The sequence below is a fragment of the Quercus robur genome, chromosome 9, assembly GCF_932294415.1.
Source record: "Quercus robur chromosome 9, dhQueRobu3.1, whole genome shotgun sequence".
Classification (NCBI taxonomy): domain Eukaryota; kingdom Viridiplantae; phylum Streptophyta; class Magnoliopsida; order Fagales; family Fagaceae; genus Quercus; species Quercus robur.
This window is the reverse complement of record NC_065542.1, coordinates 25,211,686-25,283,036: the sequence shown is the minus strand read 5'-3', so window position 1 is coordinate 25,283,036 and position 71,351 is coordinate 25,211,686. Positions and strand designations below refer to the sequence as shown.

At 34.7% G+C, this 71,351-nt stretch overlaps 6 protein-coding genes, 1 long non-coding RNA gene and 1 pseudogene across 8 annotated transcripts in view; 5 read left to right on the top strand and 3 right to left on the bottom strand.

Annotated features, from left to right (window-relative positions):
* The window catches only part of LOC126700041 (probable NADH dehydrogenase [ubiquinone] 1 alpha subcomplex subunit 12), a 4,717-nt gene extending 2,778 nt beyond the window's left edge, over positions 1-1,939 (top strand). Inside the window, exons 3-5 of the mRNA XM_050398019.1 lie at positions 235-323; positions 1,404-1,513; positions 1,590-1,939. Of these exons, the coding sequence (XP_050253976.1) occupies positions 235-323; positions 1,404-1,513; positions 1,590-1,745 (355 nt within the window). The 3' untranslated portion in view covers positions 1,746-1,939. The remainder of the gene's footprint in view (positions 1-234; positions 324-1,403; positions 1,514-1,589) is intronic.
* Positions 1,940-10,295: 8,356 nt separating this feature from the next.
* On the top strand, positions 10,296-21,142 carry LOC126700036 (D-xylose-proton symporter-like 2). The gene is made up of 14 exons (XM_050398014.1): positions 10,296-10,590; positions 11,177-11,277; positions 11,742-11,820; positions 12,090-12,149; positions 12,270-12,336; positions 12,430-12,554; positions 13,541-13,642; positions 14,602-14,970; positions 15,049-15,096; positions 15,199-15,261; positions 17,290-17,370; positions 17,611-17,709; positions 20,127-20,264; positions 20,781-21,142. The coding sequence occupies exons 1-14, from the start codon at positions 10,546-10,548 to the stop codon at positions 20,910-20,912; spliced, it is 1,509 nt and encodes a 502-aa protein (XP_050253971.1). The 5' UTR covers positions 10,296-10,545; the 3' UTR covers positions 20,913-21,142.
* Positions 21,143-24,832: 3,690 nt separating this feature from the next.
* Positions 24,833-27,426, top strand: LOC126700037 (uncharacterized). 2 transcript variants are annotated; one of them, XR_007646978.1, is made up of 5 exons: positions 24,833-25,065; positions 25,214-25,280; positions 26,566-26,644; positions 26,996-27,076; positions 27,194-27,360. XR_007646978.1 is itself a non-coding variant. In XM_050398015.1 (4 exons), the coding sequence occupies exons 1-4, from the start codon at positions 24,904-24,906 to the stop codon at positions 27,256-27,258; spliced, it is 375 nt and encodes a 124-aa protein (XP_050253972.1). In that variant the 5' UTR covers positions 24,837-24,903; the 3' UTR covers positions 27,259-27,426. The 2 variants fall into 2 exon arrangements, 1 of the variants encoding a protein (XP_050253972.1); XM_050398015.1 differs by lacking the exon at positions 26,566-26,644 and having other exon boundaries at positions 24,837-25,065; positions 27,194-27,426.
* Positions 27,427-27,531: 105 nt separating this feature from the next.
* Positions 27,532-31,071, top strand: LOC126700035 (uncharacterized). Its single transcript, XM_050398013.1, has 2 exons — positions 27,532-29,812; positions 30,108-31,071. The coding sequence occupies exons 1-2, from the start codon at positions 28,250-28,252 to the stop codon at positions 30,975-30,977; spliced, it is 2,433 nt and encodes an 810-aa protein (XP_050253970.1). The 5' UTR covers positions 27,532-28,249; the 3' UTR covers positions 30,978-31,071.
* A 1,873-nt stretch (positions 31,072-32,944) lies between these two features.
* Positions 32,945-35,260, top strand: LOC126700879 (uncharacterized). The gene is made up of 5 exons (XM_050399053.1): positions 32,945-33,217; positions 33,299-33,681; positions 33,784-34,348; positions 34,437-34,676; positions 34,778-35,260. Exons 1-5 carry the CDS (start codon positions 32,945-32,947, stop codon positions 35,258-35,260), a joined length of 1,944 nt encoding a protein of 647 aa, XP_050255010.1.
* An 11,655-nt stretch (positions 35,261-46,915) lies between these two features.
* On the bottom strand, positions 46,916-49,136 carry LOC126700033 (uncharacterized). The gene is made up of 3 exons (XR_007646976.1): positions 48,996-49,136; positions 48,317-48,370; positions 46,916-47,212 (listed from the first exon to the last, which is right to left on the bottom strand). It is a non-coding gene; the product is annotated as an uncharacterized LOC126700033 (long non-coding RNA).
* A 6,100-nt stretch (positions 49,137-55,236) lies between these two features.
* On the bottom strand, positions 55,237-60,113 carry LOC126700878 (uncharacterized; annotated as a pseudogene).
* A 637-nt stretch (positions 60,114-60,750) lies between these two features.
* On the bottom strand, positions 60,751-61,963 carry LOC126699298 (transcription factor-like protein DPB). The gene is made up of 2 exons (XM_050397025.1): positions 61,894-61,963; positions 60,751-61,312 (listed from the first exon to the last, which is right to left on the bottom strand). The coding sequence occupies exons 1-2, from the start codon at positions 61,920-61,922 to the stop codon at positions 61,075-61,077; spliced, it is 267 nt and encodes an 88-aa protein (XP_050252982.1). The 5' UTR covers positions 61,923-61,963; the 3' UTR covers positions 60,751-61,074.
* Positions 61,964-71,351: the final 9,388 nt, after the last annotated feature.

Here is a 71,351-nt window from a genome sequence, read left to right as displayed (position 1 = left end):
TACATTTGTGCTTTATCTTTTGATAATTTTATGTTTATATTTCTTACACTTTTATTTATTTATATATATCTCCATATGAACTCTGAGCAGGCATTTATCAGTTATTGTCTCTAACTAAATGATATCTCTATATTGCCTGCTTCCTCAATCTTCATATGTCAAATGATATAATTGTATTACAAAATCTGTCTTTTTATTCAGCGGTTCTAATGTGTTTTTGTTTGGCTGATTCAGGCAGACCAAGATCCAAAATTTAAAGGGGAATCTTGTGGGTATTGATAAATTTGGTAACAAGTATTATGAGAACCGTAACCTTCAGTCTGGTTAGTGTTTCTCTCTGTGTTTCAGCTACATGCTTGCTTACTATTGCAATGGCATTACGTGGAGATCAAGTGCAAGAAAGATCCTTGCATTTTATAATTTTTTTATTTGTTGCTGATTTAAACTTGAGCAGAACAAGAAAAAGTTTTTTTCCCCTTCTCTTGCACGAGAATGATTACACTGTAGTTGGCTATGCCTTGGATATGGATTCTTTCATAGTGTTATTCGGGGTGTTTGGAAGTCATTTAAAAATTAGGCCATTAATATTTTGAATGATGATGATGAATATTTGAGTCTTCATAATGTCATGGAGTTTTAAAATAACCATGATTCATGTGGCCAGGTAGATTCCATGAATGTTGTTTCAGAAGATAAAATAAAAAGAAAGAAGAAAAAAATGTGGATTTTGTTTTAATTGGGTGTCAAAATGATCTAATTGATTGTCCATCCATGTACAAGCATGTTTTGATGTTAGAATATGGGCCCAGAAGAGCCCATGATCTCTATGCTTTGGTGTTAGAAGCACACGAAGTTGATAGCTTTCTTTTTCTTTTTTCAAAATATTTTTGTCTTCCATTATTCCTGTATTATGATGGAAATTTGATTTTCTTCCTGTTCGGTGGGAATATGCTGGTTATTATGTGCTATTCATCTAACATAATACGGTGGGAATTCTATGGCCAGTTTAAGATGTTTGTAGCTTTATAATAGTGCCGTATTTGCATCATCATTCTAATGGCAACACCTCTTTCATCAGCATGGACACATTGCTTTCCTAGTGTTCTTTTAAGACTAAACCTTTTTTGACCTCTTTTAAAGAAAAGAAGAAAAAACTGCTTGGTTAAGTATTGGTTGCCTGTAAACTTGAGCAGTGCTCTGTAGTTCAGCATTATCCAATTAAATCATGCCTTAATCCATAAGATCCATCACTGTCAACAAGAGTTAATTTAATGCTGTAAAATCTAGAAATTTTGCATCTTTTTACTCAAGTTTAGAGGATACCATCTTTTATAGGTTACCATTGTTTCTATATTTTTGCTTGATGTATTTCTACAGCTTGTGATTTTCTGGGGGGTTTGTAGGGCGGCACAGGTGGGTGGAATATGCAGAGAAGGGTCGCTACAATGCTTCTCAGGTGCCAGCAGAATGGCATGGTTGGCTCCATGTCATAACTGATCGCACTGGAGATGAGGCAAGATCTTTTTCTTACTTTATGTGATACCATATTTTGAGAAAACATGTAGTTAACAAAGAATGCATTTTTTCAGCTTCTGATGCTGAAACCAAAGAGGTATGGGTTAGAGCACAAGGAAAACTTTTCTGGAGAGGGTGAGGAGTTAATCTATCATTCCAAGGGACATGCCCTTAATAAAGGGCAGAGAGACTGGACCAGGTACCAACCATGGGAACCCACCAAGCCCTAAAAAGCTATTCCTTCGACAAAATTTCCCAGTAAAACTTGAAAATCTTCTGGATATTTGTCTCCCATTTTCACGAATAAATGTATTGTACCATTTTGAAGCTTTTGAATTTTTGGCACATGTTTCACTAGAAGAGAACAGTGAATCATTTGTCTTTTTCATCTGATTAATGAAACCTATCGTGAAATGTTCTCTAATGTCATTGATTAGCAAAAAGTACATATAAATATGTCGTTTTATGATCCCTCATCGGGTCATCATTGATGTAAGGCTGCTGGTGCTGGACTTCCCCACTTTTGGATCAATGAGGGCTGAACTTTTATGTTTAATATTAACTATAAATTGTTGTCAACTCAAATGATAGTGGTCTCAAAAGTGATCCTCCATTAAGGGAAAGTGTATAGGCTGAGCCGCAGAGGTTGTGGATTAACTGACAGCAAAATTGTTGATACTAATATTTGCTCCAAATTCCATCCGATACTGGATCAAATTATTGATGAGTTATATCTTGAATAAGATTGATAGTTTGTTTATATGTGGAATGTTTTTTTACTTTTTTTTTGGTCGAGGCCGCAGCTGTCTAGATATGGGTTTTGTTTTTTTAACAGAGGCATCGAATGTTTGTTGGTCTATTTAGTCAAAACTCAAAACAATGGGATGTTCATTGAATTTCTGTAGAACTTAATGATGGTTGTCAAACTTTCAAGAGTTAGTGAAGTAGATGTTTGAACCTTGAACTCAAATTATTTGGTATTATGAGGATATCAGTTAATGGCTTAATGCTTGATAACAAAAATTCCAGCCCAGGTTTCTCTTTTGGTCTCCTAGAAAGCGCCCACGTGGAATGGGCCATGCAATCCTTTCGTTTCTCGTTTGACTATGAAATGAGATTAAAGACCAGGAAAAATGTTGAAAAAAAAAAAAACTTTCTTAATCCAAAGACACAGGTTCATGGGATAAGTATGGATAAGAACAAAATCTCAGCAAGCACTCTTTGCGAAAGAAAACACATGCCTTAATTGTAAATCCCAAATAGAGGACTTTTCCCATAATTAGACTCAAGTAAATCATTTGCATATTATTAGGCTACCAAACCATACTTTTACCAGTTTACTATTGTGTTGAATGGTAAGGTGTAAACAATTATAATGTTTAACAGTATGTTGTTGGGCATCCGATTGTCTGAGTCCAACTGGTACTAAACGAAAAGGGTCGAGACTTGTGAGTCTTGAGACATGAGACGTTAGAAGATCAACTAAACAACAAAAGTATCTCTCTTTAACACAAAATAAAAAGTAGGTCCAGCGGCAGCACTATGCTAACTTTCAAAGCAGATTTGATTTCAGCTCGGTACACTGTTGACTCAAAGACATAGAGACATTTTAAATTTTTTTTAATTTTTTTGGGGATATTTCAGATTTAATTTTATAATTAATAGTTGGAGTGGAATTGGAACCTAATGGGATGTTTGGTATATACACTTAAAAATTGCAAATATATATTTGAAAACATATGTGAAAATACGTATAACTGAAAAAGTATATAAAAATATGTGTAATATTGTTTAAAAATTAAAAACATATGTTCGAGTAGATATACCAAATGGATCTTGACAGTTGCTTCTAGATTACTGCATCATTGGCACATGGGGTTTCGAAAGTGTGTCGTATTTAAGAAGTGGAATAGTATGGTAAAAAACTGAAACACCACTTATTTATATTTAAAAAAATTGAGACTCTTCACTGAGACTCATGTTTTCAACTTTTGCCCCTAGAGATGGTGAGAGAAAAAGGAATCAACTTTTAGGCTTTGGAAGTTCCACCAGAATTTATTTATTTATTTATTTACCTGGCTGAAATTTTTGAGAAATATTAGTATAGGTTTACATTGCTTTATTTGTAACTAGTATGCCTTTACGAAATCATTATGTAAAGTGTGATAATATTTTGATAATAAAAATGGATAAACAAAAATTATTTCAAGTTACAGGACGAAAAAACATTATTTAAGACCAAATTTATGCTAAATAAATAATTATAAATTATTGTTACAATAAATAATGAAAGTTTTTACTCAAAAAAAAAAAAAAAAATGAAAGTTAGATATTTAGTTTTAATTGGAGCAGTGTTTTAACTACTCTTTCTAAAATTTATTATTTAACTTTTTTTTTTTTTTTTTTTTGGGTTGAGAAGATAGTATTTAACTTGAGACCAATAAAAAAAAGGGAATTATGTCAGTTTCCCAATTTTTCAATCAATGGTAGTCACTTGGTATAAGAAAAATATAATCACTTGACTCAACCATAATTTCTTAGATCAAACTTTTTATGCGGTATATGATTATGATGCCTCTCAACAAATCAAGTTCCTGTTTTTATCCCAAAAAAAAAAAAAGGTCCTGTTTCTCACGTTGAGGAGGGGATTTTCTTCTTAATAATAATGATTTTATTTGACAAAATAAAATTGTATTAAAACTTTTTTCTGAAATAACCTTTCAGTGAACTCATCTATTGAAGAGATGATTCCCAACATGAAACTCATATATTCAAAAGATGAGTTGCACATTCTATATGAGGATCTGGCTACTTATCAAAAAAAAAAAAATTTGGGATTTGGCTACTCTAATGTAGATGTTTTAAATAATTTAGTTTTATAACCCCTGTCTATAACTACAAATGTTAGATCTTTTTGAAATTTTACTTTGGTTATGTAATGTATTATAAACTCAATTTAAAACACTATTATTGCTATTTTTGTGTGTGTGTTCTAATAAGCATTACTATTTAATTACTCAAAAAAGAAAAAAACCATTGCTCAAATCTCATAAATGCCTAAATGGTTGAGAGAGAGAGAGAGAGAGAGAATTTTGGGTAAGGTAACATATGCATCACGTCTCTTCATCATCCACAGCAATGCTCTTAAAATAGCTTTTTAGTTTTTTTATAGATCCAAACAAACAAAAACACCTCACAACAATGTTGTTAAACTTAAAATATTTTACCAACTTGCTACATGAGCTGTTAGCAGTAGCAGGTCACTGTAGCAAGTTGCTACAAATATTAAATTATTTTCTCTTTCTTCTTTCATTATTAAATTACTCTCTCTCTCTCTCTCTGTGTTGCGTCTATTTTACATGGTCTGGAAATTACCATGTATGTTCTCACATTACTTCTCACATCCCGTCCTTTTACAAGTGTAATTTTCTTATTTTGTTATCTCTCTCTCTCTCTCTCTCTCTCTCTGTTGCGTCTATTTTACATGGTTTGGAAATTACCATGTATGTTCTCACATTACTTCTCACATCCCGTCCTTTTACAAGTGTAATTTTCTTATTTTGTCATCTATCACATTTATAACAACTAAAGGAAATTTTAATTAAAATACCAAAAAATGCCAAGAAATAAGGCTAATTTTCACCTCATGCTCAATCATCACCCAAAATTTTTTAAATAGTTATAATTAACTCGTAACAAAGCTCAAAATTGGGTGAATGATAGATGGATTGTATTGAATTTGAATGCCCGAATTGAGATAATGTTAATTTTTTGGTTTAACCAATGCACTGGTTTTTAGACTTGGCTAACCTTGTCAAACGAAGATGATTTAAATATAAAGAAATCAAGATTTCTGCGCTTCAATCCTATTTTATTTTAATTCAATTTTGTACTTTAATGCATTTGGCAAACGATCAGTGTCACTGAAATTACAATCTTAGAAGTTTTGTGAATTATTGAAATAGTGACAAGTGATCAGTGTCACTGAAATTTCATGTACTTGAACTTTTCTCCATAAAGAAGATAGTGAATGGACTAAAAGGATTATAATCACCACTATGTAGTAGAAGACAAGCATTGGGTCATGTTGTTCAAATTGCAGCCGTTTGTTGTGTATGTGTGATAGAAATAGAATCGGCTTTTCTCTAGTAAGATCTACGCACTACTTTCTTGTCACCTAGCATTGAGTGTGAGCATGGTTCGAGTTAATTAAATTGGTTTTTAGAAAAAATTTAAAATCTAGTCCTCATTAACTGGTTTAATATAATTGGAACTCAAACTGAATATTGAGAGTAAAAAACTTAAGCTAGCTACAAGAATACCACTAACCAATAAAGCCATATTGGCCTGAATTGGCAAAGTACAAATAAGATGATGTGATGCATATTCATAATAATAATAATAAACTTCTTAAGTATTGCTAACAAGGTTTAACATAATTATTAATTTGGTTTAAAAAAAAAATCAAATGTAGGAACTATTCTCCAATTTTGACCACTTTTTACCATATTCACTCAATTTTAAACTCATTTTAATTAATCACATGCTTTGCCTCATAATTGCTCTAGTTACATTCCTTTATCTATTTATTGATAATTTGATAATTACAATATTGGGGGAGAGAAAATTTGAACCCTTAATTTCAATTTTATGGACATATTAAGAAATGTCAATCAGTTAAACTACAAACCTACAAGAGTCTTGGTGTTTTAATTACATTCTTTATGTCCATTAATTGTTAACGGAAGTATATCACGTTAAATTCATTTAACTTGTAACACATTGATTTAAAAAGAATTTTACACCATTATTTATTATTATTATTCAACAATTTAAAGAATCTTGGCGAAAACACTATTTTGGTTCCTATATTTTGGGGTCACAATCAACTTGGTCCCTATATTTTAAGAACAGTCAATTTGGTCTATGTTATTTTCAACTTACAATCAATTTGGTCCCTACTATTAAATCACTAACGGAAAATGCCTACGAGGCAAACCGTTAACACAGTTGGCAAGTCTAATATTAAAAAATTAAATGAAATACTGACGTGTCTTAATTTCAACAGCCAACTTAGGGCTTAGTTGGCAAATAAAAGCCACATCAACGCTTAAGATTTTTTTTCTTTTATTGTACGAATTCCTTTCCTTAGAAATTAGAATATGCTACATCCCATATGCTACATCTTGATTTTCCTTCATCTCATCTCTAAGCTTATCTCTCTCTCATTAATCTTTTGTTCTCTCTGATTCATGGCTGAAGAAGCCAAATCCCATATTCATACAAAACCTAAAATCTAGATCCACTAGGCCCAGCTTCTCCAAACCCAAATTCAACACAGATCGACCACGACATCTCCGACGTCTTTGATCAGTGGTCTTAATATGGGTTTTGAGCTCCACGCCATACAAAGGCGGTTGGTTGGTGAACCATTCTGTGGTTGGGTTCGAAAAGCTAAAGGGATTGGGTATGTTTTTTGAGCTCAGAGTTTGCGTTGCTATCTTCTTCTTTGATGACCCCTCCACTTCCATGGCTTTGTGGGTTTACTTTTCAAAGCTTTCTCATTGTGTCTATGTGTTTGGGTCTGCATTACACTACAATGGCTTGACTTTGGGTTTGTTTGTGTTGAGTGATCAAAGTTGTAAAATGGGTATTTTTAACATGCACTTGCAAGCTGGCATAGTGGCATTTGAGCTCTGTAGTGGATTTGTGGTGCTGGACGATTTGGTTGTAGTAAATCTAGGTCTATGATTTTTGGACTAGATTAGTGTTCGGTTACCAAGAAATTGCAAGAAGGGAATTTGGCTAGCAATTGTAAAAGGAAAAATAAAATTGAGAAAATGAAAATAAAATTATGATTGGTTAAAAAAATTGTAAGAATATTAAAGGCCGAAATAAAGAAAGGAAAGAAATTCGTACAATAAAAGAAAAGTATTTTTAAACGTTGACTTGGACACGTCAGCATTTCATTTAATTTTTTAAGATTAGACCTGCCAACTGTGTTAACAATTTGCCACATAGGCATTTTCCGTTAGTGATTTAACAGTAGAGATCAAATTAATTGTAAGTTAAAAATAACAGGAATCAAATTGACTGTTCTTAAAATGTAGGGATCAAATTGATTGTGACCCCAAAATATAGAGACCAAAATAGTATTTTCGCCAAGAATCTTCCTATATTCTATGATTCTATTTTTTGAAATAAAAAATATTGTAGATGCAAAGAAAATAAAATAGTATTGATAGGTTCCCCCTTAAGTCATGTATCATGTGCTCATTGATTAATAGATTAGGTCAATACATCTTTTAGAAAAAAAACAATTAAATTCAATGGGTGAATGCAACTCTTAAAATTCCCATTTGAACAGTCAAGAGCCCTTGCCCACCCTCCCCTCCCTCCACCCTTGGATGTAATAAGATGGACAAGCGCTTTTATATATTGTTCTTATACTTTGGATGAGATACAAGGTAAGTTATTTACATGTCGTGTCCAATATTACACGAGCAAGAACCTTACAACAAATTAAAAAATAAAAAGAGAAATGGATGTAATCAGGATAGGGTCAAACGTTGGGTGATGTGTTTTCAATTATACACCTCTATTTAAGTTCTATTCATTTTGTCTTCTACCTTTTATTTTTGTTTTGAGATGCATATGGGTCCGACGTTGGTTGTTGACGCAAAGAGAAGGAACAACCGAACTAGTAAACAAGACGAAGAGTACGGTCCCTGTAGGCTGTACATCCTGCGAATCTTACTTCTTAGCATAAATCTAGGTTCATAGTTAACTGTTCTTGTTTTGGGAAGCGGATATTATTGAAGTGTTATGTTCACAATATTTTCACAACAAATTATAGATTGTTAGGAAACGTTTGGTATACTGTAATAGCTTGAATAGTTATTTGGTTGCATCTTTATTATATGAATTAATTATTACATTGCAATAACTATTCTTTAAATTGAAGAATAACTATTCCTCTTTAAAATGGATGTAATAACTATTCTTTAGTGTATATAATAGGTTTTAAAATTAATATATTTCCAAAAATATAAAGTTTCTTCATGCATCATCTTTTACAAGTTTTCCATATGCAACAACCAAACTTATGAATAATAATAGTTATTCCATTACAATGTCTTCTATTCCCAGTAATAAAGATTACTATTCCTAATGTAATCTACATTCAATATACCAAACGTACCTTTAGTTATTATTAGTTCATATTTGAACTTAATACTAAAATTACTTTTTTGCCCCAATAATAGTAATCAGTAATAACCTACTACTTAAGATTTGTCATAAAAATGTTGTGAAAATATTAACGACGTATCATTTTTCTATTTTTTAACTAATTAAACGAGTGGTTTTAAGGCACTTGTTAAAATATAATTTTAGAAAAATTTAATATTATTTTTATTAAAAAAATAATATTTTTTTTATATGTATAAAATTTATAAAAATATTTTCTAAACCAATCCTCCATTAATTTTTTTTTTTAATTTTTTTTTTATTGATGAGGCTGGACAGAGCAAGCAACCATAGAAAAATTTATTTATTTATTTATTTATTTTTTTGATACGATAGAAAAATTTATTGAACAACCTTCATCCACGTAATTCATTGACACTCTTTCCAGTACCAGCGTGCCTAGCTTAGCAAATGGTGCCGTTACCGTTAAAAATTTAAAGTTTAAAGTCTTCCAAATTATTTATCGAGATCCTTCTTAGCACTTATCTTGATTTTTTACTCAAGATTTGAAGCATCAATTAATTATTAAGTCCAGTTACTATAAACTATAAAGTCTTTTATATTTTAATAAAAATTTAAGCATGAACTTGCTTATATGAAGAAAAAAAAAATTAATATAATCATAAAAACTTATTATTAGAGAGCGGACAGCCTTAGTCCATGATGTTTTTTAATTCTAAAGTCAAGATAAAAAGTGACTTTAAGTAAATAAGTTAAGGAAAATGTTTGTTTCCAACTACTAAAAGGAAAGGAATTTGACATGTAACCTATCATGTGTGACTTATTTAACTCAACTATATAAATGAGTTATGTGACAAGGGCTAATGTCATTTTTCTATTAATAGAAATTTAAGGCTCCAAATATGTTTAGAGCCAAAATTTGTCCATAATTTAAATTTTTTTTCTCAAATAAATAATCTTATTGTTTTTTGAACAATCTTATTTACTTAAAGCTACTTTTTATCTCATCATTAAGTTGGATTGGCGGTGCTGTGTTTGCGTTTTTCTTTTTTTTTTTTTTTTTTTTTTTTTGACGTGTGCATTTCACACAGGGGTATCTGTCAGTGGGTCCTGTACATTGTGCACAGGACCCAGCACCTCTTTAATAATCCAAATTTTCACTGGAACGGTACTATTCAGTGGGTCTCGTGTATTGTTTACGAGACCTACAAATTTCTTTATTCAGTAACTTTTTCATTAAAAATGGGTCATATAGCATTATTCATACATTTAAAAATTATTTTGTTACCACTATTTTAATTTTTAGTTTTAAATTTTCAACAAAATAAGCGGTATCCAAACAAAGCAGTAGTACTATATTTTTTTCAGACTATATAATGTACATGGATAAGGATAACATAGGAAACCATTAAAATATTTTTTCTTTCTCTTCCCCTCTAAGCTTCCAATATTTGTTAGAAATTTAATTGGTCAGCATAAATCTGACGTCAAAGAATAAATAAATAAATAAATAAAAAACTGTCGCATACTTTCGTGTACTCATCAGTATCACCACCTCAACCAAACTTCCTTGACTGTCTGTCTATACTCTATACTCTAACCCCCATTCTCTTCTTTCTCATTATACTATACATTCTCCTCCCACTCTCACACCTAACCATCCCAAACCATCTCTCAACTTTTCTATTTACCGCTCCTAAATTACTATTTACCATTCACCCTTTTTCTAAATTAATTTTATATTATATATACGTATAATATAAAACTATAATATAGTAATTCGCTTAAAATTATCTCTCTCAGACAGAGCTTCATTCAAAAATGGCTTCCGATCCTCAGCAACCCACGTTATCGTCTCTCGGCAAGGTTTTCACTATTTCATGCTCCCAAAAAAAAAAACTGTATATATTAATTTCATTCCTTTGTGGTTAATATTATTTATGCTCTGTTTGGATGCTGAGAAAATAAAAAAAGCAAAAGCAAAAGCGTAAAGGAAATTGGGGAACTGGAAGTTGTATGAAATATGAATTTGAACAAGTTGTTTCATTGTATAGAATTATGAGACGAGAAGTTAAAATTTCTGTTGAAATTAAATGTTAAATGTCAAAATTTTCACTTTGAGATCATTATCACAGTGGATTACTGGGATGGTTGTGTTTCTAATTTTTTTTTTTTAATTATAGAAAATTACACTGCTTTATTGGAAACCTAATGTTTATTGGTTTTAGTGTTTTGAGATTATTTGTGAAAATTTCTGAAAAAAATGTTTGTACATAACATATGATATGTGTGTTTTTTTTGCATTTCATACTTGTTTGGATGCATAGAAAGTGCACAAGAAAAAAAATTAAAAGAGAGAGATAGGAGAGAGAGAATTTTGAATGCTATACTCTGTTTTGGTGTTTAAGATTTATTTTTTCAAGTAGTTGATTACGTTGTTGTTTTTATTTAGGTAGGAAAGTCTTCTGGTGAGATTGGCAGTGTAGAGGAGCCTCTTATTAATGGGGGGGTTCATGGTTCTGAAAACTATTCTGTTGTCGCTGCAATCCTACCGTGAGTATTCAAATTTCTGTTATAAATTTTACCCTTTTGACCTGATTTAACTGAAAAATTTGTGGTGCCTTATGCTATGATAATGATGTTTGGCGAATAGTTGCGACATTAGTATGTTTAGCAGTTTTCCCAGATAGGAATGTGTTATGAATTATGTTTTTTTTATCAATATATGTATATAGCTAATTAGTTACAGCTTTAAATTTACAATTTTTACTAAAAGTATGATGCTTCATATTTTTATATGTATCTTTGTTCGGCCATGTGAGGCAAGACAAGGTTAAAAGTGAGGTGAATTTCGGAAACTTCTTATCCTGGTTAGGTGCCACCAGCTTGGTGCTGTTCATGTCCCACTAAGACCAAGGGTTCAATCTGATAATGTGATTGCTCTTAAAAATTTAAACAATAAATTTGCACCTAATTATTTGTAGCCTCACCCATAAGGAGTGTCTTGTTATTTCCAGATTTCTCTTCCCAGCTCTTGGAGGACTACTGTATGGCTATGACATTGGTGCTACATCTTGTGCCACAATATCTATAGAGGTATGCTTTTAATGTAATTTTGAACTGTAGTGGCATTATATTCATCTGACTTAGCTTGTTTTCATTCTTTTAAATGAAAACTCTCATTTAAGAGCCAAAAAAGTATATTTGTATTTCCTTGCTTGAAGGACTCACTCTAAAACTGCAGCTTATATAAGATAATTTATTATTTTTTGACCCCATACTACTGTTAATAGCTTGTAGTTTTCTTAAATAACTAAGTCAGGTTAAGGACATTCTTTCATAATAACCTTTGTCTTTTCTTGCAGTCAGCGACACTAAGTGGAATATCATGGTACAACTTATCTTCTGTGGAGATTGGTCTCATAGTGAGTTTACAACTGACTCTTTCTTGTTATTGTTATATGTTTATGGGTTGATATTTTACACTGAGGGGGAAAACAAATACATGCTTTTGTTTCTAATTTTGTGGATGCTACCTATTGCAGACTAGTGGCTCATTATATGGTGCGTTGATTGGCTCTGTCTTGGCCTTTAATGTTGCTGATTTCCTAGGTTAGTTTTTCTGTTACATAGAGAGCTATACATTAAATATCTGTGATATTTTCCATGTCTTGATGAAGTTTAAATGGTGAATATGAACCAAAGGAAGAAGAAGGGAGTTGCTTGCAGCTGCTCTATTGTATCTTGTTGGAGCGCTTATAACAGCATTAGCACCTGACTTCCCTATTATGGTCATTGGGCGCTTTGTGTTTGGCATAGGAATTGGACTGGTAATAAACATCATGTGTTGTTCACTCTATACATATCCAGCTATGGACACGCCCGCATGCGCACACACACACATCTATGTGGTACTATGTCCATGTTAATATTCACATATCTAGGCACTTGTATCTCCATATTAACATGCATATCCACGTACCTCTATTTTCCTTAAAACAGTTTGTATAAAGTAAAATTAAACCACTAGGTAATACAACTGGGCACATATATTGAAATTTTAAATCCATTATATTTATGTGAGGTATTTATCTTAAAGGTCTTTATAATTTTTTATCCCTTTTCAATTCTAAGTGCACTTGTGGTTTTCTAACTTCTGGAGGGGTTAATGTGGGAATAGATTTGCAAAGGAAAGAGCAAAAAGAAATAATGCTGGGGGCAGGAAGACAAATTTATTTTAATTTAGTTCTATTTAGTTTTAGGAGTCAATTATGTTGTTGTTATTTTGTATTATTATTATTTTTATATTGCTCTATTGGATTTTATTAGCTAAGTAGGTTATTGGTATTTTACTTGAAGTTTTATTTAATTTCCTAGAGTCAAAGTTATTTTCATAATTTAATCCAAGTCAGTTAGGGTAAGGATCTAGTCCAAGTAGTCTATATAAGCGTGCTATTCTATTTCTATGGAGACAAGTTTAGGATGAGTACAATTTCAGTTGATATTTTTCCAATGGATAGGTGTTGATATCTAGGTTTTCTATCCCGCTTGGTGCTGACTCCAAACAAATCTTGATGCTGATTTTTAGGTCTATTTTTATTTTTCTGTTCTTGGTGATTTTCAATCCCCTTTAAGAATTTGTACTGCATTAATTTCGTCATCAGATATCAATGGTCTACACCAGGGAAAAGCAAATATCGCCTGCTTATGATATATGACTTAACTATGCATGCTTGAAGAATATAGATGTTAAAAAAATGTAGTTTTGTCTTTTTATTTTTATGTGAGACATGATTTTTAGTTTCTTCACTTTTAGGCGATGCATGCAGCTCCTATGTACATTGCTGAGACAGCTCCAAGTAAGATACGTGGTCGACTAATCTCTTTGAAAGAGTTCTTTATAGTCCTTGGGATGGTTGTAAGTGCTTCAACTTTGAACTGAGGATAATTTATTTTAGGGTATGCAGTAAGCTTCTGTTTGGTTGGGGAGAAAAGTGGGCGGATGGAAAATGGGTGAGAGAAAAGTGAAAGGAAAAGAGGAGCTTTCCTCCGTTTAGTTTGCAAAAGAAAATAGAGAGGAAAAGTAGGTGTCCAGGTGTTTTCCACCTGGGTCCACCAAAACCACATCTCCTCGAAATGGGGAGAAAACTGTGTTTACAATTTTACCCTCTCACCAGCATTCAACCACCCAGGTACCAGCCAGCCAAAAATTTAATCTTTCCTATCTTCTTCTACTTTTTGGGCTTGCTTTTTACTAGGTACCAGCCAGCCAAAATGTTAAAATAACATTGTTTGTCTTTTTCTCCAGCACGTGTGTTAAAATAAATTAGCCAAAATGTTGAGTAAAGAAAATGGCTGAGTAAAAAATAAAAAAAAGTAAATGTGATGTGTTAACTTTTATAAGATGTTATCTTTATTAATTTAATTAATAATAAGTAATGTTTTTATTATTTAATAATTTTAAAATTACTTCTTATGTACTATGTAGTTGGGTTATAATAGTTAATTCTTACCAAACTATTTTTTCTATCATCTCATTTTTCTTGTCAACCGAACAAAGGAAATTTTTTTTTTGTTTTCCATCTTTCCTCTTTTCCATACTCTATTTTTTTTTTTCGATGACATAGGAGAACTTCACTCAAATAACTTTTCCATCCTCTATACCAAACACACATAGTGGGAAACTAATTTTTTTTTTTCCTCCCAACATTTTCCATCCTCCCAACCAAACAGAGCCTAAATGAATTGCAGCTAGTAAGAGTTGTCTTGGATTTAGATGTCTCTTTTCTAGCTTCCTCAACAAATTTATCATTAGTATATTTATTTAATGTATTTGCGTATAGTCTACAAGTTGTAAGCACTTGCAATCTTGTGCAGGGAGGTTACGGAATTGGTAGCCTTTTAGTTGAAACAGTTGCTGGTTGGCGCTACATGTATGGAGCTAGTACCCCTTTGGCAGTGATTATGGGGATTGGAATGTGGTGGCTACCAGCATCACCTAGATGGCTACTTTTACGTGCCATTCAGGGAAAAGGCAACATGCAGGAATTAAGAGAAACTGCAGTTGGTTGCTTGTACCGGCTCAGGGGTCCAGCCTTTGGTGACTCAGCTCCTGAACAAGTAGATGAGATACTGACTGAGCTTGCTTATGTTGGTGACGAAAAAGAAGCTACGTTTAGTGAAATGTTCAAAGGAAAATGCTTGAAAGCTCTTACAATTGGTGCAGGATTAGTCTTGTTTCAACAGGTATTTTTGTTTGAAGCAATAGATCAGAATTAGTAATTACCAACACTGGTTGATATGCACCATTAACTTTGATGACAGATCACCGGGCAACCAAGTGTACTATACTATGCTGGATCAATCCTTCAGGTACCTTTTTGATTTAGAACTGGGGTTCTAATTGGGTATTGAGTAACTGTACTTCTTACTGTGTCAAATAGACTTACATCCTAAGCCAATATAGTCTGGTAGAGTGCAGGATTCTCTGCAGCATCCGATGCAACACGGGTCTCAATTTTACTAGGTTTATTGAAGGTAACATTTCCTTTTTCCTTTGAATAACTGGATATTAGATTCTTACTAGTTGTTTATCTCATTATCCATTTATCCTCAGACTCCTTTAGCATTTGAAATTGATGAATGGAAATTCTTGTGTAAATCCACAAAATATATTTGGGGTATGTTGGGAATTTGGGCTAGGAAAAGTGCATTATGTAAACAAGAAATTAAAAACATCTACACAATATACAAAATTTAACTCAGTTTGGCCAATTCCCTACCTATATCTATGAGAAACACTAACCAAAATTCACTGTCAACAATATGGATTACAACTTCTATAAAAAAATAAAAAAAAAAGGAAAAAGAAAAAAAGAATTACAACTGCACTAAACAAAACCTCACATTTCATATTCAGATTCTCACAAGCACAAAACCCAAATCACAATACACCCATAACAAACATTGAATACTAACTCCCAAATCTAAAATTCTAGTACACCCATTGATGCTCTCATAATAATACAACAAGCAAACTCTTAACTCACATGTGGGTATCTTTTAACCTCAAAAGAACTACCAAACTACTTTTCAAAGAAATCCATTACTTATTCTTTTAAGAGTCTTCTCATTGTAAATATATATATATATATATATATATGAGTACTGCTTAGGCCAAAGTCACCAAACCCTTTATTGTACTACCTATTTATATATATATATATATATATAAGGCTTCAACTCCCATTCCTTGGTAGACAAGAAATACGATAATACTTATTTGACAAGACAATGAATATACTTTCCTTTAGCTTCCAAAAAACCCAATAGGTAACCAAATCAAAATAGGAATTTAAGGCAATTTCCAAAAAGGTAAAATACTTCAGCTTCCCCTAGTTTTTATTGAAAACACATGGATCACCCTCATATTCCTAAGAAATACTCGGACCTGATATATATCTGGCATGAGCTTCAATGCAGTATGTTAGTAATGCAGGAGAAAAAACTGTTAATTGCACCATTTAAAAAAATGTGAAATGCTTAAAATACCGATGGCTTTGTTATTATAAGATTACCATAAATCTTTTGCCCTGGACCTATACCCTCTATGTGTACATGTTATATTTTGACTTTTTCTGAAAATGAAGGATAATTCCTAATTTCTTGTCAAAAGTTTCATCTTAACCACGTCTCTTCTCCCACTCATGAAATTTTTTATTATATTGAATCTATGACAGCATTAATTGAATTAATGACATATTTATCTGTTTATGTACATGTATGCATGTGATAACATTTGTTTTATGCTTTTAATATTGACACTGGCATGCATGTGTAAGAATGTAGGCTTTGAATGAAACAAATTGGTCCCTGCATAAAAGGGATGAATATTGTTGATTACTTCTCTGACTAATATATTAGTGTGGTGTGCATATGTCTCATCACCTGTGTACTGCAGAGTAGGTGGTTTATTTCAAAGATTTATGCAATCCCAGTACTCATCATTTTGTGTTTGGTGTTTGCCATTGAAATTAATCATGTAAATGGTGATAGATGTTATTATAAATTTTCTTCCATCATATAAAATCTGTAAAATTTCTCCTACACTTCTCTCCTGAATAGACATCATGTGTGAGAGAGAAATTTGATAGTAGTTATATATATAGGGACAAGATCAAGTTGCACCTGGGGTAACTTTTAGTAATTTTACACTACCTAATAATTTTTTATCGGGTTAATATTTGGAAAATCCCACTGTTGGATTACATGTTCTTTATGTTCTTAACTTGCATGTCAAATGTCATACCAATCGAATATTATTTTCTATTTGATTCGTAAACTTATCTTTTATGCATAATTTTAAAATATAAAAACTTGAAATTAAATATTTAATAGATAAGATAGTTATTGATCTTTGATCATCGTGAATGTGTAACTTGAACTTAGCCTGTATATATATAGGAAGTTAATGTTTGAGCAAAGAACTTGGCAACTTTTTTTTTTGGCTAAACCAAAGAACTTGGCAACTGTTTCATAAGAAATGTGTTGTTTTATTTTTTGTAGTTGATCATGACTGGAGTAGCTGTTCTTGTAGTTGATAAACTTGGAAGGAGACCTTTATTACTTGGAGGTGTTTCTGGGATGGTAAGTCCCACTTTTATTCATGAATGTTTGGTAGTTTGATTTTAAAATTCCAAAATCTATACTGTATTTACTAAAAAAGTGAGAGGTCAGTTTATCGATATTGATCCTTGTTTGAACTTGCTTGTTTTTAAACCTACAAAGGGGATTGATTGAGGCTTGGGAGTTCCAATTATCTGAAAAAAAATGGACTTCTGAGCTACTTATTTGTAAGATAAATAATATATACACTTCGTGTACCAGGTTATCTCTTTATTCCTTATCGGGTCATATTACCTTTTCCTGGATGATGTACCTGTTGTGGCTGTAGTTGCACTGCTGTTGTATGTTGGGTGTTACCAGGTAATTAACAATTTCAATTTCATCCTTTATTGAAGTTCTTATCCCAGAATTTGTGTCTTGATATGATGAAACATTTTTGTTCCATCATGCAGTTTTTAAATTTATTTATGTGTGGTGTTTGTTGAAGGCGGTGTCTATTAGTTAATAGTAGTGGCCCTCATTATAGTTCACCAGTAGAAAGAACTGTTAGATTATTGATGGAATTTCCGCATTCTATTATCATAGCACAAAAAGATAGATCTTTCCTAAACTTCCATGTAAGTCATGAAAATTTGATTTCTTTGTTTTAATAAATTCCTCTTTCCAGGAAACAGGATCTGCATATCAGCCTTAATTAGATCTTTGTTAAACTTCCATTCTTTGACATGTTGATTCATCGTTTTTTTTTTTAATTAATTATTATTATTTTTAAATTTGTCTTTCCAGGAAGCAGGATCTAAATATCAACTTTAGTTATCCCATTTTGTGCAAATTCTTTAATGTTGTAGCTTAAAATATTAGGTAGATGATGTCAAGGCTGGCTTGATATAGTTTGAGGTTAAGGCAATAAATTTAAACATCAATTAAAAAAAAATTATTTAATACTAACCAAACCAAGGTTAATTCATATAGAAAATCAAATATCATGGTTCAAGCATAAAATTTAACAAAAATAAATGGACATTTTTATTATTATTTAAAATACGGAGGTTTACTTTATTTTGAGTAAGGCGATGCATGGCTAGGTAAAATTGTAATATAATTTTGAGTAAGGCAATGTTAGGCCTAGTCCTAAAGCCGGACTTGGATGATGTGCTCTCCCATGTAATTCTAATAGATCTGCTGAGTTGGCTTTTCCATATAGACAAGCTATGAAATTTGTAAATTTGTTAGTTTATGATAAATGAGGAAGTTTCACACGCATACACTTAGATTAGGCTAGAGAATGACTTATATCTCTAATTTAAAAAAAAAAATGTGGAATATGAATTTTGTAATCATTATCAATCAGACAAATTGTAGTATTATAGTATGTCAATACTTTTTAGGAGACTTACACCCAAGAGAGAGGTAGAGATGGAGGACCTTTTTCCCTTTCTGGCTATCTGTCCATTGTTATGTACTCACCTATTTCACCATATGAACTCAACTTAGTTCACAAAATTAATGGAATAAGAATTTATTTAAGAAATGGAACAAAGACTCTCTGCTATCTTGAACACTTAAATGATCCTTGAGTGGACCTGCAACCTATGCTCTGGCTGCAGGATGTTGACGCCTTCTTCTTTTTACTTGTCCTAGTAAATCGATGACCTCTGCCGGGTGGAGTGAAACATTAAATGCTTTTTTAGCAAAATCTATGCATTACTCAAATTGAAAATATTTTAAATAATTTTTGGTAAGCAAGCAATATGGACAAAATTGCAAACATTAACAATACCCCAAGTCCAAGGTTCAAAAACATTTGTTAACTAGGAAATCCTAATTTTATAGTTAAGTGCATCAAAGAATGATCTTTAGGCCTCTAGAGTAAGATGTCTTTTCCTATGGTCAAAATTGCATTCTTCCTCCTTGTGCATTCATGGGAATAATCAACGTTTGCCAAGATAATAGCAAAAATATATCATATTTGAACAAGGATGAAGTCTGCAACATTAAAACACAGAACCAGGATTTGTATTTATGATTTTCCACTTCAAACATTTATTTCAGCACAAGGGTTATTGAAAAGTGGGTGTGACAATGAATTGAAATTAAAAAGGACTAATATAATAAATAATAAAACATATATAGGGAGGAAACATACGCTTTTGCTTACCATAGTCAAAAGCATATTTGAGGGTGGACTTGTGTTCACAAGCACTTGATGCATCTTTTTCTAATATGGTAAAGCTCATCGGAAGCCTTTTGGTGAATGATTGATCCTTCCTCAAAGAGATTTGTTCCTTCAGTAAGGTACAACTTAGTACCACTTCTAAAAGTAGATGAATGATCATAAAAATTTGTTATGATAGGGGTTATAGGTGACTTTGGTAGAAGTCATTTATTTTTTACTCTTGTTAAAGTGCATTGTTCTAAATGGTTTCCATTGTACTTTCTAGAGACGATTCTTGCAATGTCAACGTAATAGTAGAATGTCTTGAGAATGTACCAAAATAAAAAAGAATTTTTCTTGAGAAAGTGACCACATATGTGAGGGTGAAAACACTTACTATTTGACAATGTACCAGGGATATTTTTTTCTCACACGTATGGCAGAGCAAGAATAATTTCTGTAGATTTAGTTAAACAACTTCTGCCGAATTTGAATCTTGTTTTTTAGCTATCTTGTAACATTCCATTTTAATTAGCTTCTGTTCTCTAGGTTTAGACGTTTTCTTGCAAATATGTTTCATTTTGTACACATAACAATGCAATTTTTAAAATTGGTCTTGCAGTTATCCTTTGGTCCTATTGGTTGGTTGATGATTTCGGAGATTTTCCCCTTACGTCTTAGAGGGCGAGGACTCAGTATTGCAGTGCTTGTGAATTTCGGAGCAAATGCACTGGTGACATTTGCATTTTCCCCATTGAAGGTGCTGAACTCTTTCAATACTTTATTATCCCAACACTATGTCCTTTGACTTTCTGGAGTAGAGATTGATGCTATAATTAGTTAGAAAATTATCAAAATCACTGGATGACACTAAACCACATGCTATAACCATGACTTGTGAGTACTTATTTGTCAGCTTGTGTTGGTGTCTATCTGCTGCATTACAGTGAGATGTGATCAAGTTTTTGATACGTTTAGCTGTTTTATCCAGTAGCACCAAGAGAATCTGTTTTTATTGTCATCTTTGCCCATTCCATGCTCTGTTAGTGGGATTATCGTAGAAAATGTTTTCCATAAATAATTAACTTTATAAATAGAAAAAAGGGCATGATTATCATAGAAACTGGATGTGCTACAGAAACACAAACACATGAATACATACAAGCATGTACATATGCATAGAAGTACTGTTTCCCATGCAGTATTAGTAAATTAACTTCATTATATTTGCATGATCATCTGGAAGTTCTTTTTTTTCTTTCACATTTAATTACAGGCATTGCTTGGAGCTGCAATATTGTTTTATATATTCGGGGCAATTGCTGTGGTGTCTCTTGTTTTCATATTCTTCGTGGTGCCTGAGACAAAGGGGCTTACTCTTGAGGAAATAGAAGCCAAATGCCTTTGAGATTTTTTGCCTCCATTTCCTCATACTGAGTTTTTGTTTTGACTTAAGGTTGGGATATTGTTACATAATTTCAGGTTGGAGAAACCTATATTGTATGCAATTAAGTTGTGTCTGTAATCACACAAGTCATAAGTTGAACTGATGTTTCTGTGGTCTCTTCTTATTAGAGTGTACAGGCGCCGTAGAATCTTCATGTCTATTATATTCTCTCTATACATGTGTTATTGATTGTTTTTTTCCCCTGATCCATTAAAGAAATAGATGTAATTCCCATCCCCACCTCTCTGTGTGTGTTAAATAAACTTATTCTTGTAATTCTTTTTTGTCCAAAAGAATTTATATAAAAAAAGAGGTTATGACTTAAGGTTACATGGTTAAAGTCATTGTTGCCAATCCACTTATATTAAGATTAAGATATTGAAGGGTTCTAGTTAGTTCAACTGGTAAAGTCTCTGATGGTTGAATAAGAGATCTGGGGTTCAATCTCTGCCTATATCAAAAATCGATTGATGTTTTAGTTTGATGATAATAAGTTATCATCAGGAGCGAACACTATAGATTAAAATTCTCTAAGAAAAAAAAAAAAAAAAAAAAAAAAAAAAAAAAAAGACAGTGACTAACTCTATGTTATTTAATCATTGATGATGTGACAACTTCTAATCACTAATTTTGTAAAGAATGGTTGTATTCTAAGAATTTTAGGATGTAATTATCCTAAAAAGATTGACAATAAAAAATTTACTATTAATTAATCACATGTTTACGTTGAGTTTGAATTTCAAGATGAATATCAATTCACTTTCAACCTTGTGACTTACTTATTACTGTCAAAAAAAAGAAAAAAGAAAAAAGATTAAGATATTGAATAAACAAAATCTTCTAAGGGAATATTGTTTTTATATTTTAACTTGGGTACGAATATTGTTTCTAAATCTAATAGCCATTAAGTAGGAATTTTGGACGAGAATTATCAATCTCGGTAATTCATTAAAGTTTGCTAATAAAATCTTTTAGAAATATAATTCTAATAACCATCTTAATTTTTCAAAATGCGAAAATTTCAACTCATATTTTACTTTAGAAATTTCTTTATTTTATTTTATTTTATCTTGAAAATGGAAATGTTAATTCTCAAATGTGTTGCTTTACTAAAAAAACTGCCAGTATAGCTTGAAAAAGAAAAAGAAAAAGAAAAAGAAAATGCTATAGCACTTAGGTGCGACTTTAAAAAAGAAATTACATGAAGATAATATTAATTTTTTTTAGAGCAAGAAGACAATATTAATTAAAGATATATATTTGTATTACATTTATAACTTTAAATTTATGGGTTTTGTAATTTAAAGGCATTTAAAAAAATATCTATAAATGTTTAAATATTAATTCTACTTTACAAGATATAAACAGAATATTTAAGAAATTATGTTGACACCTTTTATTTATTTTTAGAAACAAACACACACACACAAGAAAGAGAGAATGAGATTCTAACATAAAGACATATTATAATATGAGTATAAATTATAAGTATATCCATAAAATTTTCTCTCAAGAATTATATTCTTATGAATTTAAATTTTCAAGAGTTAGTAGTTCTTGAGTTTTTATCTTTAGCTCTTTAGTTTTAGATTTCTTAATAACCGATAGCTAAGACAGTTTAACCATATTGCCACTTGTAGAGTGTTCAATGTTCATGGGTAAGAATTTAAGATGAGATTTCAAAACTAGAGACAAAAGGAGAAATAAAGGAGGAAGAAATTGATTGAAAAATTATTATCCTGAGTGCCCCACGAGGAAGGAGAAATAGATTGAAAAATTATTCTATGATTACCCCACAAGAAAGGAAAAATTGAATGAAAAATGATCAGGTAAATTACAAGTTTGGTCCTTAATCTTTACATTATTTTTCAATTTGGTCCCTAACATTTCAAATGTTTCAATTTAGTCCCTAAACTTTTTGATATTGTATCAAAATAGTTCCTACCGTTAAGTAGTGAATAGAAAAAACTGATGTGACTAACAATAAGATTAAAATATTATTTTTATGCCACATAAGATGCCATGTGTCCTTAATTTAAAAATAGGATATTTTGAATTAGTTTATATTCATATCTGAAAGTTTTCTTTTCTTTTCTTTTCCTTTGCTTTCTTGGTAACCAAACAGCCTAAAAACCCAAAATTCAAAACCCAATTTCCATCCTTTTCCCACATTTTCCCAAGGTTTTCATAATTTCTTTGGCCATAAAAAACCTCTAGTAGAGGAACACTAAACAATAAATGAATTTCTCTAATCTTTTTTCTCTCACTTCTTCTTCCTCTCACATGGATTTGGTGATGCCAAAACTGAATTGTATAATGGGAGTGGGAAGACATGCCCAGTGGAAAGCTATGGTGGAGTACGCAGATGACATGCCTGGTTCGGCTTTCGTGCAATTTAGCTCTAAGAAGAAGTGTAAGGAAAGTATTGGTGACAGTGAGGGTGTGAATTTGGGAGAGATTGCTTGGAATATGTGGGGGTGTTGAGGTCAATTGGGTCATTGTCAAAGTTCATGAAGGAGGAGATTCGGGGGGTTACGTTGCTAATGGTGTATGTGACGATGATGTTTAGTTGATTTGCTTGGCATTTGGAGGATCATGATTTGCATCATTAGATAACTTGAATTACTTGCATATTATGGGGGCTTGGAAGACATGCCGAGAGAGTTCATGGTCATGACACGGTGAGGTTAATCTCTTGGTGAGTTTTTGATGAGTGGGTGTAGGTCCTACTTAATTGGGTTTCCTCTATTTTTTCTAAGTTTATAATGTGTGTTTGTGTTGAAAAATTTTCAAATCTAAAAATTAATTTTAAATTTTTTATAAATAAAGGACTTGTGGCATCCTATGTGGCAACTTATATGGCATAAAAATAATATTTTAATATCATCGTTAGTTATGTTAGTATTTTCCATCTACTACTTAACGGTATGAACTATTTTAATATGGTTCTAAAATATTAAGGATTAAATTGACACATTTGAAAGGATAAGGATCAAATTGAAAGACAATGTAAAGGTTATTGACAAAACTTGTACTTTACCCAAAAATGATTCTATGCAGGCCCCACAATTTTAGGTGATGAAAATATATAGCAAAATTTAAGAATTGATGCATTGGATTGCTTCTTATTTGATTTTTTTTTTTTGATAGTTGATTAAAGTATGGTTGTACTAAAAGAAAAGTGAGGCAAATAAGGATTATTTTATTTTATTTTTAACTAAACATGAGCAAAAAACAAAAAACATAACTAGAAAAGTTGAAAGAAAATTTTATCCCATTGTGTTTTACACTAGAAATGTAAGCTCAATCAGTTTAGGGACAAAATTTCTCAATCGTTGAAGTGGCAAATTGTCATTATTAGGTAAAAAAATAATATCAATAATAAGGTTAGATGAGAATCGATATAAACTTGCGTACTCAATTGTTGTGAAAAAATATTATGAAAATTTTTATGATTGTAACATTATTTATGTAATTTAGTATATGTCTTTTTGTCACTTCTTTATCTAACACTTCATTCAAGGCTGGGTCAAAGTATGATTGTAAGTAAAAGAAAAAAAGCTAATACACTTCTGCATAAACAAATAAGGTAAAAAAAAGTTGAACATAAAAGCTGGAAATTTATCCCATTGTAATTACAGTCATCGAAAAAAACAAAGAGATAAAAAGAAGGTTAAAAATGAGTGGCCCAAGCAGAGAGCCCAATCTAGATGCGAATATATTGGGCTAAAACTGTAGTAAATACAAACAAAGAAGCCTGACCCGAGTTCAATGTGTTTGGTAGCATCATATTTGAGAAGAAATATGGGCTTAACTAAATGGACGGCCAAGGCCCAATGAGGAAACAAGAGCAACCCTAGAATAATAGACAGAGAATAATAAAGAGGTAGCGGCAGAGAAAGAGATATTCTCAGATTAGGGTTTTAGGAAAAGAGGAAAAAGAAAAAGAAAAATGGCGAAATTCAATGTGATGCAGAGGAGGAGGAGAGCTCAAATAGCAGAGAGAAAGAGAGCGATTCATGGAGACCCTACCACTGGTAAGCTCAAGAACAGGCCTCAACCTCTCTCTATCTCCGGTAAACGCAAGCGCAAGCTTTTGAAGAAATGGCGCAGAGTACATCTCTCTCTCTCTCTCTCTGTAATTTTATGTTTAGACTTTGCTTTCTTTTCATTCTATTAAAAATTAATTTTTTTTTAAAAGCTTGTACCTTGGTGTCTTTTATTGGTTTTTAAGATTTTTTTTTTTTTTTGAAAAAAATCAGGAGCAGAAGGATGCTATAGAGAAGGGTCTAGTTAGCATGGAAGATGTTGAAATGGCAGCATCTCAAGGTACTTCCCAAAACCCTTTTACTGTTTGTTTTTTTCCTTTGTATGATGGATTTAAAATTTTATTAGCATGTTAATTACCAACTGATAACTGATTAGTATGGGCTTTTCTGATGTCGAATAATCTAAATGGCCTTTAGAAATATAAATAAAAGAGCTGCAAACAATGAGAAAGCTGCATTTGGTAAGGCTGGATAAGATTCTAGTGTTGGGTAATACTTTCTTTGAGAATTAGTAGCAAACACTAAGTAGGTGTATGTGCTTAATAAAACTAGCACCCATATCATGCTTGATGGTTTGTTGCCCTTTGTAAAACATGGTTGATGGTGAATGTAGTCAGGTCAGGTGATGGTTTTGGTTCTCTGCAACAGGGCGTGGTTGGTTATGGTTTATGATATGGAATGGTGATCTTAGTTGAAAATCGCTATGTTAATACACTTAAGGATACACACCCGTGCCTGTGTTTTAAACTCGGTTAGAGACTTGTAAAAGAATTTGGTTTCACTTGCCTAATGGTTTTTATTTATTTATGTATTTTTTTTTTGGGGGGGGGGGGGGGGGGGATGTTGTTTAGTAGTACTTCATGAGTGAATCAAAGTATATTAGGATAGTCATTATATGCTGCATCCAGGTTGAGCAGTCCTATCCTAAGCATTGCCTTATTAAGTGGCAAATGATGGCCTTTTTATTTTATTTTTTATAGGTAAATTACACACCCAACGAGTGGGTCTTGAACCCAAGACCTCACCTTCAATCTTGCACTTGCAAGGGGACCTAATTGAATAATGTGGGGAACACAATCGATTGTGCTTGAGTTGGGTCATGGGTGAATGGTGTTGGGAAATTTCATAGAATTTATTTTAGAGGTTGAATTGTTACTAGTTCATTTTTGTTTTTCTGCACACTTTGAAATTATTTTTCTAGTCATGACCTATATTTTTAAATCAAAAATTGCATTAGTGTTTGGATTGCCCATGGATGTTAATGAATTAGACGCAAATTGGGTGGATGTGAATCAACATGTGATTGAACTAGATTTAACTACTTGGTATTATTTGAGACGCCTTTTAATTTTTCTGAAATTGAAGTGCTATAGCACATATGGTTATAAATTTCTATTTTTTATTTCTAAAGTTGCATTGGTGAGTTGAGACCAACTCCCCTTACATTTAGTTTAGAGTAATTGCTTAAGAAACACAGGAAACTTGCTTTCTTCATCTATATGCATCTTAGAAAAGTGTTACAATATGTAGGTCATTCTTATCCACATTGCATTGAATCATTGTAGAGCCTGGGCGAGGCAAGGTGCCACTAAAGTGCCTTAAAGGCTCTAAGGCGAGGCCACCTTTAGAGCCCAGGCGAGTAAGGTGACTGCTTTAAGCCTATTGTTAGATAAATTAATTTACAAAAGTTTGTTGTAAAACTTATTGTTAGATTAATTAAATTATAGTAGAAACTTGTTGTAAACCCTATTTTTAGAATAACTAATAGAGCCTAACCATGTTAATCTTATTTTGAAATCGTTTGATAGTCCTAATTTTCTTTGTGCAACACATTTAAATTTTTTTTGTTATAATATTTCAGTTGACTTGGGCTAGTGCCCTTTTGTTGACTCATGACTTGGGCAATACAAGGCCTTGGCAAGGTTGCCTTTTGCCTTTCAATACCTTGCATTGAATGTTAAATTCAAGTTGTTCTAAGTTTACTTCTGGTAGCAGGCACATCGCAAGACACTGACAAAACGCCAACCGCCTTTCACATGAAGAAGAGTCTGAAGCTTAAACAACTAAAGCGTAGAGGTAGATCTTCTGATATAATGCCATATCCTTGCTGCCATTCCAAGTTATTTGATTATTTATTTGATATGGACCATTTTTAGGTAAATTTTTAACTAATATCAGGTGCATATGTTTCAGGCAAGAACAAAAGAAAATCTTCTATGCCAGCTACTGAAGCTTCAGTGGATGCAATGGTAGAATAAAATGATGAGAAAGCAAAGCTCAAGTAACTCAATCCTTGTACTATTTTTGAGAGGACACGCTGTAGAGATGCTTAGATTAAAATTGCTTCCTTTCAAACTCAAGATGCTTGTAACATGGTAGCTCACATTTTATTGTCTCCTGTTTATTTAGTCAATAAATTTTTACAATATCTGAAGAAAAATAAAAGTGCAAGTTGCAAAAAGACCCCTTATGTCCTTTTTGGATTGAGGGGGGAGGGAGGGAGGGAGGGAGGGGAGCAAGGGAGAGTAGAGTAGAGTTGGCGGAAAATTGGGCTTATTTCCAACAACTCTACATTGCTCTTTCTCAATCCAAATGAACCATGGGTCAATTTCAAACAGTCCTACATTTAATTTAAAATTGAAATTTCTTTTACTTTACACCCTATAGTTTATTGTATGATTTTAAAATTTAAAAAAGAAAAAAAGAAAGAAAATTACACGATCACTTCAATATTTGAGCCTGTAGTTTGATAATACTATGATGTGGGACAATAAACTTTTACGAAGGGGGGACTTGTGTTTTTGGAATAAAAATATTAATAAAGCAAAATGGATGGCATCTCATAATAGTTGTTAGGAATCAAAATTAAATGGTGAAATTAGAAAAATAGAATTGAGAATCGGCATATAGGTTACTTGCACTCAGCAACAAACATCCTAAGAATCAATACAACATGGCTTAAATAAGTTACGTTTTTTAAATTCACATCTTTTTTCCTTGACACCTAGGCGGAAGCTGGCCAATTGCTTAATAAAATCCATTTTGTTCTCACGAAAATAAGGTAAAAAAATACCGATTGGCCCATTTAAAAAAATAAAGAGAATAAGCAAACTTTGTTAATAAAAATCATAGAAGAAACAGACACAATGGAGGAAGGAAGGAATCAAAGTCACAAGTTTCTTCTTGTATTTATTTTCGTATATTAAATGAAAGCTCGTATTGATATTTGGCGATTTCGGAAGGAAAATAATGGAGATGGAGAAGATAAAACATTTCGATCATCCTTATCATGTGTTATCGCTGAGTAACAAAAAGAGAGGTGATCAAATCTTATGCGAGGCATGCAGAGAATACTGTGATGGTCAGGCCTACGTTTGCAGCAGAGAATACTGCGATGGTCTGATACACAGTTGCAGCGAGGGATGTAGATACAGCCTACACGTATCATGTGCAAAGCTTCCGCAACATGTTCAAAGCCCCTTTCACCCACCACACCCACTTACCCTAAAGCCACATGACCCTTATCACCATGGTGATTTATTTAAGTGCGATGGTTGTACTAAGCACTACAAGGGGTTCGTCTATCGCTGCGAAGATTGCAATTTCCAACTTGATCGTGAATGCGCTTTTATGACGGTAAAGGTAATAGAAGAAGGAGGGCAATGGAAAGAGCAACTTCTCACACATCCTTACCACCACCATCCATTGCTACTCCTTGACAAGGTGCCTGCCAATGAGCGTTATAAGTGCACCGTATGCCTATCACACTGCTCAGATCATCATCATTCAACCTATGGTTGCATCCCATGTCGTTTAATTATCCATGATGGGTCATGTTTTGAGAGGAAGTTGCCGCCACAGATCCAACACTTCTATCATCCCCATCCTCTCACCCTTTCTACCGCACTATCAGATCAAGAAGATAATACTTGCAAAGCTTGTTACGAAAAATTCACCCGGGTCTGGTACTATAGCTGTGAACAATGCAAAGATTTTGTGATGGATATTCCTTGCACTTTACTGTTGCCCACCACCATCGATTGCATCAAACCTGAAAGTGATCAGATTCAGCATTTCCTTCACGGACATCCTTTGTCACTCCGTAAGGCCGATGATCAAGAACAGGTTATGCATTGCCGTGTATGTGACAAACGCTGCACAGGTCCTACTTATGTTTGTGACAGTGGCAGAGCTTCCTCGTTATTCTGCAAGAAGATTTACTTTCATAAATCATGCCTGGAGTTCCCGCAACAGATCTGCCATCCCTTCCATCCATACCACCCTCTCACCCTGCAGGATGGTCAGAGTAATTATTCTGATGATAGATGCAATGCCTGTCGCAAGTCTACCACCGATTATTTCCTCTACATTTGTCTCTATTGTGATTTCATCATATCAAATAACAAACCGCGCCATTTTTGTTTGCATGTTGAATGCAGTACTATGATGATGCCTGCCATAACATACGAAGGTCACACTCACCTTCTACAATTCCGGGACGACAATATAGAGAGCAATAAACTTCAGTGCAGCGCTTGCAAATCCAATATTTGTGAATCATATGACTTCAATTGTCTCTATTGTGATCTCAATCTGCATCTTTCTTGTGGTCCCTTACCATATACCGTTAAACACAAAGATCATAATATACATTCCCTCTTCCTTACAAATTCACCGCTTCAAGAGGAAGTGGAAGATGAGACAGATGAATTCTATTGTCATGCTTGTGAGGAAGAAAGAGATCCACAATTACCCGTTTATTATTGTGCAGAATGTCATTATGTTGCTGAAATTCAATGTGTCTTCTCACAGGTAACTTGATATACAATCTTTTGTTTTCGAAGATCTCAAAGTTAAAACCATAACCTATTAGCTACTAGCTAAGACCTAATGGAAGTCATTCCAATATAACATTTTTTATGGTCTTAATTTATTATATATTTGTTAAACTACTTATTCTTCTAAAAGCTTAAATTAGAGATAAGGTGGTAACAAATGATGCTATGTTAAATTAATAATTCTTCCAGAAATTTAAGTTGTTAAGAGATGGTGAACGTATTCATTTAATCTAATAATACTCTTGACTTAATCTCTGGTTGGTGTCTAGATAGTATCATCACTAAAGGGAGAGTATGGAGATTTAGAATTAAGGAGTTCTCTTGGACATTCTGGTAAGTTGATTTGCAAAAACAAGGCGAAGGAGATGGTACAAAAGAAAGAACAAGTCAAAGCGACTGTGACTTTGTATGATATTTTGAAGTCTTGGAGTAAAGATGAGATCGAGCAATTGAATGGTGTTTTGAGGATTGCAGAAACGAAAAAAGATACCGCTAAAAAAGACGACCACGATGAAGATAGTGAATTCGAATTTTTCCTTCTTTTTAACAAGAATTACACACAAGTCATGAAGTTTCTTGATCGTGGTGCAAAGATTCCTACACCATTTAAGAGTGTAGAAAAGGTTCCCGAGGTTAACTTTGAGTGGGCTCCTATAGAAGAGGTAGTTAGTGTTAGGGATTACATGATTATCCAGAGGTTGGCCCCTATCCTTGAGCCCTTGCTCTCCAAACACGGGGATATTAGTGCCATGTCCACGTTAAGGCCAAGGGTAAGAATGTATTTATATAACATGTTATGTGAAAGTATATATAGCATGATAAACACTATGGTTGAGGATATCACAAAAGATTTGCTTCTCGAGTGGTGGACAACCTTGAGGATATTACAATTCGCAGAATTTAAAATTCAATTTGCCTTCGACCATTTGAAGAGAGTTGTGGAGGCTTACCTTGGTCTTCGTGTTATAAAAGAAGTAGAAGATGCTGTTGATAAAATCGATAAAGATATCTTAGCACTTGAAGAAAAACGCAAGCGCATAATTGCTGCAAAATCAACAAAATCCAGCATAACTGAGGAATGCTTTAGAGAGGCTTTATTATTGAAGCATTGTAAAGCGGGTACCTTATTCTTCTTTTAAGAGCATTAGCATTCAGTGTAAACTCCCAAATGGCTATTTTAGCAACACACACCCTCAAATCGAGTTTTATCCAAGTGTGTATTAATAAAATTTTTGAGCAATTGTAAACAATAAGTTTGTATTAAGAGAAATTAGTGTAGCAAGTTTGTCTTTATATTTTATTCATTTTTAATCTCACTTCTCTCTCCTCTCTCCTCTTGACTCTCTTGTTCAAGTAATACTAAGGTAGCATGGAGAATAATGCTCTCTACTTTCACATTCATGGTGGAATCCACTTATTAAATTCATGATAGGATCTATCAAGAATGTTAAATGGGAAATACTATTCATCCATGATCTGGAAGTATCTAAGAATTTTCCCTCTCATTCATTCTCTTTCTCTCTTTGTTTCTATTATTTTATTGGGATAATTACACATAACGCACCTGTGGTTTGGGCGAAAATCACTTTGCCTACCTGTGGTTTGAAAAGTGTCATTTAACCCACTTGAGGTATGTTTTCGTCAATCTCCGTAACCCACTCGGTCTCTGCCATTACAAAAACACCTTTTAACCCCAAAATAGAACATAACACGAATCAAAACACCCAAAACTCAAAAGCTTTTCGAGAGAGAGACCTGAGGTGCGATCAACTTGTTCTTTGTGGTTTGGAGTGTTTGGAGGGGGAGAAAACACTTGTTTTGCATCATCGAAACTAGGCAAGGTATGTGTAACTGTTGTTCATTTGCATTTGGGTTCTTGATGTCATTTTTTTTATCGCGACCCACCCACGTAGTTAGGTTTTGCTGTTCATCTGCACATTTAAAAGTTTTTTGTATGTTAAATGTGCATTTTGCTATTTATATGTAGAATCACTTAGGATGTAACTAATGTACTGCTATGGTTGTTTATATAATGCGTATACCTGAAAGAATCAAGTTTATTTGTCAATGATTCCACTTGTTTGTGAACTGTGGGTAGTGTGGTCCCTATGAATTTGTTGGGAATCTAATTTTGCATGTACTTTATGTGGTCCTTTGTCCGTGTGTTGGGCGAAAATCACTTTGCCTACCTGTGGTTTGAAAAGTGTCATTTAACCCACTTGAGGTATGTTTTCGTCAATCTCCGTAACCCACTCGGTCTCTGCCATTACAAAAACACCTTTTAACCCCAAAATAGAACATAACACGAATCAAAACACCCAAAACTCAAAAGCTTTTCGAGAGAGAGACCTGAGGTGCGATCAACTTGTTCTTTGTGGTTTGGAGTGTTTGGAGGGGGAGAAAACACTTGTTTTGCATCATCGAAACTAGGCAAGGTATGTGTAACTGTTGTTCATTTGCATTTGGGTTCTTGATGTCATTTTTTTTATCGCGACCCACCCACGTAGTTAGGTTTTGCTGTTCATCTGCACATTTAAAAGTTTTTTGTATGTTAAATGTGCATTTTGCTATTTATATGTAGAATCACTTAGGATGTAACTAATGTACTGCTATGGTTGTTTATATAATGCGTATACCTGAAAGAATCAAGTTTATTTGTCAATGATTCCACTTGTTTGTGAACTGTGGGTAGTGTGGTCCCTATGAATTTGTTGGGAATCTAATTTTGCATGTACTTTATGTGGTCCTTTGTCCGTGTGTTGTTGTCTTGTTGTCAATTTGTTGGCTTGTTGTCTCTTTTGGCTTCTTGTCATTTTCTGCATGTCAGTGTGTAAACAAACTACTTATTTTAATTGCAGATGGTTGACTTCACATTTGACATTGAAATTCATGTTGGTTTGTGGAGGAGCCAACCATTGAATATGTGGGTGGGTCTGTACATACACTGACATAGATTGACCTTGACAAGTTGAGTTTCTTTGAAATTCGAGATTTATGCCATCTAGTTGGTGCTCCTAAAGAACACAGTAGATATAGGTATTTACTTCTTGAAGGTGATCTACAGGATGATTTAAGAGCCATAGAAACAGATGCAGATGTCTTGAACATGACTACCCTTCATAGGGCATGGCCAGCTGAAAGAATCATAATCTATACTGACATAGATGTGGAGCCACTGGCAGTTGAGTATCCTGATGGAGGGGGAGTGGCATATGGTGTAGGTGGTGGTGCAGGTGGTGATGTAGGTGGTGTAGGTGGTGATGCAATAAGGGATGAAATAGATTTGGAGAGTGATTATGATGAAGATGATGAGAATGATGAAGAAGAAGATGTTGAGGATGTTGAGATTGGTGCAAGAGATGAAGAACAGGATGTTGAGGTTAGTGCAAGGGTTGAAGAATAGAATGTTGAAGGAAATGATGGTGATGATGATGATGATTGGCTAAATGAAGGTCTAAAGGGGGATGACTTTGGTGATGACATATTTGCTGCTCAAAACTTAGTTCCACAAGGTTCTACTCCCAATACAGCCTTAGAATCAAGCAATGCACCCCACACAACCCCAGAATCAAGCAATACATTTCATGCAGACCCTAAGTGGACTGAGCCAGCCCTTGAGGATGACTTGGTAAGTATGGATGGGTCTGATGATGAGCAAGTACTTGAGCAGGTAGAGTTTAATGCTAAGAGTGACATGAGAAATGTTGTACTTAAGAAGGAGATTAAGTTTCCTAATGCAAAGGTGTTCAGAGTTGATTTGAGAGAGTATGCAATCAAAAAACCTATTGACATCAAATTCAAGCTTAATGAGAGGACCAAAATATCAGTTCACTGCAAGAATGGGTGTGGGTGGAGATGTTATGCATCTTAAATAAGTGGAGAGCTAACATTTCAAATTAAGACCTTGACTGATGATTGTACTTGCCTTAAGTCTTTTAAAAACAGCCAAGCAACATTAGCTTATGTTGCTAAGAGGTTCATTGAGGATTTTAGCAAAAATCCAAATTGGGAGGTGAGTGGTGTACATAACCATGTGATGCAAAATTTATCTGTTGACCTAAGTGTAAACCAAGTGTATAGGTCAAAGAGAAAGGTAAAGGATTTGATCAATGGAGATGAGCAACTGCAATATGGTGTCCTTAGGGACTATGCACAAATGATAAACACTGTAGACAAGGGGAGTAGGGTTATACTACAGATAGAAATGACTGATGAGACTTCCCAGCCAAAATTTAAGAGGATATATGTTAGGTTCAATACTCAGAAGGTAGGATTTTTAGGTGGATGCAGGCCATTTATAAGTTTAGATGGTTGTCACATAAAGCATAGATTTGGTGGGCAAATCTTATCTGCCACTGCCAAGGATGCAAATGACAACATTTTTCTAGTAGCCATAGCTGTTGTGGAACAAGAAACCAGGGAGTCTTGGATATGGTTTTTGGAAATTTTTGTTGATGATATAGGGAGGTTAGAGGAGCTTCAGTTGGTTTTCATTTCTGATAGGCAAAAGGTATGCAAGTTTTGTTTTGTTCAGTTACACTTGAATAGTTTACTTTGTTTGCTGAACTAACCTGTTTTGTTTGTTTGTTTATTTGCAGGAGCTTATACTTGCAATAGAAACACTATTCCCTACTGTGGAGCATAGATACTGTGTGAAACACATCTACAATAATTTCAAAGTTGATCACAAGGGATTGGAGTTGAAGGATGCACTGTGGAGGTGTGCTGCTGCCACAACAGTAAGGGAGTTTGAGAGATGCATGCAGTACATAAGGGATATCGCACCTGCACAGTGGACAAGGTCACACTTCACTCCTAGGGCCTTAACAGATTGTTTGGTAAATAACTTGAGTGAGTCTTTTAATGCAATGATATTGAAGTCTAGGGACAAGCCTATCTTGGCAATGTTGGAGTGGATTAGGGTTAGAATTATGACTAGGCTTTACACAAAAGGGAAGGGATACAAAAGTATGCTGGAAAATTGTGTCCAAGCATACAAGATAGGTTGGAGAAATTGAAGGTTGAAAGTAAGCCATTTAGTGCTACCCTAGCTGACAGTTTCCTTTATGAGGTAGGCAGTCAGTATGAGAGGCATGTAGTTGATCTTGTCAAGAAGACATGTAGCTGTAGGTCTTGGGATTTAAATGGCATTCCCTGCAAACATGCCATAACAGCCATTTATACAAACATTGAGACACCAGAAGACTATACCCACCTATACTACTTCAAAGAAACTTACATGGAGATATACAAGGAAGTACTTCCTCCCATGCCTGGCCAGTCAGAATGGGTTGAGACTGGACAGCCTGCTCCCCTAGCACCTCACATATACAAACCACCAGGCAGGCCACTTAAGCAAAGAAAGAAGGCTTCTGATGAGCCTAGGAACCCTTACAATGCAAGTAGTCTGAACAACTTGTAAGATGTGAGAAATGCAAAAAGAAAGGGCATAACTCAAGAGGGTGCAAGGCTGGTATCATTAGGGAGACACCATGGCAGAGGAGACAGAGGCTTGAAAGAGAAAAAGTTATAAGTAATTGGGATTTAAATGGCAAAAAAAAAAAAAAAAAACTTGTTTTTAAACTTACAAAGGTATTTATGTATTGAAACTAGGTTTTGTTGCAGGCAAGGGGAGGGGTGCCTGCACCTAGTACCAGATCTGCACCTTAGCCTGCACCCCAGCCACCATCTCAGCAATCTACCCAGACCTACAACATGATGTCTGCCATTCAGCCTTCATTCTCACAGCAAGAAAATCAAGCTAGGCCATCTCACAGGAGAGCAGGATGGTTCTCTTCCTCACAGTCAGAGTTTTACACACCTAGGGAGACCTGGGATACCCTACCAAGTTCTTCACAAGTAATTTAGTTGAGTAACCTCTTTCTTGGATGGTTGTATAGACTGAGATATTTTTTAACAAATGGATCTATTTTTTATTTTGTAGCCTTCATATGCAAATAGGAGCACTGGTGGTGTGAGGACTAGACTCACTAGAGGATAGCTTGCTGCACAAAAGCCACCAAAAATGAATTTAGTGGGTGGAAAGAGGAAAGAGTAAAGGCAAGAAATGAATGAAGCTAGTGGGTACACATGCTAGCATTGGGAGTAAAGCTAGTGGGAACATGTGGACCTTTTTGTTTTTTTTTTTTGTGAAGACCACTGTTGGCTTTTGTAATTATCAATTAGTGTAAAAAACAATCACCTTGTTTTGAGCAATTATATGTATGTGTGTGTGTATATATATATATATATATATATGTAGCTGGCCTTGGAATGTGCTTTTTTGTAATTAAGGTACAATACACTCTAAGTTGTTATATGGAAGTTGTGGTATTACAATTTGTATGGAACAATAGTTGTCCAAACTAAATTATATGAAAGTTTATTTATTACTACTACAGATTGTGTCCAAGTAGATTTTTCCAATATAGATTGTATGGAAGTTGTTATTGTAGAATGGTTGTTATGGTATGCGCAGGTAACTGTATGAAACATTATTTGTCCAAACCAGATTATATGAAAGTTTATTTATTGCTACTACAGATTGTGTCAAAGTAGATTTTTCCAATATAGATTGTATGGAAGTTGTTATTGTGGAATGGTTGTTATGGTATGCGCAAGTAACTGTATGGAACATTATTTGTCCAAACCAGATTATATAGAAGTTTATTTATTGCTACTATAGATTGTGTCCAAGTATATTTTTCCAATATAGTGTATGAAAGTTGTTATTGTGGAATGGTTGTTATGGTATGCACAGGTCATTGACAATTGACCAATACTTCTTTCATTATATGCCCACAGACTAGTGGCATGAACAATACTTCTTCCATTGAATGGTTGTTATGGTATGCACAAAATACTCAATATTGACCAATTCTTCATTCATTGACACATCAAAACATTATATCAGTAGGCTAGTGCTATTACAATGCAAATTCATTAACACCATTGCCATAACTATCTCTACTAACCAATTAACTACTTCAGGGCAACAATCTAGGTCTCTTCACTCCAGAGAACTCAATTGAGCCAAAACACAACAACATAACAATAACAAAAAAGATCCATGACAAAATGCATGCAAACTTCCACATTCTCTGCTTCTCTTCAGCAAACATGGCCTTTTCCTTAGCTTTTGCACAGACAGTTCGAGCCTTTCTCTCCCTCTCCTTGGCTTTGGCTTCTTCTTCAAGAGCCTTTTCTGTCATTTGCCTAGTTTCTTTTGCCATTTCCAGAGCTGTCCTTTCCCTCTCATTGGCAAGTTGGAGAGCACTCTGAAGCCTAGACATCCTCTCTAAAGTCAAAGGTGCAGTTTCATTCCCACGAGGACAGGTTGAGTTATTAACCCAAACAAAGAAAGGACACTTAGGACCAACCTTATAATGCCTACAACCCAAGAACCTCCTCCCAAAATTATACAAACTCAAACTTGTTCTCAAAACACAAGTCTGCTCATTACACATATGCCCACATGAACCCGAGAAATTACCACTTGATGAAGGCATATCAACATAACACGATTCCTGGGAAGTACAAATTTAGACTTTCACACAGTAAGTTCGCACTTGAACAAAATCTGAAACCCTAAATTGAGAACAAACACAAATACGTGGGTGGGTCATGATGAACAGTAGTCACACATACCTTGCCTAGCTTCGATGATGCAAAACAAGTGTTTTCTCTCCCTTCAAACACTCCAAACCACGAAGAACAAGTTGATCTCACCTCAGGTCTCTCTCTTGAAAAGTTTTTGAGTTTTGGGGTTAAAAGGTGTTTTTGTAACGGCAGAGACCAAGGTAAGTTACGGAGATTGACAGAAACATACCTCAGGTGGGTTAAGTGACACTTTTCAAATCACGGGTAGGCAAATTGATTTTTGCCCAAACCACAGGTGGGTTATGTGTAATTATCCCTATTTTATATTATTTTAATATGTTGTATGTAACAAAAAGAAAATGGGATGTTGGGTGTATTGTTAAATGAGTTGGTAAAGTATATAAAATAGCTTTTTAGAGTAATAAGTATTTTTTTTAGGCAGAAATGCACTTTTCGTCCTTACCATTTGGCTCGATTCCCGTTTTGGTTCCTACTTTTTTATTTTTACCATATTTAGTCCTTATTTTGAAAAATGCCATCCGTTTCGGTCCTTACCATTAGTTCCCTAACGGAAATATCCTACGTGACTAACGGAGTGCATTGTTCGCACTCAGAATGCCTATGCGGCCATTAAAATAATAATAAAAATTTTAATTTGACATTTAAATAATGCCACATCAGTATTTTTATGTTTAAAAAAAGCCACGTCATTCTTTTTACTTTTCTTTAATTATTTTAAAATAAAATAAATTTTTAGTTATTATTTAATTATTAAATAATTAAAATAAAATTTTCTTTTCATTATTTTGTTGGAAGATCTTGTGTTTATGTTCTTTGTGTTCTTCCTGTCTTTAGTAAATTAATCCTTATTTTCTTTGTCTTTCTAGTACTTTCTTTATAACCATACACCAACCAAAATCCAGAAATCAACATACACCCACCAATATTCAAAACCCAGAAATCAACATACACCTACCAAAATCAAACCCAAAAATCGATTTGCAAACCCAGAAATTTGAACCCACCAACCCACTGATCTCCAACTCGAAAACCCATTGATCTCCACCATCCTTTAGATCCCACCATTTCGCCACAAACCCAAATCTCCAACTTGAAAACCCACTCATTGGAATCACAACCCACAAGCTCACCAATCCGCCACAAACCTAGATCATCGGAATACACGACCATCTATCTCAACCGTGATTTCCACCACCAAGCTGAGAGATAGAGAGATGAAAGAGAAAGACCCACCGATTTGAGAGAGACCCATCGATCTGAGAGAGAAAAACACCGATCTATGAGATAGAATCTAGAAAGGATGAGCTTGAGCAATATGGGTCTAAGTTTGAGCCATTTGGGTATGAGTTTGAGCGATTAAGAGATGTATAGAAGAGGAACCGTTAGAGAAAGAAAATAAAGAACCACTACCGATTGTGGTGGCGGCAGCAGTGATGAGTGAAGGAGGCCCGCCATGGAGTTCGAAAGATAGTTTTGAGAGTTTTGGAAGAGAGAGAGAGAGAGAGGTTTGAGAAAGTTTTGGAAGGGTAGTGGAACCGGTTTGATAAGGAAGTGTTGGGTTTGAAGTTTTTCCTTAGAGAGTGTGTGTGTGTGTGAGAATTTTTTGGGTTTGTGAATGAGAATTTGTTTGGTTGCCAAGAAAATACTTAATAAAATAATGAAAAGCAAAAAAAAAAAAAAAGACAAGAAAATAAGGATTAATTTGCTAAGAATATAAGTCATGTATTGGGGAAGAATACAAAGAACATGATGATGTTCTTCAAAAAAATTAATGAATGGAATAAAAAAAAAAGATTTAATTATCTTATTTTATTTTTAAAAAAAATAAGAAATTTTCAATTTTTTTTAATGTCTAATGTGTTTTTTTTTATTATTATTATTTAAAAGCTGGCATGGACTTTTTTAATGTTAATTAAAATTTATTATTATTATTTTAATGGCCACGTAGGCATTCCGAGTGCCAATAATGCATTCTGTTAATCACGTAGGATATTTCCCTTAGGGAATTGACGATAGGGATTGAAACAGATGGCAATTTTCAAAATAGGGACTAAGGGTCTGTTTGGATAGAACTTATTTTGCTGAAATTGAAAACTGAAAATACTGTATCAAAATAATTTTTAAATGTGTGAATAGTACTGTGAGACCCATTTTTAATGAAAAAATTGATAAAAAATGAAATTTGTGGGTCCGTGAACAGTGCACGGATGCACTGTTCACGGAAGACCGGTCAAAAGTTGCGGCTACTGTTTATGTACCGTACATGAACAGTATCGCTTGTTGGGGGAAAAGGTGTGAAAAAAAAAAAAAAAAAGGAAAATGCAGGAAACTTAAAATGCAGCAAACGTAACGTGGATCCAAACTCAGCCTAAATGTGGTAAAAATAAAAAGTAGGAACCAAAATGAAAATTGTGTCAAAATGTAAGGAAGAAAAATGCATTTCCACCTCTTTTATTTTTATTTTTATTTTATATTTTATATTTTTAATAGAAACATATATGCACACATTTTTATTAAGGCATTTAATTAGGGCACTCTTGGTCTCTCCGTTCTTAGAATATTGCGGCCATATGTCTTGCGAAATTGTATATGCAAGTTCTACACATGCTTTATATAACTGAAAAACTACCGCTTTAGTTTATCAAATAGAAATTTCATTTTAACTGAATAATATAACACTAATTTATCCACGCACAAAATTTATTAAACACATAACATTACTCCCATGTTTGTGATAAAGATTAACTTCAAATAAGACCAAGCTGCCTTGTTGTAGAGCAGTGTAATTTGGAGGTTGATATTGTTACCAATTTATTTTTTCTGCTTAATATATTGTTCTAATCATGAGCTATTTTAATTAAAATTTTGCAATGGTGTTTGGATTGCCCATGGACGTTAGTCAGATCTTTAGTGTTGTGCATAGCATAAGGCAGGCAAACTAGTAATCCAAGGCAAAAATGTCACCATATTGATCACATGTATTCTATTTGGCTGCTGAGTTCGTTGAAGAAAATTTTAGAGAGCCAACTTTTGACGGGAACTACTTGTTAGTATTTTGATTCGTACGTGTTTCGGAAATAAAAAATGAATAAAACAATATGGATCGCATATAAGGATAGTTGTTTGGAATCAAAATTAAATGGTGAAATTAGAAAAAATAGAATCAAGAATCAGCTCGCATATAGGTTGCTTGGACTTAGCAACAAGCATTAGATAATGATACCAAACTAAGAATCAATACCTCATAGGTTGCGTTGTTTGTTAAATTCACATTTTGTCTGACACCTAATTAAGCGCGCGAAAGCTGCAAGTAAGCTGGCCAATTGCGTAAAATCCATTTTACCTCACGCAAATAAATTCTAAAAAGCAGACTAACTTACTCTATAAGATAAAAGAAACGGACACAAGGAAGGAAGGAATCAAAGTCACTCTCATTCTTCTTGTTTTTATTATATGTATGTATATATATATTTTGAATATAATTAAATAAATGCTCATATTGATATTCGGTGATTTGGGAGAAAAATACAGGAGAGAGATATGGAGGAGATTAAACATTTCGATCACCTTTATCATTTGTTGTCGCTGAGTAATGTAAAGAGAGCTGATCAGATCTTATGCGAGGCATGCAGAGAATACTGCCATGGTGAGACCTACATTTGCAGAAAGGGATGTAGATACAGCCTACACGAATCATGTGCAAAGCTTCCGCGAGAGGTGCAAAGCCCGTTTCACCTAACACACCCACTTACCCTACAGCGACCTCGCAGCTCTGATCGCTTTCAGTGCAATGGTTGTAGGGATGATATGGATTTCTCGGGCTTCGTCTACCGCTGCAACAATTGCAATTTCGACCTTGATCGTGAATGCGCTATGATGGGGACGGTAAAGGTAATAGAAGAAGGGCTAGAGAAACTTCGTACACATCCAAACCACCAACACCATCCATTACAACTCTTTGAGAAGGTGCCCAACCGGCGTTATAAGTGCACCGTATGTCTAGAACACTGCTCAGATCATCATCAAATCTATGGTTGCATCCCATGTCGCTTATTTATCCATGACGGATCATGTTTTGAGAGGAGCTTGCCACCACAGATCCAACACTTCTTTCATCCCCATTCTCTCACCCTCTCTTTTACACCATCGCATCGAAAAACCTTTTGCCAAGCTTGCACAAGTTCTTCGACGATTTATTGGTACTATTACTGTAAACAATGCAATTTTGTGATGGATGTTGCCTGCGCTCTATTGCCCACCACTATCAAATCTGAAAGTTTGATTCAGCATTTCCTCCACGGACATCCTTTATCATTCCGTAACAACAAGGTCGATGATAAAAAAATCGAATATTGCTGCCGTATATGTGACAAACGCTGCACAGGTCCTACCTATGTTTGTGAATACTGTAATAACATTCACTTTCACAAATCATGCCTTGATAAGTTCCCGCAACAGATCTGCCATCAGTTCCATCCATACCACCCTCTTACTCTTACCCTAGAAGGTAACTAATGCAAGGCCTGTTGCAAGTCTGGCAGTCATTATTACCAAAAGTCCGGCTACATTTGTCAGGGTCACGATTGCAATTTTTTCTTGCATGCTGAATGCAGTACTGTAATGATGCCTGCCATAAAGTACGAAGGTCACACTCACCTTCTACAATTCCGGGAAGGAAATATAGAGAATAATAGACTTTGGTGCAGCACTTGCAATTCCTGTATTAGTGAATTATATGCTTTCACTTGTCTCTATTGTTCTGTCAATCTCCATCTTCACTGTGGTCCCTTACCATATACCGTTAAACACAAAGATCATAATATACATCCTCTCGTCCTTACAAATTCACCTGTTCAAGAGGAAGTGGAAGATGAGACAGATGAATTCTATTGTCATGCTTGTGAGGAAGAAAGAGATTCACAATTGCCCGTTTATTATTGTGCAGAATGTCAATTTGTTGCTGAAGTGAAATGTGTCATCTCTGAGGTAAGGTGATATACAATCTTAATATTTTGAAAGATCTGGAAGTTAAAGCATAACCTATTCTAGTTAAGACATTTTCATACCAGAATTGAAATCACTGTTAGTTGTTTCCAAATTCATATAACTTTACTCTTTATGACTAAGAATTCTAGATAGCTTGTATTGTGAACATATCAATAATAACGATGGCATAACATTAATGAACTAGGCTTGTTAAATGTCTGCTTCCAAAAACTAATCTTTTAACCATAGCGTAGAGCGTGTTAAGAAGGTAAAACTGTAGAAACTACTTAATCCTTGTTGGGCTTTGTGGAGCCTAGTTATATTTGATTCGGATGATAACCCAACCCAAAATAATGTTGAGTGGTTTTTAATGGGAGATTTTCTGAGGCTTAGTCCATAGAGCGTGATTTTTGATCCATTTTGTAGCCTATTGTGAATCCTGTGCACATGATTTATAAACCGTTATTTTGGTGATTAGGGTTTTCTTGATGTAGTTTTGAGAGAGAGAAAAATTGTACTGCCGCACTTGTATTTTTTCCTGATAATAGTGAAATCCCTGCAATTCTGTAGACATAGGCAAATTGCCAAATCATGTAAATACTATCTTGTGCGTGTGATTATTTTTCATTGGCGTGTGTTTTCTCTATTTTTGTTTCTTACAGGTTGGGAATTTCGTGTTAATTCCCTACAATCCTTAACATTAAGAGCGGGTGTGTAGATGGTTTATTGAATGTAAGTTCAAACATAAGAGAGATTTATTTGCAAGCCCTTGCTTTAAAAATCAGATTCAAATATACAATTACTAAAGCAAAAACTGCAAACATGTGCAATGCATAAGAATATGCAATAATTTGTAATACAGTATAATGTATAATTTGTTTTCTAAAATTTCTTGAGCATAATAATTAGGATTAGTCATCTTTAGAAGAAGTAGACTTAATTACGCTGAAGAGATTTTAACAATCAACAATTTTCTCTTTTGAGTTCCTTCGAAAAGAGGGGAAAAATGAATGAATTCATTCATTTTTCCCCTCTTTTCAGATTGCATATAAGCATCACACATTCATATGCATATATGCATCACCCATTCAACATGAGTTCCTTCATTTTATTCTCTAGAAATGCATCATTCTATACTATGTGTCATAGAAGTTTAGTTATTATCTTGAGACATTAATTACAAAGTCAAATGCAATTACGAGGTTCTATTGAACGGTTATATGAACAGACATAAGACTTGAATTTATTAGGGAAATTATCTTATCCCGTGGTTATATGTAGAGTGTACAAAATGTAAGGCAGTGTAGAAAGTGAAGTCAAGGCAAAACTTGAAAACTACTTACTTCTCAAGACGTTCTGCAAGTTATATATGGCTTATTGAATATAGTTTTGAACCTAAAAGAGATTTATTTACAATCCATTGCTTTAAAAAAAAAAAGCTTATCACCATCACGCACCCATGAGGGGCAAGGGCCAAAGTTTAAGTTTCTAGGAGGAAGTTTCAGACACATATACACTTAGATTAGATTAGACTAGAATCTCTATCTTGTATAAAAAAAAAAAGCTTATTCAATTACATAATTACTAAATTTAAAAACTCATTAATAATGGAGGTAGAATTTAATGACTTTTTATAACAAAATACCTTGAATATTTTCTCCTTTTTTTTTTTTTTTTTCATGTTGCTTCAAATAATTATGAGTACATGTACCTCACAACCTAGCTAGAAATGCAATGTTAGTGGTTTGTTAGTATGGATGAAGGATATTCCTTCATATCTTAATGATGTACTTTTAGCTGATTCTAGCTAGTTTTTTATTATTATAATATTTCAGTATTTTTCTCCCAAAAAGAAAAAAGAAAAAATTAAAACTAAAACTATTGTAAAACGAAAAAGAACTAAAATCTATGCTAATTTATCTTACATATTTAGCCTTTATAGTAAGGCTCAAAACGTAGGTAACCGTCAGCTAAAATGTTTGACCAACATAAAGTGTGTTTGGGGGGTGGGTGGACAAGAGCAGCAAAAGTGGAGTTAAAGCCTCAATAATTAGATCACATTATTAGATTATGGAAAAATACCAATACATATACTTATCTTTTTTTTTTTTTTTGGGTCTTTTACACCATGATGGCTTCCTTTGTCTAACATTATACTTTTGGTTCTTACTCTTGACTTAATATCTGGTTGGTTTATGGATAATATCATCGCTAAAGGGAGAGTATCGAGATTTAGAATTGAGGAGTACTCTCGGACATTCTGGTAAGTTGATTTGCAAAAAAAAGGCCAAGGAGATGGTGCAAAAGAAAGAACAAGTCAAGACAACAGAGACTTGGTATGATATTTTGAAATCTTGGAGTAAAGATGAGATTGAGCAATTGAATGGTATTTTGAGAGTTGTAGAAACGAAAAAAGATACAGCTAAAGAGGATGACCATAAAAAAGAAGAAAGTGAACTTGAAGTTTTCCTTCTTTCTGACAAGAATTACACACAATTCATGAAGGTTCTTGATCGTGGTGGAAAGATTCCTGCACCATTTAATAGTGTAAAGAAGGATCCCGATGTCAACTCTAAGTGGGCTCCTAAAGAAGAGGTAGCTAGTGTTGGAGATTACAAATCAAGGAGGTAATGTGTAAAACAGCAATGCAAAAGAATTGTATATAGTTAGTTAGGCAACGTTTGAAACAATAAAGGAAAGTAGCATCTTGAGTTTTAGAAACTCGAGATCCATACTAGAAAAAGGCCACATAGATCTTGAGTCTTTAAGACTTGAGTTTTATGCGAAAAAAATTTCACCTATAGTGGCGTTTTTAAGCCTTTCAGTGACGTTTTAAATCCCTATAGCGGCGTTTTCCTGGAAATTTTTTTTCGCAAGTACAGACTTATGGAGTCCTATAGTGGCGTTTTTAAGCCCTATAGTAACGTTTTATAAACCTATAGCGGCGTTTTTATTCAATTTATGGAAATCGAGTCTTTAAAACTCGATTTTCAGCTTAATTTTTTCCCACTTTAAACTAATCCGCTTACAAATCGAGACTTAAAAACTCGATTTTTATCTTGGAACTCGAGTTTTAGACACTCGAGATGCTAGTTTTCAACATTGTTTTGAAACATGACAATTAACTAAAATTTTTAATATTTATTGTTATTTAGAAAAAAAATTCTTGCAAGATTATCCAGAGGTTTTCCCCTATCCTTGAGCACTTGCTTTCCAAACATGGGGATATTAGTACCATGTCCATGTTAAGGCCAAGGGTTAAAATGTATTTATATAACATGTTATGTGAGAGTATATATAGCATGATGAACACCAAAGTTGTGGATATCACAGAAGATTTGCTTCTCAAGTGGTGGACAACGTTGAGGATATTACAATTCGCAAAATTTAAAATTCAATTTGCCTTTGACCGTTTGAAGAGAGTTATGCAGGCCTACCTTGGTCTTCGTGTTAAAAAAGAAGTAGACAATGGTCTGGATAAAATCGATAAAGATATATTGGCACTAAAAGAAAAACGCAAGCGCTTAATTGCTGCAAAATCAGAAAATTCCAGCTTAACTGAGGAACGCTTGAGAGAGGCTTCAATATTGAAGAATTGGAAAGCAGGAACCTTATTCTTTTATAATTATAAGTGAGGTTTTGACTCAAAAGGAGAGGGAGAAAGGGAGATCCGAACTAGCAAATTGTGTCATCCTTGGATGGAGTGAGGGAAAAGTAGATATTGGACTACCAAATACTTCATTTTCTCCTGTATTACTATTAGGCTGCCTAATCTGTGTATCATGATATTTAGGTGTAAAACCAAACACTCATCATGTATACATCATACATGTTTAATTATTGATATGTATTCTTCCCAGTCAAAAAAAATTTAAAAAGAAAGAAGAAGAAATTTATAGTACACAAAACATTACTCTCAACTTACCAACAAAAAAAAAAAAAAAAAAAAAAACCATTACTCTCAAGTCTGTGAGACATTAATTTCAAATAGAACCAAGCTTCTTTATTTCATAGCTCTGTTGTAGACAAAAAAGGTGTTCAAATTTTCGATGGGCCTAAAGAATAAAATTACTAGTATGTGTGTGTGTGTGTTTTGTGTGGGGGGGGGGGGGGGGGGGGGGAGGGGGAACACTATTTTTGTCCTTATATTTTGGGATAATAGTTAATTCAGTCCCTTCATTTTTATAGCAGTCAATTTGGTCCATGTTATTATTAACTTGCAATCAATTTGGTCCCTACCATTAAGTCACTAACAGAAAATGCCTATATGACAAACGGTTTGCATTGTTGACGTGTTTAATATTATAAAATTAAATAAGATGCTGACTTGTTTAAATTTTATGGCCATATCTGTCATGCCTTGAACTCAAAAGGGTCCAAAGCATGAGAAATACAATGCAAAGGTACTTGTATATTTTTCCTTTTTGACAAATCAATCCAAATAATCCATGCTAAGTACCAACATCAAGAATATTCATAATAATTTCATTAAATATACTTTCAAAGTAAGTCAGAACTCTATACAATAATTAAAAGGACCATTGACCACAAAAGAATGAAAGTCTGAATAAATATAATTACATGTCATTAACTTGTCTCATCAGTGGAAATAAAGTCATAACCATTATAATATATAAAAAAATGAGTCAAGCCTATTCTAAGATGTACATCGTCTAAATATCTCCATCACAAAAGGTACAGCCTCCATCAGCAGTTAATCTAATTATTGCTAGCCACAAAAACCTGTCTCAAAACGATCGTTGCTACTCTGAAAAGTTTGTAAAAGAATGAGATGAGATAAAACCCACTAAGTAGCATAATTAATGGGGGTGAAGGAAATGCAAGTCTCATGATAATTAGCATTTTTACAAAACACAAAACACGTTACACTTTTGGGCTTTTCACTTAATTTCTACAAAATCAATCTTCATGGATAAAATGACAAGAATGATTGAAACAATATAGCACAAAGCTTTTTAAAAATATCTCAATATGAAACTACATACTATATATTGTGAGCAATAATAACATCGTTCCAAAACTAGAAAATCTAACCCAAGGCCACATGACAATCGCCGACTCAAAGCTAGAACTAATCTGCGGACACAAAGCCGGAACTCATTGCCAACACAAAGCTAGAACTAATTTGCCGACACAAAGTCAAAACTCATCGCCAACACAAAGCTGGAACTCACATGCCAACATAAAGCCAGAACTCATAACCATCACAAAGATGGGTGCTAAGATACCAATGTCACTAGACTATAGTATCTAGCTGGGTGATCACTAGGTAATCACATGTCACAATTCAAGGGTAAAACATGAAGAACTCACAGTTTACATGAAATCAAAGCACAGTTCACTTTCAAGTAGTTTCACAAAAACCTTTGAAATACCCAATATATTTACAAGGTTCTCAAAGTCTTCAAACTCATTTCTTGTCAAGAAGATTTTGTATCAATTTTCCCAATTATCACAAGTCAAGATAAAGCATCTTTAAATATTTCAAATAATACAATAAATTCATAAAATCTATTCTCAAGAATTTAATCAAAGATGCTAATCTTTTCCATGCTAACAAGTCATGCATTTCCCCCATATGCAATAAGAAATATGATGTACTTTCAATGCTTCATGCGTTTTTCATAAAAGATTAATAGTAATAGTACACATAGTATGTTTTAGGAAAACCATGAGTGATGTTCCAAAATGGGTTTAACCATAAAATACTTTAGTGCAATAATGATTCATTTTTCATAATAGTCATATATAATAGGGTCACAACACAATATATTTTAAGAAAAGTTTGACCCAAAAATAACGTTTATGCAACATGGTTATTTTACAAAAATCCCATTAAAAAGCTACTTACCTTGCAACCCGCAAAAGCCTATATCCAAAGCTCCAAAGGGGGGTTAGCTAGAATCTAAACAATGTCAAGCAAACCTATCACGATAAGTATCTAGCTTGGTATTGCATCTAGCTAAGAATTAGAGATCACTGGATAAGCAATTAACTAGGCAAGCCTATGTATTTAGCCGCACAAGTAATGTATCTGCTTCCAAAGCTACTAAATGATTTAATATACAAGGTATAAACTCCAATTTATAATCATGTCATTCAAAGCCTTCTCCTTTACCATAAGATATCCTAACACTTATGAATTTCTTCCACAATATGTACATACCATTTTCAAGAGACCCATAAAACAACAACATATATAACAATATCCACCATTACAAACCCCAAATCTAAATCCTCCACTAGCTCCAAATAAACAATAAAAATTAGATTCAACAAACGTTTCACATTAGAAAGCAAAAACACCAAAATCTCTACCATGGGTAAACCTCAAATGGCTACCATTGTACAAAATCCACAACCATTCACTAAATATGTCCACCAAAACAAAACCCATATACATAAACACATGAATATCACTTCCAAAACTTAGATTAGAAGAACCTCTAGCAAAATATGAAAACCCACCAAAAAAAAAAAGAGCTCTTATCTTAAATAAGATGGGATGTAGGAGCTTAAGAGGTTCTTACGGAGCATTTCCGGTAAAACTTGTCGGCAGATGATGGTTGAGGTGGTGGAGTGATGCACCGGTGGGAGAGTGAGGGAGTGTGAGAGAGGAATGTTGTGTGTTTGAGACAAAATGAAAAAGAAAAAATAGAACAAAGTAAGAAGAAGAGAGCTAGCCGGCCAAAGAGGGAGATATTTTGAGAAAAATGAGTGGTGGGGAATTAATGGGGTAGGTGGGGTCACATGGGTCTCCATAAAAAATCACATTTTTTTTTAAAGGCCGGGGGTGTTAAAAAAGCCACGTCACTTTTGAAAATAATTTTCTTTTCTTTATTTTTTCTTTTAGTTTTCTCACAATTTCTTTAAAATTTCATTTTATTTTCTCACATTCTTCACTGTTCTTTTCCAAACCCAGAAAATTATTTTTAAAAGATGACAGGGCTTTTTTTGCCATCTTAGTGTTGATGTGGCCATAAAATTTAAACAAGTCAGCATCTTATTTAATTTTTTAATATTAAGTATGCCAACAGTGCAAGCCGTTTGCCACCTAGTCATTTTCTGTTAGTGACTTAATGGTAGGGATCAAATTAATTGCAAGTTGAAAATAACGGGGACCAAATTGACGGCTATCAAAATGTAGAGGCCAAATTGACTATGACCTCAAATTATAAGGACTAAAATAGTGTTTTCACCTATATATTTACATCCATTTTCTATTAGCGGAGGCATATTAGGAAAGGTCAATTGCTTAGTCGAATCACCCTTCATATTTGCTTAAGAAAATAAGAAATTAAGGGGATGTTTGGGTGAAAAAAAATGCTCACTCATCACTCATCATTTAAATATCATCAATCATCACTCATCACTCATTTCCTATCACCCAATAATGATGAAATATCTCATACAGCTCGTTTGGAACCTAAAACCCAGTTATATTTTCAACCTAAAAAGCTAAAAAAATTGGGACCCGTAGACTGGGCATTGTGCAGTGCCACAAAATGGCTACTCGTGAAGCCCATCATGCCCATATATTCTCCTTTACTCTTATTTCCTTCCGCCCCTATAACCCAGTTGCGTTGAACCCTTCCTAGGAACTTCTCCACCCTCACCCAACTACGTCGAAGCCAGAAATTCGCTGTACATAGTCTTCCTCCGACCTTATTCCTGATACCGAACCTAGAAAGTAGTTGTAGACCTCCTTTTGTAATCCTCAGCCTTGAAACTGAACCTAGAAAACTCCACTGCGTGTTCTACTCCTCGATCAAATCGGTGGTGGTCAACAATATGAGGAATTAGACCGCCTAGCTCACTGCATCAACTGTTGAAGCTTTCACACTCACCATCACTCTTACCCCTTCGTTTCTCATAGAGTTCCGATCACCGTCCCACTTACCCCTTCGTTTGCGAGGTGTTTGGCTCAGAGGAAAATTACCAAGAGCAGTTATGAATTTTTCTCTCATCTTTTCTGAAATTTTAGGCAAAAAATGAGCATATTTTTCTGGGTATGTCATGGTATTCAATAGAGTTTATTTCTTTATTGTTGTTGTTGTTTATGTGTCTATGTTAATCGGTGAAATGAGGAATGGATACTAGTATACATGGGTTTTCTTTTTGACGTGGTATTGGTTTCAAATTGTAATGATTCGGTTGGGATTTCATGTTGGCTGGGAGTATTGGGTAGTGTGAGGGTCCTTTTTTGGACAGTGTCCAGGCCCAAGTAAAAGCAAGGACCCTGGGCCTTTTAGTTGTTGTTTCAAGGGACTGGGATTGGTTCACTGCAGCTAAATAGGCTGATTACAAACCAAGTGGTGCACAGAGCAAGAATCCTACAATACATACATACTAGCAAAAGGAAATATATATGTATGGAATAGCAAGAAACAGTAAAGGAGCAATGTAATAAAAAAAGACTCGAAATAAATGCTAGGGATCCTTAAAATTATGTGAGATATTTCATTACTTTTCTTAATTGTGAATTACAATGTGCTCACTAAGACATGTTTCAAGGTTCAAATAAGCTCGAAAATTACATACTTAGATGGCTCTCCAAGCCTCTAAGACTTGCAAAGTTTGAATCCCTTTGAATCCAAGTATATTCTACAGTGGTTGTTTTTAGGATACCGGGTGATATTTCTCTTTCTTTTACTACTTTCTTTGAGTTTTTTAACAGAGTTTTCTTAGTGATTTCGTTCTAATTATTTGTTGCTGAATGTCCTTCTAGTGTTGGATGCTTCCCCTTTTATAGTGTCATCCTAAGGTTCTGGGGTACCACTGATTCCCCTCCTTTGCTCCCCTGGGTACCAAAGCCCATGTTATGCCAGCAACTTTGGTGGCCGGTCCTTTCCTTGTTTCTCACAATTTTCTTCTTTTGGTACTTTTTTCCCAAAAGCCTCTTGCGGACTTACCGTTCTGGGGTGTCCCTAGAGAGCTGACCTCTAATCTCTCTTCCTTCAAGGCTTCTACACCTCACCTTTTCAGATTCAGCTTTTTTGGCTACCTTTCCTTTTGTCATTTTTCTTGAGTAAGCTAATTCCATCTCTGCCAGGTTGAAAGTTTTCCCAACTACTTCCCTTCATGGTTCTTCTTTCTGGGTTCCCCGAGGTATCAGTCCTTTGTTCATGAATTGTTAGTCCCCAAGCTCTCTGATTCCTTTCTGCATCATTGGGTGGTTGATAAGGATGTATCAGTTCTTCGTTCCTTGTGTTTCTGGGCACTTCTTTTGAGCTTTCTTAATCTCATCCCATCTTTGCTACATTTTCCAAGGACCCCAGGCTTCTGGCAGTCCTTGGGTATCGCGGCCCAGTTCTTATCACTGGACTCCCTTTTGATTTTGTGATTTTGACAGGCTGGGCTTCTTCCTTTCGTCCCTTCGTTTTTTAAGGCCTATCCTTTCGCGGGTTTTGGGCTTAAATCCTTTTTTAATGGATTTGAGCCTACCATCCTTTTTTTTTCCTTGTTGTGAGCTCAAGCATTTTATTATTATTTTTTTCCCATGGAGTTTAACTTACTGTGCCACTCTGGGCTTTGGTACAGTATGATAACTTTTTAGACCTCAACAGGTAGAGATTGGAATTTACCATATGGGTGTTGTTGCTGAGGAAATAAAAGGGTGAAAATATGGCAAAGGAATTAAGTTGATTATTGAGTTGAATTTCACTACTGGTTCTGTATCAAGTACGCTTGTAGTTTGATGAGTTAATTGCACTGTAGATTCTAGTTTGTAACTTTACTATGGATGCTATTGACTATGTTCTTCAATTTGGTTTTGGTTCCAACTTTTAAGCATTTCTTTGAACCTTCAAGCATTTGATTGAACTCTTCATTTTCGTTGTTATATGTTTGAAGCATACTCAATTTATCTGTGTAGAAGAGTAGAGGACGCTAGATGAAGAGACCGACCAGCACCAACTTCTCCTTCAGATGGAGTCTTAGATCGGAATGGGAGGGAGTAGAGTAGTGGGTTTGGGAGCTGAAGAAAAAGAAAATGAAGTGTGATGTATAGAAAAAAAGGTTGGTCTGAAAATAAATTATGATCGTTGGTGGGGAGTAAAGCTTGAATTGTGACGTGACAACACTATGACTGTGGGTCCCATTATGTGAGGGAAATTACCATTGTGCCACCATAACTCTGTTTTGATAACTCAAAAACAAGGTTTTTTGTTTTCATTCTCTATCACTCATCACTCAATTTGTTGAGTAATGAGTGATGGAAATAGATAGTTGAAATTAATCCAAACAAGGGGTGCATGCATGGGACTCAGAGTTTTTGAGTGATGAGTGATGAAAATAGGGTGATGAGTGATTGAAAACACTAAATCTAGACAACCCCTAACTAAGCTGCGACTCCTTATCTTAGAAGTTCCATTTCTTCCCAGTCAAATAAAAAAAGAGAAAAAACAAAAGGGAATACGGGGATTTCATTTGTCATCAGCCCATCATCTCCAAGAGCCAAGCATTTGACCCAACAAGGAAACCAAGCACATGCTCATGTATATATATAAGACATCAAAACAAGCTATATAGGGAAAATAATCAATAAACCGCCCATTGTATGGTTTTGCAAAGACAAATGAAACACATGGGCTGGTTACCTCCGAAACATGGGTACCTTGAGGAGTTTTGCCATTTTCGTTCTTGGGCAGGCTACCTGTAACACCCCATAATTTGATACCAATTAAATTATTATACGTAAATTTTTAATGGAGACCTATAATTAAAATGGATTAAATAAATTTGGGCCTAAGGTATTAAAAAGAAGATAAATTCTATGGAATATGAAGCCCAAGTGAGGTGACATAAGTACATAAATGGGCCTTGAAAACCCTAGCCTTTTCCTCTTAGGTCACACGTGTTTTTTTGATGGGATTTCTTTTTGCTTCAGCCGACAATTGAATTCTGCCTTTCTCCACTGTGGCGTTGGTGGGAGTCTTCAAGTATGATTTTTCTCATGCTCAAGATTTAGGAAGTTTGATTAGTCAAATAGCTTGCAATTGATATGAACCTAAACTATCATTATTCTAATAGAAAAAGGGTTCCTATAATTGTATTATATTGGATAAAGATTTGGTTAATATGTCAGGAAGGAACACAGACGTGAGATTGAGCCAAATAGAGTAATATGTTTGGACTTGGTCACCATGTTAAAGTGAAAAGAATGCTTATGTTATTGCATTCACACTAAGCCACCATTGTTGACCGGTTGTTATTGCATTCACACTAAGCATTCACACTAAGCCATTGACCGGTTATTATGCATTCACACTAAGCCACAATTGTTGACTGGTTATTTTGCTTTCACACTAGTTCAACCGTGTATTAGATTTTGCGTCTTTGGAGTGATGATTATAATATTATAATAAGAATTGTTTATATAGCCGTATGGTCCAGGCTTTGAAATTTGATTATGTAGGAATAGTATGTATAGTCATACCTCTATTGGCTCTGAGATTGATTGAAGTTTCATGAATATTCTAATTAGGCAGCAATATTTATAAGTCCAAAAATCTGATCAAAGCTGAAAGTAAATTGGATAGATAGGTGAATAAATAGAGGATTTTGGATAAATCAATGTTGTCTAGGATAAAACCATTTTAAGTGTGAAAATAGATTTTTAAGTGGGAATTTGTGTATTGATGAACCTATTTTTGGTATTGCTAGGTTCTAATTCTACTGAATTGTTGTGATTCAAGGGAGGTTGATTTCCTTTATTTTTGCAACTAAGAGGTAAGTGGTGTTTACTAATTTTAGGGGTTTTCCCCAAAACAGTGTTAATTATTAAACTATTTTATATGAAAGAAGGTGTTAATATTCTATATATAAATGAATATTTTACAAATGTTTGATGTGCACATTGGCTATTCGTTTTATGAAAAACTTGTGGGACAACCTAATTTTATTTAAACTTGTATGTGTGAATATGTCTTTATATTTTGAGAAGTATGAATGGATTATTTTGTGAGCATATTGGATATGTTTTGAAAACCTATGGCAAGTCGTGATTAGAAGCTCAGTATGATATTTAGTTCTTAGCAAGGGACAATCATGCTGCAGCTAGTCCTTAGCAAGGGACGGTCCCAAAAGGGGACAGTGCACATTTGATAGCTCCTTAGCAAGGGAGCATACTATTGAGGACCCAAAAGGAAGCTCCTTAGCAAGGGAGTGTACCTTTAGGTTCCAAAGGAACCATCCTTGAGAAATGGGATGAAAGGAGGTTCCAGTCCCAAAAAAGGGACAACACAACCCTGTCAACGGGGCGTAAACGTTGACCACGAGAAAAGCCTAAGGAATTGTTTATGTGATGGTATCAATATATATATTATGATGGCTCACAATATAATGATATTATTTTCTTTTACATGAAATAGTTGATGACAAAATATTGGTGAGTTATAAGTTGTGAATCTGTTGAAAGAATTATTTATTTGAAAGGTTTGTTCCCACACCCCAATGTTAGTGAATTCCACTTATTGAGTTATCTCACCCCCCTTTATTTCCCATTACAGATACATTAGGTGGATTACTGGAGTAGAGATTCTTGGAAGACAGAAGTTACAAACTGTTTTTGTGGAACTGAGGATTTTATTATTATTTTATGGCATTAAACTTTGTATTGGAGAATTATTTTGTGGATGTTTTGTATTTGGTGAATTAAAGCTCTGACTTTTGTAATCAGATTCAAGGTGGCTAGTTCCTTTTATTTAATATTTTTTTATGGATTATTCAGATTAAATAGACTTTTATTGCCTATGATTTTGGGGCGTTACACTACCTCCTAAACATGCCAGAACTTTGAAGTGTTTTGCTGTACTCTGCAATTATCGGGGAGCTCTTCACAAGTTCCCAAATCTTGGCATCATTCTTCAACCAATCACGTTCAGAAACAGTCCTTGCAAATAAAGGACACTTCATGAATAGAACCGGTAAGAGAAATTACTTTTAAGTATATATATTAGTTCATTAATATATAACCCCGTATCATATCCTAGATTTTCAAGACTTGATGTATACTGGATTATATCAAGATTTTAATGTGTACGTGTGTGGGTGTGTGCACGAGAGAGAGACCTGATCCCGCATTTTCCATAGTGTAGTGTTCTAACTTTCATATTGACCTCTCGGAGAGTCATCCTTTTTCTTCAGAGGGATTACAAACAAATTTGGCCATGCAGAATCAGGATCAATACTCTGAGCAACAGAGGCTACAGAAGAAAATGGTTGATCTTTGGTCATATTTCCAGATTTGTCTCTCATGAAGGAAGACATGCCAAAATATTGTAAAATGGCCTTCCTCTGTTGGACAATATTATGTGGAGTGAGATCTTGGTCATGTAGTCTGCAAACAGTAAAAGAACAACAACGAGATTAGTTGCTTTTGTTGCTCTAACCTTTTGTACAGAACAACATATTGAACAACAAGGTTGCGCAACTTCTTGAAATGATATCTAAGAAATCAAAGAAAAGAACGAACTATACATATTGCAATTTGTAATTTTCAGATGAATACAGAAATGAAACACAGATGACATCACATAGAAACAAATGAATCTGGACATGAATAGAACATAAGTTATATCACAAAAGGTGGATCATGGCATATTCAATCCTTTTGCCCTTGTCATGTTTTAATAATTTCTTCTAACTTCTAACCTTTTGTTAAACAAACCGTAATTATATCTCCACTTATGATGGTGAAAAACACGTGCGAAAATATTACTCACTTGGTATGGACAAAAACTGGAGTAACCATATACTCTTCACTTTCATGAACTTTATCTTTGTTTTCCTTTTCAGGCCCCAAATTTGAGCTCAGGGAATGAGCAGGGATTAGTGAAGATGGGTCAGGTATGCCATGTTTCAACAAGTCCACCTGAACGGAGATATCATGCAAGAGATCACATGTAAAAAGTATGGCAAAGAAAACAACATTCCCCCATAAAAATTAAAAGAAGTTAATGCAAATCCAAAATCTACAGAGAAGTTCTCATTTACAAATACAAAGAAGACGTGATTTTAACCAAACTACTTAACAGGAACCTTAAATACTTAATATTGGGAAGAGAGAGAGAGAGAGAGAGAGAGAGTCTGGTGATATGCAATAGTTATAACTTCAGTTTAACTTTAATTTTCCATGTAATGATCAGTCTTGTTAGTTGTTACAAAACCATAAGGTCCATAAAACCAATATGTTTAAACTTTCAATGGAGAATAGGCATGTTAAAAATTAAAATTATAAAATGAAATGTGCAGATTACATCAGCTGTGACAATCTGAAATGCGAGAAACACTAGGAAATGGAGTTCTAATTGAGAAAGACCACTTTGACCACCAAATTTTTGTGCACCAAAGCACTGCATGTGTTGCCCGTTAAAGGCAATTCATGGTCGCTACTGTCAGACAATAGGAGCTATATCAACAATTGCAAATACAGAAAGGTTTAGCAGAAGCTGCGGAAAAATATTAAAGGGGAAAAAAAGAATCAACACTCTGATTTTCAATGTCCAAACCACCATCCAAAATTATTGTCAACATTATTAAATTATTAGGCTGGAGGGTTGATTGGGTTCGCTAATATGTCACAATTATTGAATTAGTGGGTTAGTCAGGTGATAGGGTTCACTATTATGTCAAATTAATGGATTAGTTCCCATTAATTTACAATATCCATTCCAATCAGCTTACTAATTTGTTATTTTTAACATTAATCTCAAATTGGAGTGTATTGTAGAAATTTGTAGTTTAAGGTGGACATCATAGATTGAATGCACAACTACCCTACAATTTTTATTTATTTATTTATTTTATATATATTTTAAATCGGTATAATATAAGTAAATGTTTAAAATTTAGCTGCTTTACAACTGCCCTACAATCTAATATCAGATAAGCTTGAAAGCCACATCTGAATGCCAGAACCACATTCAAACATGTAAGGGAAAGTTATGAAACACGACCTCATAATTTTGGGTAGATAGTTACAACTACCCTAAAATCTATCATCATATAAGCCCGAGAACCACAATTGAACGCAAGAAGCACATTCAAACATGTGAGGAAAAGAATTTTGAAACATTAATTTCAATAGAAATCTTAAGCATGTAACAAATAAATAAAAAGAAAAAAAAAGAAAAAAAAAAGAGATACAATGTGCTTGTACATAAGTTACTCTTAGGTTTTTTTATTGGTAAGTTGCACACACAATACGCGGGTCTTGAACAATGAATCCATTAGTGTAGGAGGAAAAGAATTTTTAAACATTATTTTCAATAGAAATCTTAAGCATAAAATAAATAAATAAAATTAAAAAAAAAAAGAAAAGGAAAAAAAAGAAAAAAAGAAAAGAAAAGGAGATACGATGTGCTTGTACGTAAGTTATTCTTAAGTTTTTCATTGGTAAGTTGTACACACAATAAGCGGGTCTTGAATGATGAATCCGTTAGTGTAGGAGGAGAAAAAGCAATTTGAGCAAGACTTTATTGGCTAAGTTACTCATATAAAACATATGACAAGCAGTAATCAAGAAGAGAATCTTACAGTCAACATCAAACGCCACATGTTGTTATCATGAACTCCATCTGATACCACAAGCAATATGTTACAAATAGATGCCAGGAGAACACCTAGCTAGAAGGATTCCTTGCAGCATGGCAGAAAAAGACAAGTTCATATATAAGACCTTCAAACTTCAACAGTTGTAAATATGTGCTCAATTGCACAACACTAAAGATAATTGATAAATCAATGATAAAAGCGAAAATCAGGAAACATGAAATGTATTTAGAAGACTGTCTTTTATCTTAAGAAAACAAATAAATTAATAAACACACTTAGTCTTAAAGTTTACCTGAATACTCATAAGCTCATGAGCCGATTCAGCAGATAGAGACTCACCACTTAGAACTGAAATTGTGGATGAGCCATCAGGTCTCATAATCTCAGATAAAACAGAAGGACTAAATACGGGCTGCAATTCAAGAAGAATATATTATAAATGAATAAAGATACCTCAAGATATAGAGAATGCCTGAAAACATTGAAACCACAAACACAGAAAAAGGGGAGTAACTTTCAAATCCTCATGTAATGTATCAGACATGCTACTGATACTATGAGCGTTGACTTGTTTTCCACTGAGAGAGTGAAAAAATGAAAGATATATATGATGATACCCATGCCTCTTCAAACACATAAAAGAAAGCAAGCTGTAAAAGCTAACTTGTCAAGAAGAAAACACTAACCAGAACTCTTGCCAACCCAACTCCCCTCCCTCCACGAAGGATTCAGATATAAATAATTTACCCTCAAGTAAGCATTCACCAGTTTCTTATACTTGTCCATGAGAACCATGACAAATATTTACTTACAAATGTCTTTCTATAGTGTTTATTAAAGGCAAACCACATGGGAATATTAAATTCATGATTAAAGTTTATTTGTATGGCATGACAGATGTTGAATATATAACACAGTCACCATGGTCAATAGAAAGGCACATGAAAAATTATGAAGTGAAACATGTACACACAAAGTGCCTTACTGTCCCATTAGTCATTTAGCCACATAAAGCATCCTTTCTTCCTTGACAAGTAATTAGTAACATAAAGATTTCTTTCATTCTTCCCAGCTCCCAAGTTTTTGCTTCCCAAACTTGCTTCAACTCTAGAAGATCTCTATGATTCTCAACTCGTGACTTAATGTGTGAAATTCAATAGCACAGAGGAATACATGATACAGACATATTCTTGACGAAATTAATTAACATTTTGACCATTAATATTGGAGTAGACAAAGAAAACTTACAAAAGAACACGTTAGTCTCTCTCTCTCTCTCTCTCTGGACATATAAGAAGAGGCTGTGACAATTTTTTTTTTTTTTTCCTTCTTATATTAAGAGTGTGGAAGTTTCAGCCTTTCAGGTATAGTTAAAAGGGTCCATTTTCTTGGGCGGGGCAACCCAGATGGGCTCTTTGTGAATTATCACCCTCTCTCTTTTCTTTTCTTTCTTTTTTATTTTATTTTATTTTTGTTCTTTCCTGTTTGGGTACTGAGAAAATTAGGGAAGAGCTAGTAAGAAAAATAGAATACTTTCACATTGCATTCAAGAAAATGATGGAGCACTTTGACTGAAGTGGAAATTATATTATGTTTGTGTCTATGTGTCTACAGCTTCTACATTTTCAATTTTTCTTTACTATTTTTTATTAGTGGTTTTTTGCATTTGAAATTTTTAATTGAAACAAAGAATATGTACTTCAAACAAAAGAGCAACAAAATCATAAATAATAAAACCTTTACCTGGGTATCGGGAAGTATAATGCGTTCGGAAGAAATCCTAGGTTGAATGCCCATACTACAATGTCTTGCCGTTGCTCTACTTTCTTCTGTCTCTATCACGAATGGCGGTAGCATTCCTTGCATTGCAAGTAAAAAAAAAAAAAAAACTATCTTATTCTTATCCCAACCACCACAAATTTCAACTAAAAAAAAAAAAAAAAAAACGAAAGAATTGGAAGCATTAGTATATACTAACCAGGTGAGGTAGCATCAAAACCATAAAGCTCGTTCATAATGGTGGACTTGCCAACCCCAGGTGGACCAAACACTCCCACCACAGTAAAACCAGTATTCTCTGTTAGAAACTGCATTTTATTAAACCCTAAACATCATTAGTAGCTACCTTTACTTTTGGGGCTTTGTTTTGTTTGGTTGCACACAGAGAGAGAGAGAGAGAGAGAGAGAGAGAGAGAGAGAGAGAGAGAGAGAGAGAGAGAGAGAGAGAGAGAGAGAGAGAGAGAGAGAGAGAGAGAGAGAGAGAGAGAGAGATGTGGAACTTCTAAGGTTTTAAAACAAGAAACACTTACATCAATGTAAGGAATAGGTACCTTTTCAAATTGTAGGGTTACACTTTTCCATTGCCATTGCAAGAAGTATAACTTCTAGGGTTTTAAAGCAAGAGTTGAAATGATCTGTTTCTATTACTTGTCTTCTCTTTTTAGCCTCCTTTTTTAAATTCTCTTTTTAGCTTCCTTGGTGAAATTGTGATTTATGATTGTACATCTTTGTTTTGAACGCAAATTGTTCCACAACTTTTATCATGCCTTGTTGCGATAACAAGTTGTGGATGGTAAATAATCATTTTCATAAGAACCCATCACTAACATCACTTTTAATTTTACATCATTTACAACCTACCACTTTAGTAAATTACGGAACAAGTTGTATCCCTAGAAACTTTCTCATGATAGTGGGGCAAATTGGCAATAACATAATTGAACAAGTGGAGACAGAAAATGCAATATACAATACAAGTCCAATTGTAGAACTGATTTTATAATTTCCTATGGAGCTGGACAATCCTCTAGAGTCATTTCTACTACATTTGGAGGCCAAAAAGCAGCAAAAGAATATGACAAGTGATTACAATGGTGAATAATGGACATGCAACTTGCCAGAAGCACAACCCAAGAAGTTTCTAAAGACGGCAATCTAATGAGGTAAGGATGATCATTAGGGGCCTAACCAACTCCTAGCAAATTACTTTACAAAAATATACAGACATGCTGAGAGTATTGTTCATGGAGAGATGTTCAAACTTCTTGTTGTTGATCAATGCTCATGCTTGACACGTGCTTTTAGTATTCCAGGAAGAGGCGGTGAGGTGGGAGGCCTAATTGTTGTGTTTGACATTGGAGGAAGAGGTATCTGCGTTTGATACATATTTGACACGCTAGAACCTTCACTTCCATCTGCAGTAAAATTGGGTGCCATATCATCAACCTGTGGTCTTTCACAAAATTTCATTGCCTTCAGAACATATTTGTCATCATGGAGCTCAAACGGGGTGCTGCAAATGGGACCAAATAAAATGATAGTTAGTGACCCTTAAGTACAATAAATCAAATACTTGGAAAAAAATTATAGTCTAGAAGATGCTTGGTTGGTGATGATGCTCAGATCGTCAGCCAAGGATGATAATATGCATGGTCTCCCCCAACACCTGACGACAAAAGGTCCCACCAAAGTCAATAAAAACGGTCGAGCAGTTAAGGACGAAGAAGAGGACAAAGACGTGGAGGATTACCTGCACGAGCTTGTGGACGTGACGCCGGCGACTTAAATCCATTCTTCCCTTCACTCGTTCTTGGAGATCGGATTGGTTGAGGACGACATCAATCTGGACGATCATCCTTGGCTGACGATCTGAGCATCATCAGTTGGTTCCCTCTGCTTTTCTTGTAGCAATTTTGAGAGTCACTAAAGCAGGGGATAACATAGTATTTCTGACTATATCAATACCATGCTAGTGAGGACTGTCTCAGCAGTCAACATCCCCTTTACAAAATGGTGTATAGATGTTTGAAGAAGATCAGTCGATTAATGGGAGTTGAAATTTGAGAAATATAGCATGCTTAAAGGCTTGTTTACCTGTTGAAGTCAAAATGCACCAGCTGCATATCTTCTGATATTTCCACCTCAACAGTTGCATGTGGTCGTGTCTAAAAGATTTAAGCTAAGCTTGTAAAGGCTATAACAATGGAGTTTACACAGAGAATACTCAGTGAGAAATAAGAGAAAGCTAGAGAGAAAGATCTGAAAGAGAGACGAAGAAAGAATGGAAAATTCTGGAAGAATACTCACTTACTTTTCATTACACTTTGAATGTTCAATAAGTGTATAAAACACTATGAACGTTTAGACCCCCAATTTCCAAATTATCAATTCAAGCTTATTATCAAACAATTAATGTGTGGAATATGAACATAAGCATATAACAGAATTGATAAACAATCTCAACTAAATAAAATCACATCCACAACAGAAATTAAATGGCAAAGATTAAGAGAAGAGAGATGCAAACACAAGGACAACACAACGATGTGTTATCAAAGAGGAAACCGAAGCCCTCGACGTAAAACCTCTTCGCCGCCCTCCAAGCGGTAAATAATCCACTACAGAATGTAGTTGGGATATATGAACAGAAGAAGACCCTCCAAGCCTAATCTACCCAGTGTACCTAAGCCCTCCAAGCTACTACTCCAACGAGGTTGCGCTGAACCTATTTCTTCTTTAGCTTACTAGATTCCGTTATAGCCCATAGCATCAACCAATATGAAATTGGTCTCTTCCTAACTGCTTCCCAAACACCAAATGGCCTTCTCACAGATGTGGGTATGGTGAGAAAAGGTTTTGGTAATGTACCTCTCAAGGATGTAACAATGGAGAGGGTAAAAGTAGAGAAATTTGAAGAGTCACTATGTGAAGATTGGGGATGAGTCAATCTTGTTTTTCTCTAGGGTTTCTCTCTCAATATTCTCTCTGGAAGCTCTACTCATTTCGTAGGTATAAGAGGTATATATATTAGGGTGAGAGTGGAATGCGAAGAGTCAATTTTTTCAAAACAGAGCTGGCTGGCGGCTTAGCCTTGTGACTTGACTGAGCCGCGAGTTCCAGCCGCGAGGTAACTGAATGGCCAAACTGGATTTTTTGTCCTGTAGTGCTACAGTTGGCATGACGGTTCATCTTCTTTGCATGCTTGGCATGTGTGCAACTTCTGACGGCTTGTAAGCCGCGAGCTACCCATGAGATCCACTCGCGAGTCCCTGCTTCTTTGCACAATCTAAAGCATTTCTTCACACTCTCTCACACACTACCCTTACATGATTCCCACCTAAATACAGGATTACTAATTGCTAAAATACAAGCAAATTTGGCACGGAATAAAGCCAACAAGATGGTTGATAAAATTCAACCTTACACACTTGATGCTTTATATATACAGTCTAAGATGTTCACTAACTGCTTAACTAACTACCCTTAAATCTCGGGATTGATCTGTAAAGATTGGAGAAAAATCCAGAATAAAATAACTGAAATAACTGCCTAATTAAGCTAAGAATCTGTTTAACAAAACTAAGTAAAAATGACAATGTTTCACTTAATTACAAACTCAACAATATTTAAATAGAACAACACCGTTTAGCTTTAACACAATAAATGCTATTCTAGCTGTTGGATGAGAAACTAGCCGTTACTACTCTTTGCTTTGGAACTTTAATTGCTCTACTTTGATTGTTCTGTTCTGTGCTCTTACTCTTAACATCCCCCTTCAAACACGTGGCGGTATCAGCCAAGAGTTTGCCACGAAGAAGCAAGAAATGAGGACTAGATAATGGCTTAGTGAAAATATCAGTGAAATTGTCAAGGCCAGAGATGAGTTTGATGCCCAAATAATGACGAAGCACATAACCCCTCACATAGTGATAATCCACTTTAATGTGTTTGGTCCTGGAATGGAAGACAAGATTGGAAGCCAAAGCAATAACAGAGTTGTTGTTGCACCATAGAATTGGAATGTGAGGAAGAAACAATTTAAGCTCTTTAAAGAGAGTGTGAAGCCAAGCCAACTCTGCTGTTGTGAAAGCCAAGGCACAGTACTCAGCCTCTGTGGAAGAGCGTCAAATAGTGGATTGCTTCTTTGAAGACTAAGAAATTGGGCTTGAACCAAGGAAGACTAACTTACTAGTAGTAGATTTCCGATCTGTTGGGTCACTAGCCCAATCTGTGTCAGAAAAGGTAGAGAAAGTAAGGGGGCCAGGAGCAAGATGAATGCCAAAGTGCAAGGTCCCTCTCGCATAGCGAAGAATTTGCTTAGCTACCTCTAAATGAGAAGTAGTAGGATGTTGCATAAACTAGCAAAGCTGGTGTACACTAAATGCTAAATCTGGGCGTGTGAATGTCAAATACTGGAGGGCACCCACCATACTCCTGTATTTAAAAGGATCAGGTAAAGCAGACCCATCAAAGGAGTAAGACGAGTGTTGGGGCAGCATGGAGTTTTAGTGGGCTTAGAATTCTCCATCTTGAATCTATGAAGAACATCAGATGCATATTTGGATTGGCACAAAGTGAGACCAAATTTGGTAGGAAAAATTTGAATGCCCAAAAAATAAGAGGAAGCTCCCAAATCCTTGAGTTCAAAAGCTTTGTTGAGAGCAGTGACAAGATGAGAAACTTGAGAAGGGGAATTGCTAGTGATGATGATGTCATCAACATATAGAAGAAGATAGATTATGGTCTAATGAGAGTGAAATACAAATAGTGAGGAATCAGCCAGGGAAGCTTCAAAACCAAGATGCAGGAGTTGAGAAGTAAACCTGTCAAACCAATCCCTTAGGGCTTGTTTCAAGCCATACAAGGATTTGTGTAACCTACATACATGGTTAGGAAATTGATGATCCACATATCTTGCAGGTTGCTGCATATAAACCTCCTCCTTTAGAAAACCATGGAGGAAGGCATTAAAGACATCTAGTTGCTTGAGAGACCAATTAAAGCTCACTGCTATAGAAAGAACAAGCCTCATTGTGGCTGGTTTAACAACTGGACTAAATCTCTTAGTATAGTCTATACCAACCTGTTGATGAAATCCCTTGGCCACTAACCTTCCTTTATAATGAGCAATGGTTCCATCACTATGTAATTTCAACTTGTAAACCCATTTACACCCTACCAAATTGATACCAGGTACTGCAGGAACAAGAGACCAAGTTTTCTGCCTTTGCAAAGCCTAAAACTCCTCATCCATGGCCTTAACCCATTGAGGAAACTTAGAGGCAATCTTGTATGATGGGGGTTCAATATAAGTGTAATCATCCACAGCCTTGTAACATATTTTAGGCTTTGAGATACCATTCTTTGATCTGGTGATCATAGGATGGGTATTGACAGGAGCAAGAACAGATGAAGTTGTGTTTGGTTGAGATGAACGAACTGAAATAGGTAGAAGAGGTGGTGATGGTTTTGGAGGAGTAGAAGTAGGATCAAATAGTGATGGTGATGTAGAGTAGGAAATAGAGGTTGAATTGTTAAGAGGAGCAGATGGAGTAGGATTAGCAACAGGTGTAGATAGAGTAGGACTAGTGACAAGAGCAGATGGAGTTGGTATTGTGGAAGTGACAGTTTAGGGAAGAGGAAAAGAAGGAGACTGAGAGTTAGATGGAGGTGTATGTCTAGAATAAGGACCTAGGATAGAGGGCTGATTGGAAGATTGTAAGTACAACAGATTGGACAGCCAAGCATTTGGATTAGGTGGATTAGGAGCTGAAACAGAAGAAGTAGCAAAAGAAAATGGAAACCTGGTTTCATTGAACAATACATGCCTGCAGGTATACAATTTGTTAGTGAGTAAATCAAGACATAAGTATCCTTTAGAGACTGTGGAATAGCCTAAGAAAATACACTTTGTGGTCCTGTGATTTAGCTGTGTTTATTGTATGGTTTGAGGAAAGGGTAACAAGCACAGCCAAAAATTTTGAGTGAAGATAAATCAAGATGTTGGCCATAAAGTTTATACCAAGGGGATAATAAACCTAAAGTAGTAGTGGGAAGGAGATTGATGAGAGTCATAGCAGATTGAACAGCAAAGGACCAGTATGTGGAAGGTAAAGAAGCTTGAGAAAGAAGGGTATTAGTTGTCTTAATTAAGTGTCTATGCTATCTCTCTACTAAACCATTCTGTTGGGGTGTATAAGGACAAGAAATCTGGTGATGAATTCCATTTGAAGACAAAAAAAACTCAAAGGATTTAGAAGTATACTCACATCCTCCATCTGATCTAAGAGTTTTAATGTTTGAAGAAAATTGTGTTTTAACCATAGCATGGAACATGACAAACTTAGAATACACTTCTGACTTGTTAGTGAGCAAGTGTAGCCATGTTAACAAGTGAAATGATCAACAAAAATGACATAATATTTAGCCATTTATTGAATTAAGAGGTGTTGGACCCCACAAATCAGTATGTACAAGTTCAAAAAGAGAATTAGCTACAAGTCTAGAACTAGGAAATGGAAGTCTGTGCATTTTGCCATGAAGATAGTGAATACATGAGTTGACAAAATTAGCACTATTATTAGAAGACAAACCATTATTTTGTAACAAAAGCCAAAGAACTTGAGAATTAGGATGGCCAAGCTTGCTGTGCCACAAATGCCATCTAGAGGAAGAAAGCTTGACAGAATTGCACAGTTTATTAGGAAGAAGAAGCTTAGTGGCCTTGTGAGGATAAATGGGATAAACACCACATTCACTCTTGCCCTTGTAAATTACTATCCCTGTGGCCAAGGCCTGAATTAACAGGGTGTTTTCATCAAAATAACACCAACATTTGTGCTTCTGGTTTTGATTGCAGGCTTGAATGCACTAAACTCTTTTGGAAGACCTTTGATTGCTACATGGAGTAACTCTTCATCATCCAAGAGAACACCTATTGCCATAAGCTTGTCTCTTATCACTTTAATTTTCTGCAGATATGTATCCACATATTCAGATCCTTTCTTCACATTATGCAACTCTCCCTTGAGATTCATCACAAGTGATCTTGAAATTGAAGAAAATTTGCTTTCAAGAACCTTCCAAACTTCTTGAGCAGATGAACATCCAATAGTTATAGCTAAAATTGAAGGAGTGAGGGTAGAGCTAATAGGTGAGAAGTGCCTTTTCCTTTGATTTCTAGATGAGATAATTTGGATTAAGCACTAAAGTAACAGTACCAGAGAGATCCTTGAGAAATTTCTTAGGAACGAGTGGAACTTCATCAAGAAGCTCAAACATAGAGTATGTTTCTAATACCATGGAAATCTGATGCTTCCAAACAATGTAATTGGAAGAATCAAGTTTGATTGTCATCATATTTGACATATTTGACAGTAATAGCAGAGGTTGATTAGTGAGATTGATTGAAGTGGATGTAGAGGTTGAAGGCACGGTTGTGGAGGTTGAAGGCACGGTTGTGGAGGTTAAAGGCACAGTTGTAGAAGTTGATGCTGAAGTGGGTTCTGCCATTGTTGGATCTATATAAACTGGGATCGATTACTGCTCTGATACCATAAAAGATTTGAGCTAAGCTTGTAACAATGGAGTTTACATAGAGAATACTCAGTGAGAAATAAGAGAAAGCCAGAGAAAGATCTAAGAGAGAGACGAAGAGAGAATGGAAAATTCTGGAAGAATACTCATTTACTTTTCATTACACTTGATGCTCTATATATACAGTCTAAGATGATCACTAACTACTTAACTATAACTGCCTTAAATCTTGTGATTGATGCGGAAAGATTGGAGAAAAATCCGGAATAAAATAACTAAAACAACTGCCTAAGAGCATCCACAGCAGTGGAGCTAAAAATTTAGCAATTTAGCTTCACCAAAAGTTATTTTATCTATTTTACCTAAACACATGCTTCAGCAGTGGATCTATTTTAGCTTTCAACACAATAAAATAATATAAACATCACAATAAAATAATATATCCCCTACAATAAAATAATATATCCCACTATCCAAAAAACATCCACAGCACCAACCACAACCACCTCTACCATCAGCCACAATCACAATCACACCCACAACCACCACCACCACCACCACCACCAGTAGTCCACAACAGGAAAAAAAAAATAAAACCACCAACCGAAATCTCCAATCTCTTTCCTCAACCCAGACCAAACAAAATCACCAATGACAAACAAAATAAAAAATCACCAATCATAGAGTTGGGCTTTGGTGAGGAGGACAGTGTTGGCGTGGGTTTGATCGGCGGAAGAGAAGTGGGTCTGAGGCAATCAGCGGCGTGGGTTTGAGGCGATCGGTGGCTTGGGACGGCTGGGTCGGGTCGGCGGCTGTGAATGATGGAGCTTGAGAGAGTGACGGTGAGAGAGTTTGCTTGAGAGAGTTTTGAGAGCGGCTTGGGACGGTTGGGTCAGGCCGGTGGTAGTGAATGAGGGAGCTTGAGAGAGTGATGGTGAGAGAGGAGAGTGATTGAGAGAGGATGAGAGATTGTGAGAGTTTGCTTGAGAGAGTTTTGAGAGAGGATGAGAGCTTTAGTGACTGGGAGAGAGAGAGAGAGAGGCACGGAGTGACTGAGAGAGAGAACACTTTTTATTATTTTAATCCGGTTGGGAGTAAAAAGTTATTATTTTTGTTTATCTCTTTAGCTATAGTGCACATCTATCCATAGATGTGCACTGTAGCAATGGAGATAAAAAAAATAAGTTTGGCTCCACTGCTGCATGGTTCTTTTTGGTGTTTTGATGGAGCTAAAATAGCTATATAGCTATTTAGCTCCACTGCTGCAAGTGCTCTAATTAAGCTAAGAATCTGTTTAACAAAAGTAAGTAAAAAGGACAGTGTTTCACTTAATTACAAACTCAACAATATTTAAATAGAACGACACCGTTTAGCTTCAACACAATAAATGCTGTTTTAGCCATTGGATGAGAAACTAGCCGTTACTGCTCTTTGCTCTGGAACTTTGATTGCTCTGCTTTGATTGCTCTGTTCTGTGCTCTTACTCTTAACAGTGTCTTCAGTTTCAAATGTCAGGAAAAAAAGAGATGAGGCATGTGAAAGCAACTTGAATATCTAAGGTCGTTTAAAATTTTTACAATGACAAGGCACTTCGCAAAGATAAGCGTGAACAAATTTAAAACACTCTGCAGTTCATAGAACATACAAATAACAAAGAGATTAAAAATGGCAAATACAAACCAGTAAACATTTCTGAGTATTTGTATTACTAAAAGATAGCCTGGGTTAAAATAACAGATCAATTTGAACGTCTCTGCTTGTACACTAATCTTTTTTAACTCACTCTTCCACCTTTCATTTCAAATCTAAATGGACATAGAAAACTGCCATCACTTTGCTTGTCTAATTCATGGCGTGCATAAGGAATGGAAGGGGGAACAAATCAAATAAAAGAGGTGACAACTTTCCAGTATCTCACAGCATGTAAAAAAACACTATCTAAAAAAACTTCTAATTATCCCCTTTTAAAAAAAATAAAATAAAAAACACTATCTAATCTTAATTTAGAGAATTATTATTCTTATCATTAAATTCTAATTAATTTTTCTTTTAAAAACACATACCATTACTCCATTAGTATTTTTTAGTAAAAGCTTATCATTAATTTTTATTAAAAGACAAATTTATCATTTAAACTTTAAAGGCCACACCCACAAGTGTAGATCATTCAATATTCAAATCTAAAATTGGACTTGTGTTTGAATTGTTTGCTAAATAAGCAAGTATAAACATTTTCTCTAGTCAAATCTAAGTTGTAAAGCTATTCATAAATAACTCGATTTATTTACAACTTTATAATTAGAGGAGATCATGGTATCTCTTCTTACTCAACTGTTGGTTATTTTAATGGTATCTTTGCCATGCAAGGTTGCTTCTACCCAAATATTGGCTAATATTTTTCATATTGATAGGCACATGAGAACCAAATTTCTTTTATTGTCTTTTAGAAAAAGTAGTTTATTCACTCTTTTTTTTTTTTTTTTTGAGAAACAAACACACATACACAAAAGAGAGAGGAAAATGAGTTCTAACACAACGACACATTACAAACTCCACTTTATTGTATAATTTCTAAAATCTCAAAGAAAAAAGAAAAAGAAAATTATATATGACTTCAATTAGAAAAATAGAATCTAGAATCAGCATATAAATTTACTTGGACTTGGCAACAAGCATGAGATAAAAGATAACAACCTAAGAATCAATACCACATGGCTTAAATAAATTTGTTTCTTTTATCTGTTTTTATTTTTATTTTTATTTTTTTATTTTTATAGGAGTTTCTTTTATCTGTTAAATTCACATTTTGTTTATGATAAAAGAAACAGACACAAGGAAAGAATCCAACTTGCACCATTTAGCACTCAACTCATTATTCTTCTTTATATATGAGTTAATATTGATATTTGGTGATTTGGGAGGAAAATAGTATACTCTTAGAGAGAGAGAGAGATATCATCATATGGAGATAAAATATTTCGATCATCCTCATCATCTGTTATCGCTGAGTAAGACGAAGTATGATTTGATCGATTGCCCGATATGCTTAGAGAAGTTGGGCTCCATTGGTACTCAGAACTACAATTGCAGTACTGAGGGTTGTAAGTACGGAGTGCACGAATCATGTGCAAAGCTTCCGCGAGAGGTGCAAAGCCCCTATCATCCACACCCACTTACCCTTCGGCGACCTCTGATCCTCGGCCGCCTCGACTTTTATAGCTCTAAGTGCAATGGTTGTCGTAAGTATGACAAGGGCTTCGTCTACAGCTATGACGATTGCGATTTCAAACTTGGTCTTGAATGCGCCTTTATGGGGCCGGTAAAGGTAATAGAAGGTGAAGGTGGATGCCAAGGACAACTTCGTAAACATCCTAACCACCAACAACATCCATTGCTACTCTTTGAAAAGGTCCCCAACAAGCATTATAAGTGCCCTGTATGTTTAAAATACTGCTCAGATCCTGATCCAACCTATGGTTGCTGGGAATGTTGCTTATATCTCCATGATGGATCATGTTTTGAGACGAAGTTGCCACCACAGATCCAACACTTCTATCATCCTCATCCTCTCACCCTCTCTACTACACCTCGAAATGTTAAATGCAGAGCTTGTTACGAGTGGAGTTGGAATATAATTTGGTACTATAGCTGTAAACAATGCGAAGATTTTGGGATGGATATTCCTTGCGCTCTTTCGGTATTGGCCACCAGTACCACTACCAAATCTGAAAGTCAGATTCAGCATTTCCTCCACGGACATACATTGTCACTCAATAAGAACAAGCTTGATGATCAAAAAGAAGCTGATTGCTGTGTATGTGGGAAAGGCTGCACAGGTCCTACAATCTATGTTTGTGGCAGAGATGGAAATTGTAAGAAGATTTACTTTCACAAATCATGCCTTGAGTTCCCGCAACAGATCTGTCATCCCTTTCATCCATACCACCCTCTCACTCTTACCCTGGTAGAGCAAAATTTTTATCATTTAAAAATATGCAATGCTTGTCGCAAGTCAA

Bases quoted from the DNA above. Each gene is read 5' to 3' on its own strand.
- LOC126700036 (XM_050398014.1), top strand. From the start codon at position 10,546: ATGGCTTCCGATCCTCAGCAACCCACGTTATCGTCTCTCGGCAAG. The intron at 10,591-11,176 runs GTTTTCACTATT...GTTTTTATTTAG, and splicing joins CGTTATCGTCTCTCGGCAAG to GTAGGAAAGTCTTCTGGTGA. The intron at 17,710-20,126 runs GTAATTAACAAT...TTGGTCTTGCAG, and splicing joins TGTATGTTGGGTGTTACCAG to TTATCCTTTGGTCCTATTGG.
- LOC126700879 (XM_050399053.1), top strand. From the start codon at position 32,945: ATGACTACCCTTCATAGGGCATGGCCAGCTGAAAGAATCATAATCTAT. The intron at 34,349-34,436 runs GTATGCAAGTTT...GTTTATTTGCAG, and splicing joins TCATTTCTGATAGGCAAAAG to GAGCTTATACTTGCAATAGA. The intron at 34,677-34,777 runs GTAAATAACTTG...AATTATGACTAG, and splicing joins GGGCCTTAACAGATTGTTTG to GCTTTACACAAAAGGGAAGG.
- LOC126700037 (XM_050398015.1), top strand. From the start codon at position 24,904: ATGGCGAAATTCAATGTGATGCAGAGGAGGAGGAGAGCTCAAATAGCA. The intron at 25,281-26,995 runs GTACTTCCCAAA...TTCTGGTAGCAG, and splicing joins TGAAATGGCAGCATCTCAAG to GCACATCGCAAGACACTGAC. The intron at 27,077-27,193 runs GTAGATCTTCTG...CATATGTTTCAG, and splicing joins TAAACAACTAAAGCGTAGAG to GCAAGAACAAAAGAAAATCT.
- LOC126700035 (XM_050398013.1), top strand. From the start codon at position 28,250: ATGGAGATGGAGAAGATAAAACATTTCGATCATCCTTATCATGTGTTA. The intron at 29,813-30,107 runs GTAACTTGATAT...GTTGGTGTCTAG, and splicing joins TTCAATGTGTCTTCTCACAG to ATAGTATCATCACTAAAGGG.
- LOC126699298 (XM_050397025.1), bottom strand. From the start codon at position 61,922: ATGCAGCTGGTGCATTTTGACTTCAACAG. The intron at 61,313-61,893 runs GTAAACAAGCCT...TCCCATTTGCAG, and splicing joins GTGCATTTTGACTTCAACAG to CACCCCGTTTGAGCTCCATG.